The 72,089-nt window shown below is 43.2% G+C and overlaps 1 protein-coding gene across 1 annotated transcript; it reads right to left on the reverse strand.

The window, feature by feature from the left end:
* Positions 1–10,141: 10,141 nt before the first annotated feature.
* LOC147641283 (D-xylose-proton symporter-like 2) lies at positions 10,142–52,093 on the reverse strand. The gene is made up of 14 exons (XM_086820054.1): positions 51,678–52,093; positions 51,417–51,520; positions 51,161–51,239; positions 50,953–51,012; positions 50,780–50,846; positions 50,563–50,687; positions 50,172–50,273; positions 49,706–50,080; positions 49,528–49,575; positions 49,370–49,432; positions 33,585–33,665; positions 33,370–33,468; positions 21,266–21,403; positions 10,142–10,709 (listed from the first exon to the last, which is right to left on the reverse strand). The coding sequence occupies exons 1-14, from the start codon at positions 51,687–51,689 to the stop codon at positions 10,581–10,583; spliced, it is 1,482 nt and encodes a 493-aa protein (XP_086676180.1). The 5' UTR covers positions 51,690–52,093; the 3' UTR covers positions 10,142–10,580.
* Between the last annotated feature and the right edge of the window lie 19,996 nt (positions 52,094–72,089).

Below are 72,089 nucleotides of genomic sequence, written 5' to 3' on the forward strand. Positions count from 1 at the left end.
TTCACATCGGCGGACAAGGTAGCCCGAGCCATCAAGAGACTCAAAAATGGTAGATCACAGGACCATGAGGGCTTCTTAACAGGGCAAATCTCCCATGTGGGGGAGACTCTAGCACCCCTCATGGCCCATATGTTCAACTGGGCTCTTTCGAAAGGCTTCCCACACACCTACACAACCCATATCCTCACACCCATCCATAAAGCTGAATATCACATGGACCCAAAAAACTACAAGACTATTATGATTGGCCACACACTCCCAAACTTTATGGGTTAGTACCTGAGCTTGAGCTCAACACACTAGCATAGAGACATGGGCATAGAGCATCAGAGTAGGCAGGCTTCCCCAAGTCATTCTCTACTTTAGATCACATCTTCACACTCCGAGCCATCATAGAAGAGGCCAAAGCAGGACACCAACGGGTTTACTGCTGCTTTGTGGATTTTCGCAAAGCATTTGATACAGTGCCTCAATCCAGACTAATTTAGAGACTCCTAGATTTGGGGGTACCATCTGGGGGATCATGGAATTATATGAGTCAGCAGTCATAGGGTGGGTGAGATGCCAGGAGGATTATCAGAGAAGATCTCTAGCACCATTGAAGTGAAACAAGGATGCCCACTATCCCCCACTCTCTTTGTCCTCTACATCAATGAGATTTCAGCCTTCATTGATAGAGGAGAGGGAGGAGGTGTATCACTAGCACGCATCCGTGTTTCCATACTACTTTATGCTGATGACATTGTGCTTACAGACTCTCCAGAGGCTCTCCAAAGGCATCTCGACACGTTATAGGAATTTTGTGCACAGCAGGATCTCACAATAAACCTTGGGAAAAGCAAGGTTATGTATGGTCAACACATCCCCTCTTTTTTACATCTCGACTGTGTTTCACCTACATGGGCACCCACCTACAGTGGAGATTGCATACTCATGTGTACTTGGGAGTCACTTTTTACAGAACCGGTCTTCTCAAATGAGCCATGCTACAAAGGCTAGATTGATACGAGTATATGCTTCTCTTGCCCTCATGGAGGAGAGACAATGCTTCCAAGCCCATTGTTAACCCTCACATCGGCGAACACGTCTCCAGCATCATTGTATATTTACGTGTGTGATCGCCACTTATCTATGAAAGGTTCGCCACGCGGGATTAATAATGGGGATTGTATTCTTAGATTAGGGTTTTGCATAAGACTAGGCGACCGTGGATAGCCATGGACCTATTAGCCGTCTCAAGCATTTGAACTCTCATTGCCTTCCACATGAACGTTATTCAAATAATCAATTGTTGGATAGGTTCATCCATAGACTTAACCATGAAACGATCTATAATGGCTTAGTCATTAGAGGTATCACTACATGGGAAGAATTCACAACAAATGCCATCCAACTAGAGGATAATCTCATGGTCAAAGAAGCTAAAGCATCGTATTCTAAATCTATTGCCTCCGGAGTCACGGGACAAAGCACTTCTACAATTAAACCCCTTGCTAAAGGCGACACTTAGCGACGGAGATGAATTTCATGGATTTCATGAAACCACTCCAAGAGGGAATGAAGGCCAATAGAGTCCCCAAAAACATACATATGTACCCAAGAGGTGAGAGCTTCAGAGGCAAGGACATTCAACCAATGAGTGTGCAGTTCTAAGGGCACACTATAATGGAATTGTACCGTTTGTGGACGTTATGATCATGAGGCTTCACAATGCCGCACATGTTTGCAAACCCTCTCTAAGGCCTCAACAATTAGCTTTACCAGCCCCGTTGCAACCACGAGCCATAATGCATCCAGCAACATCTCAACCCAATTTGGATCAAACGACACAACCCATTGCAAGGGGGATTTACATTGCATAAAATTTGTTGTTACCTCCACCAGTCTTGGGACCTCAACCACCTCCCCTGAGGATCACACCTCTCAATCAAGTACGCTTCAAGGAGACTATTAATTACCAAGAATATGAGATAGATGTCGAACCCACCCCCCCACCTCTTGCCATAGAGCTTCATCCTGACTATTATGTAGTGGATGGCAGAGGGGGAGTCCAGCCAGTTTACCAACTTGCTATAATGGGCAGGGGCCGAGACATTAATGCCATAACTAGAAGAATTCCTCTTCAATGCTTCCATTGTCAAGGTTCCCACCGAGTTTCGTAGTAGTGCCCTCTCAAGTTTCCTCATCTCAACCAACAAGTCTCCTCAAACATGCCACCGGCTACCAGTAATCGTTATAGATCATTGAATTAAGGGCTGCCCCAACAAGATTGTGGTGATAAGTCCACAAACATGACCCATCATCACACCCCTAAACATGATTGGGGTAAGTAATTAAACTCAAAGGCTAATCCTTAAAAATCTAGATCACACACTATTGAATGCTATCACCCGACTACATGCCCAAAACCAACATGTTCTTGAGCAACGATATGTAGCATCGATATAGTAGAATCTAAGAACAAGAAGAAAAACATGATAAAAAATCCTATGAAGGATGGGAAATTAAAGGAAACCAAAAAGACAAATCTTGGGATGCCTGAAGAGCTGGTCTTCATTAGGGACCTAGAACTCCTTGGACACAAGGGCTGATTCTGAACAAGGTAGGGAAATACCCTCCAAAACTAGGAGAGCGGGGAAAGACACCCCATGGGAACATGCGATTCCTGAGACTAAATCACACATGACAAAACTCGGCTCTTATCCTGACCCTTAGAGAAAATTGAGGAATTCCAAGAATTTGGTGATTTGGTTACAAAAACCCAAGAGGAGCTGGAACCAAAACTCAAGCAAGTAAGAGTCCTAGATACTGTACACCCTAGCACCCTAATTCCTACTAATACTCAGATTCGTAAACCTCTAGATATGCCAAGTGTAATCATGAAGAGACTAAGGCCTCCACCTCTCATAGTTTGATCACTGATTGGTTCAGGGATTGCCCGAAATCTTTATAGAAGAGGTAAGGATGACATTCTAAGGCGCTACCCCAGGGAGGATGAATACTTATACATCATCGAACAAGCACACCCAGGGGTAGCTAGTGGACACTTCACAGGCGACATTACAACAAGAAAAATACTCCAATCGGGGTATTGGTGGCCCACGCTCTTCAAATATTGGGCACTATTTGTCAAGGGATGTGACGAGTGCCAATGTGCAAAGCCACAGAAAAAGGACATGATGCCACTGCATCCTACTAGGGTCAACCAACCTTCGAAAAATGGGTCTTAGATTTCATTGGTCCTATTAGTCCTGCTACACATGACACACAAGCACGCTTCATCATTGTTGCCACATAGACTATGTAACCAAACGGGCTGAAGCAAGAGCTTCACGAAAAGTGGATGCCATGGCGAGACTGCTAAGTTTCTCTATATGAGAACATCATTACATGCTTTGGATGTCCATTTGAGCTAGTGAGTGATCAAGGTAAGCATTTTATCAATGATGTAATCAAAAATCTCACTAACACATTCATGATTGCTTACCGTAAGTCAACACCATATTACCCACAGGCAAATGGCCAAGAAGAGAGCACCAACAAGGTTCTTATTTCAAAAATGCAAACACTGTTGAAGCTCGACGCACTAACTGGGAGTCTAAACTTGCAGCAGCTTTATGGGCCTATCGCACATCATACAAAGTTGCAATTAACTACACGCATTCTAAGATGGTGTATGGACTTGAGGCAGTAATGCCCTCGGAGTTCATGATCCCTAGCTTAAGGATAGTTGTAAGTGAAAAGTTTGATGGTAATGAATTAGCTAACCGACTATTTGTTTTAGAACAACTCACCAAGGAGAGCAACAAATTGCAGTGCAAAACAGAAAAGGACCGAAGAAAGAAGTGGTTTGACAAAAATCTCAAGGATAAGGAGATCGAGGTAGGGTATCTTATACTTATGTATGGCGTCCATAGCGAGAAGAAAAGCTTCAATATACCGGAAAGGGACCATTCAAGGTTTGTGAAGTTACTCCACAAGGTACTATACGTATTCATACTCTTGAGACGGATTTGAAACTTTTGGTTTCCTTAATGGAAGTTTAAAAAATACTATGAACCTCTTACTGAAGAATCCTTATGTGCTTCACATGACAAGAAAGCCGCCAAGGAAAGGGCCACTCAAAAGAAGACACAAGCCCAAGAGGAGGCAAGAGAAAGATGAGCCAAACTGCAAAAATGACGAGAAGGAAACCTTACACCTGCTGCACAAGCCTTTGTGGGTGAAGTTGATGGATACATAGAGGAGCACATAGCGCTCCTACGAACATCCATTCAATTTCCTAGCCCTTATGTAGTAAAGTGCTTTATAATGCATTACTTTTGATATGAGGGATAATAATAATCTAATTTCCTTCAATGCATGAAACCAGTTGGGAAAACCCCAACCCAAAAATACCTTTGTAAAGGTGAAAGATATCCATGGTAGAAATACCAAGGTTCTTGGTATATTGCAAACAAAGATATAATGTGATGGCAACAAGCAACTAGTGGCAGACTTCCTGGTTATTCCTGCCAGAACATTACCTAAATCCATAATACTTGGTCGTACATGGATGAAGGCTGCAGGATGTATGATTGACTGCTTGTTGACAGGAAGGGTCTCTATGGGTATGACACCACAAGTGAACAATCTACTCATAAATCCCTACCACCTCTTACTATTCTCGACGGTCGCAAAGAGGAGGAAGCGTCAACATCCACAAAATCTATGGAAGCTTCAACCCCCTCCACTTCAGCGTCCAATATCCAAAAGTCCCTCGATCCTTTAACCTCCACACAACAGACACCTGCATATATGAGAGTCGATGAGCTACAAAGTGGTGTTGAAATATACAAGTGAATAGGGCGTGTGTGCGGGAACAAGCCCTTAGCAAGAGGCTGTAAAAGAGAATCTGTAAATGAGTGAGAAGCTATGAAAAGGTGAGAAATATCTACTGGGAGAGAATAAAGGGTAGCATGAGAAGATTTAGGAGGTGTGGAGATATTCTAGGAAGAGGTAGAGAGAATCAAGCAAAAGAGGTGGAGTGAATCAAGGAGAAATCAGTGGGATTAGATACTTGGATGCAAACTCTATAAATTGAGGCATTGGCCTAATGAGAATTTGCTGGGTTTTTATTATCCATGCTGCCTACATTAAGCTATCAGTTAATTGCTCACTAATCACGTCTTTATCGTCTAATCTCTTTTCTGATGATGTTGATTCTAGCATTTGATCCACCATAGCTTATCACATTGCTACAAATTTAACAAGTGGCAACCCAAATATGCCTGGAAATGGGTTCCCAAAAATTCTCAATCCATACCACCTCAACCAACCAAGAAAGGAGGACCACAACATAAGAATCGATGCAGGAAGTCCAAATTACAAGTTACCCCAAATGGATCCCCAAATGCTTATTGAAAGCTCAAGGCTACTATGAGGGTAATCGTTGTATTTGGATACCAAAACATAAAAGTATACCCCTAGTCTCACTACTACCGTCACTTACCAATTCCCAAACCTCCTCATCAATGATGGATAAAGGCTTCAATAGCTCAAATGCCAACAAAGGAAAAGCTTTTGTAATAGAACCTTCACCACCAATGCTTAAAAAGTTCCAGATCCCAAAGAGAAACCCTATCACACAAGACACGGTGCTTAATGGCCTCTCGCTAAATGTTACAAAACCATTGATGGCTATCCAAGCTCCAACCCCATTGGGGTCCCTAAATGAGTGACCCACTATGCAAGGGTCAACTCCATTGCTCCTCAATATTGGTGAAACCATAAGCTCCATCTGATCTTATGAGAGCCCTTTACCGCCATTAAAGCTGGAAGTTAATCTACCACCACACCAAGGAACAAAGAGTGTCCCTAGCCAACAAACATTAATGGAGCAAATTTGGAAGAAATGGTTGCATGATGAGGAGCACATACCAAATAGAAGAGTGAAATTGCCTCTATTGTGACTACAGGGCTATGAGCATGGACTTTTCGTAGACCGACACGAGTGACCCTATCCTAGACCCAGATTGCCACCAGGAATGGTACTATCAAGGACAGCTGAGTATTTTCCCTTTTCAATTTTTATGCACCACTAGAGGGAGAGATGGTGCGAAGCACTTTTGTGGACCCTTTCTACCTATGGTTCCATTCCCTTGCACCATGCATTAACTGTAGGCATCGCATGTTGTGCGTAGCGTCCCACTTATGTTGGCAGTGTAGAACTTATTTTAGGCGCTACGGGACAAGACTATCGCAGTCCATGGTAGGAGAGACACCACAGCAACACGATCACGAGTGTTTGTTACCCAATGGGAGGACCCCAACAAGATAGAACTATACAGGAACAGGTTGCAAAGAAGTGGAGGAGGCCGAGAACTTATGGACTTACACCATTAGATATAACATATGTGTTTCCATTTCCTTGTTTCTTCTCGGGTATAGTTGCTGATTTCCTAGACAGCTTAGCTCGCAGTAGCTTCTTAGCTAAGTTACCTATAGTATCAATGCCTTATCACAACAGTGAGGAGACACTCAGACCATTACCTAGTAGACCGGAGGATGCATATATATATGGAGCACACCATAGTGAGGGAAAGTCAAGATGACGACGAATCAGAGCATGCTTATGCACTATGATTATCTAACAATGAGCTTGCTAGATAGTATAATACAGATTATTGAGGTGCCGTCATGTAGACCAGATCCAAAATTACATGCGGTGGATGTGCTATCTCGATATGGACATAATTTTCCTCATTGTATTCTAATCCATCCTCACCTTTTATTTATTGTTTGCGATTCTCCATTTACTTTTTGTTTGAGTGCTTGCATGCATTGCCAAGTATCTGGTCTATCAATTTTTTAGTCTTGGTAACATTTAGGCTTTAGTCCTAGTTCCATCTATCTTGAGATCGACCTTAGAGTATACCAAAGGAGTATGCCAAGTTCTCCACCTTCCTTAGTGTACCCTCTTTAGTTAGAATAGATCCTCCTAGGTGAATTTTAAGGTGACACTAGTTTATTTTTAAAAAAACATACAAAAATTTTAAAAAACAAATCAAAAAAAACCCACAAGAAGATAGTTGCCGCCACATGCGATCTAGGTAGGACTTTTAGCTCTTAGTGATAGAGCCTTGAGAAAAACCCCACAAGAAGATAGTCGTCGCGCCACGTGCGATCTAGGTAGGACTTTTAGCTCTTAGATGGAGCCTTGAGATCGTAGCAGCCTTGATCTCCATGGGATGCGACCTTATGGCTAAAATCTATCAATAAAGGTCTTTTAAAAAAAACCATCGTTATGGAAGTATTTAACGGTTCTTAGATGCTCTTGTATGAGGTCTCTGGACCATTGCTTGGGTCTCTGCAGAGTGGTGACCTACTTTTTTATTTTTTTAAATAACAAAGAAACCTTATAATAATCACTTAGCAGTTCCATTTAGAAGGCTAGATATTAGCTAGAGATGGTTTCACAAAAGAATAATGGGTCTAGATTAAGGTCATAACCCGAGGCATGCTTTAGCTTCTTCTTAGTTTAGATAGAATTTGGACCAAGCTTCACAGTACCCTTGTCTTAACTTAAAAAATTGACCAGTCGTTAACTATCATTCCTCACTGCATGATTGGTGTTTTGTATTATGCTTAAATGCACCTTACTCGTAGTACCATGTTACTTTGCAGACCTTCCAAGATCTCCAATATTTCATGCATCCAACAATAGCCTTCATCGACATATTCCAAGGACGAAATCTGCATCAGGAAGGAGAGCATGTTAACCCTCATTGAACACCTCTCCAACATCATTTTATATTTTACGTGTGCGATCACCGCTTGTCTATGAAAGGCACGCCACGGGATTAATAATGGAGATTGTATTCTTAGATTAGGGTTTTGCATAAGCCTAGGTGACCATGAATAGCCATGGACTTTTTTTTAAAGTATGGTCGTCCAAGGTGTGAAGGCTATGGACCAAGATAAGGATCATTGTGTAGAGTGACCATTCATTCTTTTATGCTAATTAAAGAGAGTGCTCTTCTTCTCTATGCTATTACTTTCTTGCTTGCCTATTGCATGTTTAAGCTATTATATGCTTGCTTGCATGTGTGTGGGAGAGAGTGTGTGATAGAGTGAGAAGGAGGATCGAGCTTCCATTGGAGTGCGAGGGGCAACGTTGGAACGGAGCTTGGAGTGTGGCTGCGCGACAACAAGCTCTCCTGCGAGAATCCGAGCACAAGCAATCAACGGGGTGAGTGACATCCCGTTTATGCAATGGTAGGCTAGGTTATGGTAGATTAACCTCTCAGTTTGAGCTGTTAATGCTCCCGAGTGCAGTGAGGCATGGCCCCACGACATTGACTAGTTCCTGCACTCTTTCTATGGTGCCAGGGCTTTCCACCTACTTCTAAGAGCCGAGGACCAAGATGTGGCTATTTGATACCTTGGTCACTCCGACATTGATGTATGAAGCACCCTTTTGGGCACCTGATCTTACAACGGCCAAATGACCGAGGACAGAGAGGCCTCAGGTCATGGTGCTCTCCCGTATGATACACAGCAAACCATCGATCCCACATGATATTATCCTAGCAGAGTTTACTACAACACCCATGGTAGTAGAGACACTCTTCCAGACAATAACATACATTCACAGGATCAGTGCCATCCCCCCTGGAGACTCTCGAGGCTCGCCCTATAGTCCTCTCAAACAACTAGCAACAAATGGACACGAGTCATGGTATAGCCGAGTATGCACCTGGTTCACGAGAGGCAAGGACTCAAGATGGATCGCCTCTCTCCCCACTCCCATGTAATCCAAATTCCCCATTCATCAAGCTCTCTCACGATGACAAGAATCAAGTAATCAGATATGATTTATTCGAACTATACATACAAGATACCTGGATCACAACACATGGGCCAGTCTCTCACAAACGACAGTACTACATGGATACTTTCATGAGACTTACAAAGGATGGTTTCATACTAAGGACCAGATTTCTTGACATATACATGTCACATGCCATGCGCATTGCAATGGGCCAGTTGCATGTGTCACCACACCGTCTGAGAATAGAGACAGGGAGAGCCATGCACACTTTATATGATGCAAATGCACCGTATATTATGAGATTCGAGGGAGGTTCCACTATCTCTTCAGAGGGGTTTTAAACCTTATCCAAGATCATGGATTTCTCAGATCAACGGTGCCTAGGCCTCTTTCTGCTAGAGCTTCATCACCACAAAGGCTCATTGATTAGGGAGTCCAGACCCCATGGGAGACGTCCACCCCAACCCCAACCGAACATCACTCAATTCTTCCGACCACGAGGACGCAAGACCCCATGGTAGACATCCACCCCGATCCCAAGCAACCATCACTCAAATCTTCAGACCACGAGAGGACACCCCACCAACCATGGACGACATACCCACAACCTCATCGAGCCACTCTTGAGTGCCCAACCCCCCACTAGACCCCACTCTAGCATAAGATAAGCCTGCTGTTGAGGCTATGTTTAAACCTTTACTCAAGGTTAGGAATCAGTGCCAAGATATTTGCAATAAGAGGCACAAAGTCACCATCCCACGCCGATAGATCTACAAAGCCTTCTGAAAGCTAACCCCATGCTCAATATCCTTGACGGCCCCCTCCCCCTACCAAGGGGTTAGCTCCATAGGTTGTACTATGATGATGTTCCCACTTTGCATCATATGCCTCGGATTTGACATTCCACACTCATAGCTCTAATCTTTGTTTTCTTTTGTACCATGATGAGATTACATTGACACTATTGTATCACTTTTGGTCTCATAGACCCACTAGATCTTTAGAAGACGTTTAATATAACTTTCTTTCTTTCTTTACTTGTAGGACCATTTGGCATTAATTGCTTTTGGAGGAGCCACCCTTATGTCTCAACTTTTGTTATACTTAATACCCAAGAACACCACCGCCCCCCACCGGGGCACGCAAAAAAGAAAACAAACAAACAAATCCCCTACTAGTAGAATAATGTGGATGTATTTTCTTCGCGATGAAAGACCTTTGGATAAATCATAGCATAAGTTGGTCGAGAATGAGCAAACATATCACATACTTTGAAAGATTGATATAACGTGATTATTGAAAATATTATTCAAGGAATGCGTTAGCCTATGCAAGATAAAAAGGTTCAATATTCAACTCTTGTATAATACACATCAACTTGGACTTTTCATCTGTGTGTCTCGCACCACAAAATCTAGGCTATGTGCCTATTTATTTGGAAGTATCCTGAATATGATGCAGCCCCTATCGTTCCCTAATAAAAAAATATTGTGATGCTTTATCGACATGTAGACCTCTATTTTCTGACAAAATTTGGGAGCCATCATTTTTGTTTCAGCTAATTGTCTTGGTCCACCAATTACATATTGTGCATGATTCTCCCATTTGCCAAGCACTTGATTCCACAAGGCCTAGAAGATGCAACCTCAACCCCCAAGGCAGAAGTGCACTTGTACTAGGAGTGTGTAAGGATTAATACGGGATACAGATGTTTAGTTGTTATCATTTGCTTTGACGACTAGTATAAAAGAGCGATTCAATCTCCCCTTCAAAGCTTGGCTTCGATTTCTTCCAAGCTTAATCCTTTTGTCTCAGGTACCAGAAATATGATAAAAACAACCGAAAGCACACCAAGGATTCCAAAAACCAGAAACGGTATTGCTGTGCCAAAGGCATCCTGCAGCAAAAAGAAAGCAATTGAGAATAGAAAGAAACTAAACCACATTCCAGCATGCATTATAAACGGCTAGAATTACTCTAATTAACTACAAGTATAACCTCATTAGTTTTCTGTATGCATCTATATTGTGTGCACACAGACAAACCTATTACATATCCATATAGGTGTAGTGTACAAGAATCCAATGTATGCCAACGTGTTCAGCAACGCAGGCATGCATGCAAGCATGTTATGTTGTGTGCACCAACCAAAAAGCATTGGTACACAACATTCATACACTTATAAGATTGAGGAGTTCATACATTCATAAGATTATGTTGAAGAACACTTTGCATAAGCAATATGGAAAATCCCAATTGACGAGAGAGGGGGGAAATGTCAAAAAAGCAGGAGAACAAAGTCTTACATGCTCATGAACTTCCCAAATTGATATAGAATTGAAAAGTCTTCTTTTAATTACCAAAAAAACACAAACATTAGCCGTGAACCAAGGGATAAGGAAGACTCCTTGGAGTGAATCACTACTAGCAGAGCTAGATAAAATGTGATAATGCTAAACGATCCCGAAAGAGAAAGAAAAACAGATTGTATTAATGTCTACAAAAGACCCGAAGGGTCTATAAGACCAAAGAGATATTACATATGATCCATTAGTAAACTGGATGTCAAGACAACATGAAAAAGAAAAATCAAGCTGCCGAGAGAGAGAGAGAGAGAGAGAGAGAGAGAGAGAGAGAGAGAGAGAGTATTAAGATCTGCAAAAGGCCAAAATGGCCTGTGAGACCAAATTTTTTTGAGTGTATACATTCTGCAATAGAAGATGCCTACAACATCTCATTAATGCGACAAAGAAATGATATACATTTAATGACTTCTAAACTAGCGAGTGCCAAAAATCTATTTTTGGCTTCTGGAGATACAGTTCTTTGCCAAGGCTACAAGCACATTCCATGTTGAAAGGAATCGGGGGGATCTCGTCCAGAGGGTTAACCCTCCTTCTGTCAATGGAACATATCAACAATCCTCATCTGCCCTCATTATGTGACTGCATGTTGCTATCTCCTACTAACTCTTCCTGATCTCTTCTATATCCTGGCTCTGCAGGATACTTCAAGTCTCCAGAATGTCTCAAGACAAGTCTCCTGTGGGTGGGTCTCAATCCAACTCTGGTTCTTGTACTCGATAACTCTTTGTATAGGACCAAACCCCTCCCTAGACAAACATTGATAGCATCCTTGAATTTCATAGTATGCTGAATGGAGTAAAGCACGTTCCTCTATCTCCACCTCCTCTGTACTGTATACCATGTGTATCCAAAGCTTTCTATGTTCCCTTGTGAGATCCACCTCATGGCCTTTCCTACATGAAACCTATGTGATAGAACATAAAGTTCTGAATTCATGATAGCCTATAGGCAGGTACAGCCCTCCATTCAGCTGCCTCCATTCAGGCTGTACAGCAAGTACATGTGCTGATTCAGCCAAAACAGCTCTCCATTCAGCCGGTACAACAAGTACATGTGCTTGTACAACAGATACAACCCTCCATTCAGCTGGTACAGAAGATACATCCCTCAAATCAACTGGTACATCACTTAATGCAACCGGTATAGTACATAAATCAGCTGGTACAGCCATCAAGAGGCTATAGAAAGAAAGAAACCTTCAGGTGAGGGGAGTGAAGGAGTGTAAGAACTCTCCACAAGTAATAGTTGACAAGAAAGCAGGCAACCAACATGGTAGAGGCTAATTTGCAGCAAGAGCTTCCTCTAAATGAAAAAAGAGGGCTCCAATTTAGAGATTTGGGCCTCCCATGAGCTAGAATGGTAAGTAACAGCTATAATGACAAGTGTAAAGCTAAGGTGTCAGTGTGAGGCCACTTGTCTCACTTTGATCCACTATCTTGCCACATGTCCCGATTTAACAGATGGTTCCCCCCATAAACTTCATCTCTAAAAATGTCTCATTCTGTCAAAGGTGCTTCAACAAGTCCCCCCATTTGCCTAGCTTATGGATGTAATGATACGAACAGAATTTCCATTCGGGGTTGTCCAAAAATAGTATCCCTCCTAGATTTTAGGAGTGTGATCCTTTGTATTCCAAGATAATCCCCCATTCCCAAAGCTTGTAACTTTCCAAATATTCAGACGTCTTGGAGTCCACAAACCCCTTTCATACTGGCAAATGTGTTGGTACTTTGACCACACACCCTGAAGGAGAGGTGGACTCAAGTGTGTAACATAAGCATAGATATCCTGGTGCTCCATAAACATTTCTGCTACACATACTTTATAGGCATTTCGGCCACCAATAGTTTTACAGGCATTTTGGCCGCTTATAGAAATCCAAGGAGAAATCATCGATCCATGAGATAACCATGAGTTCCATAAGTTCCATGCATCCCAAATAAAGGGAGCCAAAAACATAATCCATCCCAATGAAGGGAGCCATAAACAATGTTTCCCTGAAACCATTTCAAGGCAAACAACACACTATACTCCTTGTACAGGCATACAAGGGCTAGTGAACATCAAAAGCACTTCATAATAAGTAGCAAAAGCGCCAACTTTGCAACCCTTGACAGAAAATTTAGCAAAGCGTCCACATACCCAAGAAAGAAAGAAAGAAGTTCTATTTAACATCTTCAAAAGACCATAAAGGCCATTGAGACAAAAGGTTACAAAGTTGTGTTAAAAAATCTGGTGAAATGGATAAAAGAAAGCTTGTCTACCTCAAGCTTGATATAGGACCCAAAGATTAGCAGGAGGATTGAGGAGCTATGGGAGAGCTTGGCCTTCCATGAGGGCACAGCAATAGCAACTCTGGATATAGGACTCAATGAGATCAATGCCATTCTCCAAAAGGCATCTCAAACCAAACTAGCAGAGTTTAGAAAGCAAGAGAGGAGTCTCCGTTGGAGCCTAGCCTCCCTTCAATGCTTGCACGAGCTCATCCATGGGGCTCAGAAGGCCATAGTCCGCGTTGAGATCAACTCCATAGAGGAGAGGAGAGTGGAGTAGAGATTCAATACCCACGCGTCTTTTTGCACTCGGGCCAAAGACGAAGGCACACGGGATGTCTTCAAGTGACAGGGCCTCACCATCGGAGGGATGGCATCTCAAGGCTTCAAGGACCGGACAGCACCATTGTTTCCAAACCGCCCCACATTCAAACCATAGACACTAGCTTATTCAGTTCCCTCACGGCAAAGTCTCACTCCCCACTAGAACAGGATGCGAGAGAGAGGGTCCGGTAGCACACGCGTGAGGTGGTCCCACCAGCTCTCTGGAGCTTCTTGAGAACACCCTTCTCTTCCGAGGAGCTTGCAACAGCTCCACAAGCACTCCCTGGGCAAGTGCTCAAGTGAGTATGGGCTTCCAGATCTATTGTTTCTTCGTCATTGGCAATGGCTTTCACACGGCCTTCGATAAGATGAAGATTTCCGAATCTATGCCAAAGAAACTAGCGGAGGGTTTGGTTCACTTGATCCCCAAGGAGGGAGGTGACAGGTTGGAGATTCGCCTAGTGACGACCTATCCCTCTTGGAGGTTACGATTTCAGAATCTATGCTAGAGAAACTGCGGAGGGATCAGTTCAATCGATCCCAAAGAAGGGAGGTGACAGGTTGGAGATTCACCTAGTGGAGACATTACACCCTCTTGGGGACAACCTACAAAATCCTAGCCCAAAACCATCAGCCGTCGACTATAGCCCCACCTCCCAGATCTGATCCATGGCATGCAGACATGCTTTACACAGGATATGAGCATCCTAGATAATATCTTCACCTTTTGGGAGGTGTCTGCCACCGCCCGTCTACAGCAGCACTTGTGATTCTCCTTCTGGATTTCAGGAAAGCCTACGATAGGGTGGATTGGGACTTTCTCGAGGAGACTATGACATATGTGCAAGATGGGTTTCCCCACCACCTGGATCCAAGGTGTCTCTGCCCTCTACTCAGCCTCTCAAAGCCAAGTCTTTATCCAAGGCGCTCAAGGTTACAAGGTTTCCACTTTCTTGTTCAGTACGACAGGGTTGTCCCCTTGCACCCTTCCTCTTCCTTTTTGTGGCGGAGGTGATGAGCAATTTTTTAGCTTCCCAGGAGACCATACTACAAGGCCTCAGGCTTCCTATCAAATCTCAATAGGAGCTCCTCAATTTAGAGTTTGCAAATGACACAACGGCCTACCTCTCCAGAGATGTGGAGAATCTCCGTAAGTTTGCGGATGCAATTGAGATCTTTTGCAACGCCTCACAAGCATAGATAAACTTGCACAAGATGTGTGGTTAGCTCATCCCCTACCCCAGTTAGCACCCAATTGAGTCCTTCTAGTGGATTTCGAGTGCCAGAGTGTTATCTTGGCTACTAGGTCAAGATTGACATCACAACAGCATGCCCCCCTCCTTTCGAGCATTCGGAAGAAGCTTCTATACTAGAGCACAACCAATCTATCACTCGCTAGTCGAGTAGTGGTAGCGAACCAAGTCCTCCTCACTACCATGTGGTATACCACCTCTTGCTAGGCCTTCACCAGACCGTGTCAATGGTTGGTCCGCAACTTCCTTTGGGTAAGAAGCGATGGCAGGCCGACACGGCCAAGGTGACTTGGAAAGTCATCATTCAGCCTCGCCACAAAGGCAGCCTAGGCATTATTGATATTTCTATGCAAAGCAAAGCCCTTCTATGCAAGCTGATAATCACAGGCCTCCTCCCAAGTGGTGAGCCATGGAAGGACTTTCTCATGGCCCATATCTCCACCCAAGCTCCACTTCTTGGTGGTCCTTGGCCCCCAACCCCAAAATGAATCTTCACAGAGATGAGGACCCACGGCCCAAGCCCAGCCTTCAAGGACCGATTTCCGGCCAACCTCTTCCAAGCCTGGGACCACATTCACCTACTCTTCGCCAATCTCCCCTAGTCCTAGATGAGTAGAGACTTCGTCAACCACCACTGGTCTCGAACCCCTTGATTACGCTTCCTAGTGGCCACATGCTAGGCTCCCATCCTCACGCCTCATGGGGCACATTGAGCGAAGGACCAGCCCACTCTTTTGGAGGATGACTCACCTTCACGCAGCTCCCGCCAAAGGCCCAAGAGTGGAGCCTAGTTGGGATCCAAGGCAGAGACATGCTCCACCCTTGACATTGACTCTTCCATCCCTTCTTGGCGGCTCGCATCGGCGGTCCTAGACCCACCTCCCCTTGAGTGGGTAGGGGTTCTTACCAAGCACGATATCCCGATAGCAATCCATGATGCAAATGGAGGCACCCTCATGACTTTCTCTATAGGACCACAGGGCAGATTGAGCCAATCAACCCCCCTCAATAAAGAACCTCAACAGTTGCACTTTACATACAAAGGTGAGAATGCTCGGGTTTCATGACCACAGATACCCTCCCCTGACCAAAGTGGCCAGAGAGATTATGGAGATTATGGTTCTGGGAGGACAGACCATTGATGCAGCTACAATGGGATCCAAGCGAGTGGCAATGGCACGATCCCTTTGCCCCCGAGAACGCCCCCAACATCCCCTTGAGTACACAATCGGTGTGGGCCGCAAGATTCAAATACCAGAGGTTGATAGTACGCCAACGACAGTAGTACAGTCGCAGACTCAGGGCATCCCTACACGTTTCCTCCGTGATTTTTGGAAATGGTTGTGGAATAGCTTCCGGCCTCGAAAGATTACACTCTTCCTTTGGCAAATAGCTCACAAGAGCTTGGCAGTGGGCACCTGGCTGGCAGTTGGAGTTCTGCCAACCCTTTGTTCTGGGTGTGGACACCCCCAAGGATCACAACGGCATTGCCTTTGGGAGTGTCCCAAGGCGCATTGTTTGGTTGCGGATCCTCTGCATCTTCACCATGGACCAAACATTTTCCGCACCATCACCTAGGGGGGCAATAGCCTGGACCTCTGAGTCAGCACCATCCCTCGCATGTGAGGAGATGGGACAGGATCTCACATTTCTCGTCCCACCACAATATCATGACAACCCCGCTATCAGCAACCCCAACAGGAAGTACTACAAGCCCTTGTCAAAGGTGGGAGATCATCAACAATATAGCAACACGGCACATTTGGCGTGCTCGAAACACCGAGGCCATAGAGGACACTACAACACCACCTATCGAGTCCATCCAGAGCACATGGACGGACATCATAAACACCCTCCATGGCCAGTGGGAGAAGCTACAAGACAATTGTGAGCGTATGCAAAAGCACCAAGAGGCTTTTCTACGGATTAGGAGCAAGGGTCCTTTCCTCAAGTTCAGAGAGACAACAACGTTACTTGGCATTACAAGCCACTTGTTTGGATGCCCCCTCCCCCCACACCCCAATTGTATGAGATAGCCTTCGTCCAGCATCGGCCACCAGCCAGCAAGAAAGAGACCCTCTCTATCTCCAATTGTTTTTCGTGTCTCCCTTGATTGAGATTGGATCATGTACTTAGCCTTTCAACTATATTTTTGGTAACTAATGGAAGGGTTTTTTCTTTTTCTTTTTCTTTTTCTTTTTTTTTTTTTGGGGGGGGGGGGGGGGGGGGAGATGCTTTCCTATGACAAGGATTGAAAATTTGCAAGATAAAAGAAAGAAATTAGCTGAAGCTACTTGATAAGTTTCTTAAGTGGATAAGTTCCCTATAGAAGAAAGGCTTAAGAACCAACTGGGCTCTGATGCAATTTGTCAAGAAACAATAGTTAGGTTACCACTATAACAAAGATCAAGTTTGAACACAAGTACAATAGAATAGAGTGAGAAACACTCGAAGAACATTAATTGTAATACACCAATTAGGCTATGAAGAACAAAGAATGCAGTTTGTGAGTTTTACATATCTGCTTGAATTAGCTTTTCTATAATTGCAGCTTCTCTTGGCTTGCTTTTACAAAGGGTAAAATATACCCCCAAAGATAGGTGCAACTATTTTCCACTAATGTAGCTATTACCCAAAAATCTAGCTAGCTACCCAAAATGTCACGTGCACACACATGGACATAGTCTCCTAGCTAATCCCTGATTAGGCAACAAATTTAGGTTAGATTTAGGTGTTGATGGTAAAGAAGAGTCCCATGTTTTTTGTCCCCAATAAATCAAGACTAGTGGCTCCATATAGACCAAGTCGGCAGCAGTAAGTAATACATTAAATGTTATTTAGGCTTTGTCCTCTGCTGGCCGACACCAGTCGGGTAGGGGCAGGGGCAGCCTACGAGCCTATAAATAGAAAGTCTCAATCACAGTCATAGATCATCTGATCCCCACCATAGGGCAGATCATCGTCAATCCATAGGCCATCCTTAGGAGGGCAGAAAACAGTCCTTTTGGAAGACCAAAGGCCACAACAATTGTACAGATAAAGATATCTTCTTGTACCATATCAATATACCGAAAACACAGTTCATCTCTCTTCAAGTACAGCAAGGCACATTGGTATCAGAGCATTCAAGCTCAACCATCTAAGCACTAAGTTGTGCCAAGAAAGGTGCAAAGACCCATGGAAGAATGAAACCAACGTAGCATTTATGAAGTGGTCAGTGGCAAGCAAAGCCAAAGGAAAGCATTCCCTAGGAGCTGTGTGCTCAAAGGAGCATATGAGCTCCAAAGCTGGAGCATCAAGCATGACATTCTCAGCAAGAGACCATAGCTGTGTTAAGGGAAAGGGATAACCTAAAGAGTCTATAATTAGAGAGTCTCAGTCACGGTCATAGAATATCTGATCCCCACCATGGGGCAGGTCATAGTCAGTCCACAGGGAGTCCTTGGGAGGTCATAAATTGATCATTTTCGAAGGCCAAAGCGCACAACAGTTGTACATATAAACACATCTTTTTGTACCATATCAATATACTGAAAATGCTGTTCATCTCTCTCCTCTCCCTCTCTAATCATTGCTCTAGCAGTAGTGTTCCTAATCAGTAGGCTTAGGGCTAGATCAAGTACAGTTAGGCTTCCACATTCAACACAAAAATAGTTGGTGGGTTTGTAGAGTTACCACACCAAAGCAGATTACACATCAACATTGGATTAATCCTTGAAACTAGACAATGAGGATAATCTGATGGATGATGAAGCAAGCACTTCATGAATTCCATCAATTCGTTAAATAAAATGGAAGGACAAGCCAAAAGAAAGTTTGATTTGAAAGAAGTTAAGCAATTCAAAAAAGAGATTTCCGGTGCACGTTTCTCACGGGAAGAAAGTGATACATGTCGAAAAGAATGGGTCTCTTTGAGTGATGAGAGAGGAGATTAGTGCGGTTTGTAGGCATATTTTGGGCCTTGTTTTAGTACCATGTGGGAAAAGGCCAGTCCACAAGGGTCCCAGCCGCAGACATCCACTTATGCAATGGGCACCCAAGTGTGAATGAACTAGGTCACTATACAAGTGAAAGCGAAACCAATCCAGGGGAACTCAAAGGAAAGGGATGGGCACTTCAATATCCGACAGAACTTTGAAGACACAACGGAAGAACCATAAACAAAACCAAAAACACAGCACTAAGCCGGAACGGCCGTCCCCCGTAGGAACTTCTTTATTCAAGGGAGAAGTTGTTACAACAAACAAAGGTGAGGGTGCAAACTAGCACCGGATTCTCCACAAAGCTTCATCAAACACTTGCTCAAAGATCTAGGTACAAACAGCACCAAGAACCGATACAAAACAATCTTGAAACAGCCCCCAAAATCAGCAGCCAACTCCGGAAGAAGAGAGAAAACCAATTGCCTGCTGCCCTGCTATACGGCCAGTGCTCGAGGGAGAAAAAGAGTACCAGTTGGCTGCTGCCTTGCTGTACAGCCAACGCTCAGAGAGATAGAACCAATCAGAGTGTTGCTGCTGTGTACAACCAGCGCTCAAAGAGAGAGAGACTGCTGCACTGCTGTATGGCTAGCGCTCTGAGAGAGAGAGAGAGAGAGAGAGAGAGAGAGAGAATGCTGTTGTCCTACTGTACGACCAGCGCTGAGAAAAAGAAAAAAAACTCAGCAACTGCTGCCCACCTCTCAGTGTCCTCATGCGCATCCCCCCTCCTTTTCATGGAGTCGACCATCCCCAAAATAGCTGTGCTTTTTCCCTTCTGAGCCAAAAGTGGCTGAGTTGCCAAAAATATCAAGTTTCGTGCTTTTTCCCCAGCTTCTTCGTCTAGTATGCATGCCCAAAAGGTTACAAGTCCGGCCACACTTTAATGATGTGTGAACCTGTTGACTTAGAAACCTTAAAAATCACACCAACAAATAAAAACCCATGTAGCTCATACTCTGTTGCCATCTTCCAGGCCAAAATATGCCAATGAATGCTTTAGCTTTCTTCTGTGGAAAATTCCCATTCTCACCTTGGCTCTGCTCAATGTGTGAAACACTGATCACGACTGGTGAAGAGACCAAATGGTGACATCCCCTCCGTCTTATAAGACACTTTTCCGCAACTATATAAGCCTAATACCAATGGAAATACTCTTCTTCAAGTATTGCAAATCGACTGCCATTCAACATAATCTGATTATTAAAACCAAAAGTCCAGATCCACTGTAATCATAGATGCTCGCCAGAGTTTTTTCCTCTTTCGTAAACGTTCAGGGATCTAGTATCCTTCCAGAAACATCCCAAAACATAAATGCTAAGTGAACACGAAGGTTGCTAGTCCTGAGAAAAGACACCATGTCAAGCTACATTAGCCATACATGTACTGTCATGTCAAGCTCCATAAGCCATACATGTATTACAATGTCAGGCCCCATAGGCCACACATGTATTGTGATGTCATGCTCCATATCCCATACATGTTTTATCGAGTCAGGCTCCATAAGCCACACATAATCTTGCCATGTCGGTGAGCTCACACTAGAGTCCTTCCTGGGATCCATCCACCACGTATAACTAGAAACTCCTCTTGGCATGTCAATGGGCCCACACCAAAGTCCTTCATGGGGATCCATCCACATACCTGCAAAAGGCATAAACTCCTCGCATGTCAATGGGCTCACACCAGAGTCCATCTTGGGGATCTCCACATACATGCAAAAAGGCATGTGCCATGCCATGGTCAGTGTGAGAGTCCTTCCTTTCAAAGCCGCCAAAACAAGCACATGTTCACACAAGCCAGGGAAGCTCAACCGGTGCATTGTAGTCCAGGACAGCCCCTCATGTCTTTGACCCACCATACAAGCACAAAATACCTGCCATGTTCGACTTCAAAACAACTCATAGTCTAAATCTAATCAACCAATCCATGTTACTGATAAATAATTCATAGTTTTGTAACCCCGCATATGCGGCATATTCTAGCATCCCATATCGGATAAAAAAGTTCCCACGAGCGAGCACCTACGAGCGGAGAAAAAACAGTAACTATAGGAAGATCTTGGCCCAAGGCTAGTCGGGAGGCAGGGAACGAAAAAAAAAACAAACAAACAAACAAAAATGAGGAGATTTTTAAACTTCTTAAGCATTAACTCCTTTAATGTTTTCTTTTGGTAGAAACCTGAGAGGAGAGCATGTAAAAACAAATCAGTCGTACCAAGATGTTTGTAAATAATTGATAAGCAATTCAAAAAGAGCACCTGTACAGGGGAAAAAGCGAATGTGACTATAGCATTTCCTGCAAAGTTCACTAGCACAGCAATGCTCATTGCTCTTCCTCTAGTTCGCAAAGGGAAAATTTCTGAAAGGATGAGCCAAGTGATGGGACCAAAAGAGACCTGCACAAGATATATAAGATTTCTGAATGGTGTCAAATATATAGAACCATGGCCTATGAGCACTACCATTCTTCTTATCAATCAGTTCTTAAGAAAAAATTGTTCACACCAAAAAACACTTTTGATATAGCATGAACTACACATTTCCTCAAAGATGATGTTTCCGCATACCACCTCTGAAACCTTCTCCAACAAAAATTCCAAGTATTGTTATAGAGATTAGTAAATATATTTACCTATGCTAAAAGAATCCCATTGACCGAGACAAGGGCTCCTAGAGCATAAACATACTGAATTGATTTGTCAAGTGAACTGTTATGCCCTCATGTGTTAATTGCCCGTATAAGCCCATAAGGAGGAAACACAAGGAGATCAAACCAGAGCACACCTCATCAAATTTCCACCCCAAGAAGTCCTCATTATGACATTCAAACAGTTAGTTGCAGTCTAGATGTCCATGGACTAGTCACCCACAAGATCCCACAGACCCAACGATTCACAGAACCACAGAGAAGGCAGAGGGGGATAATGGACAAGTTGTGGACATGTAGAGTGCTCACCACCTCCTGGAAAGCTCACTTGTGCTTTTCATAGAACTAGTCTCGCATATGATTGTTACAATGACCTGCCCATTTGATCTTTTATTTCTTTACTCTTATGACTTTTTGCATCTCCTACTACAAAGTGCATACTTATTTGTACTTGTTTTGTTTTTCTATTCCATGATGACACATACCACATATAGCATTGTATCACTTTGGTTTCATAGATCCTTTGGGTCTTTAGGAGACATTTAACATAACTTTCTTTCTTTCTTTCTCTCTCCAACTGAGCTCTCCCCAAAGCTTCAGTTCTACCAAGTATTGAGATTACTTGGAGTGCAATGTGTGGATTTGAGCGGAGTTGAGCTCGAGGAGGAGTGTTTAGATATTGAGCTCAACTAGTGATGCAAACATTGATGACCCGCCTGGGTGATAGCTTTGCCACTTATGCCTGTCATGTGCACAGTGTGTATCTACCGTGTGCTACACGCACGCAAACATTGATGACCCGCCTGGGTGATAGCTTTGCCACTTATGCCTGTCAAGTGCACAGTGTGTATCTACCGTGTGCTACACGCACGCAAGACTAGTTTCGAGGCTTGGGGAAGCTTGGAGCTAGGCAGGCTGATTGACGAGTTGAGTTAGGGATATACTAACGGGCGGGCACCCAAGTATGGACGGGCGGACGCCCAAGTGTGGACGCCCGATGACCGACCAAGAGCCTATAAAAGGGTAGCCAAGGTTAGTTATTGAGACATAGAGAGTCTCGTGAGTTTGTGAGAGCTCTATGGTCTTGGAGCCTGGATCTAGTGCAAACGTGAACTTGCTTTATGCAGCCGAGGCCGACAACAATCTCGAGGCCCACGAGGGCAGCTTCGTGGCGGTATGGGACGTCGCGAGGAGGAGACTGGTCGGTACGTCAACCTAGTTAGCTCAGCTCGTGGCTCGGTGGGGACAGCCAAGACTGTGGGCTTGCCCACGGCTGTCATGGTTGCCTGCACCCCCTTGTTTGTTTGTTCGTTTGTTTGCAGGATTCGATTCTCGTACCAAGAACGATCACGAGGAGATCCGTGAGGATTTGACAGTGGTATCAAAGCATACCTCGTGAACGAGCAAGTCGGTAGGTAGAGAAGATGAGGTCGAAGAAAGGTATGTGTTAAAAAGCTTGCTGTTTTTTCTGTGCATACTGCTGTTTTCAGATTCAGTATGTGTTTTTCTTCATCAAAGAAACCCATGTTGATGGGAGGTGGTAGTCTAAGTAGGGTCGTTTGCTTTGCAAAGAAGAGGAGAGATTCGTTTGTGCAGTCACACGAACTGCAGAGAGAGAAAACAAAAAAAAGCACGTTGCTTTTGGTTGAACGTGATTGAGAGAGAGAGCAAGCGTGTGAGAAGGTGAACATGCTGGCGAGTTTGCATACTGGTCGAACTGGGCAAGGTTGACAGCCGCCCAAGAGTATGAAAGAGGCCCTGCTGGCGGGCGACCAAGGCTATGTAAGCAGGTGCGTAGCCAGGCGGCCAGGCTTGCGTAGCCAGGCGACCAGCCTAGCGCACGCGTCCAAGCCAGGCCAAGCAGGCGCCCAGGCCACGCAAGGCAGGCGCCCAGGCCACGTGGCCTTATGGCCACGCCTACACGGGCTGTCGCAGGCGCAGGATAGCGAGAAGGTACCGGATGTCAGCAGCCGACGAGACAAGCGAGCAAGCGCTGGCAAGAAAGCTAGCGCCAGCAGCTCTTGACGTCAGCAGACAGCACACCGGCTAATCCAGGAGGGATGAGAAAAAAAAACACGGAAAGAACTCATTTTTTTGGGCTTTCGTTTTTTTTTCAGTTTAAATTTTTAAAAAAGTTTGAAAACCCCTCCTCCAAGGTTTAAAAGTGTTTTTTTTAAAGAATATAGAATATATATATCCATATATATATATATTTATTTATTTATTTATTTATTTAAAAAAAACACAGAAAAGCAAAAGCTAAAGATAGCTTTTGGGAATTTTAGGCTTTTGGGGAAACCTTTATAAACCCCTTAAGTGGGCTTCTTGCCACACATCTCTCAAGTTTTCAAGCTCTCAAGCTCTCAAGTTCCCTTGCATTTTTATTGTGCAAAGATCAAATTTTCTCTCCACGTGCCCTCTTCACGATGTCAACCCAAGAATCAAAGTTGGAGCCCCTTGTGGAACACAAAGGCTTGCCAGCTACGGAAGGTACCGATGCCGATCTTTTTGACGATTTTGTGTCAAAATCAGATTTCCAAGAGTTCAAAGTAGCTCTCGAAGCTTCTTCAACGGAACGTCAGGCACAAATCGCAGCCCAGATGCAAGCTTTGCAGAACTCCATCGCTCTATTGACCACTACCCTCTCTACTTTATCGGGTATGGATACCTTGGCCTTTGCTTTAGGCCCCAATATTACTCCGGAACCGTTCGGAGGCGAGCAAAAGCAACGCACCAAGGAGATTGTGGACACGTGGCTACATAAGTGGCAAGTTCACTTTCAGTTTCATCCATATGATGATGGAAAGAAGATCCAGTTAGCAACAGGTTTCCTGTCCGGCAAAGCTTTGCTTTGGTGGAAGGAACTCAATCCTAAGCCAATGACTTGGGCACAATTCGAAGACGTCTTCAAGAAAGAATTCCTCAAGAAAGAGGATGATTACGATGTTGTTGCCCGGTTTTCAGCTTTGACCATGACCTCGTAGCACCTCACTTATGAGGTCTACCTCCAAAAGTTTAGGGACTTGCAGATGAAAGCTACAAAGATAGATCCCACTACTCTTTTGGGGTTTTTCGTAGCTGGTTTACCAGACTCCTACCATTTACAAGTTAAAAATAACAAATGCAAAACATTGGACGAGGCCATTCATTCAGCTCGTATCTATGATGATACAATGGTCTCTTCCAAGTCGAAACCCGTTACCGAGCAGGGGAACAAGCATAAATGAAAGTTCTCCACACCTATGGCTAACACGACAGAAGGAAAGTCTTCGGACCAACCTTCGAAGAATTCAAGTTCGACACCAACAAAGAAGAAACGACTCCTTCGGACTTTAAAGCTCAAGAAGGAAGGACGTTGTTTTATCTGCGAAGAAAAAGGACACATGCGCAACGAGTGCCCAAAGCAAAAGGGTACCAAGACAAACGCAAGACCCAAGCCAAAGACAGCTAATCAGTTGTCTTTGACAAGTACGTCAATTACTATACTTTCTCGTCCTAGTACTTGTTTTGATTGTCTGTTCAATTCTAAAGTATTTGGCTTACATGATCTTCTCCGAGTTTATGGAGACGTGAATGGCCATAAGATTCACATTCTTTTAGACCCTGGCAGCTCACACAACTTTGTTAACTACAAACTTGTGCAGAAATTGAGTCTTGATACGACACCCAGCGATCATACCTATGAGGTACGCCTACTTGCGGGAAGGCAAGTATGGGATCGAAAGGTGGAGATGCTTCCAATCCACATTCAGGACTACAAAGACACTCTGGAATGCTATGTAATGCATCTAGAAAATGTAGACTTGTTATTAGGAATTGAGTGGTTTAAGACTCTTCAAGTCCAGATAGATTGGTCTAGTCATATTTTTTCTTTTCAGCATAGGGACACCAAGTATAGTATTTTAGGTGATTGTATTCATCCCTCTCAAGCACCTCTTGTAAATACAATTGATTTTGGAAATATGATGGATTCTTCTTTGTATACCGCTTCCCATTGTGTATTGATTCTACTTTCTTCATTTCTCATACCTTCCATGATTGTCAATGAATTAAGTGTGTTTGAAAGCAGAGAATTACAGAAGATACTTGATTCGTTTCAAGATGTATTTCCTAAGGAACTGCCGTCGGGTTTACCACCTGAACGGGCAGTAGATCATCGTATTGACTTGATCCTTGGTGCTCATCCTATCAGTATTCCACCTTACAGGATGAACCAAGCTGAGGAAGATGAGTTGGCTACACAACTCCAAGATTATTTGAGGATGGGCCAGATCCGTCCAAGTAAATCACCTTGGGGTGCACCTGTGTTGCCTAGGAGAAAGAAGGACAATACCTGGAGAATGTGTATAGATTACAAGAGATTGAACAAGCTGACCATTAAGAACCATTATCCTCTCCCTAGATCAGATGACCTGATTGACCAGTTAGCAGGAGCGAAATATTTCACGAAGATCGATTTACGTACTAGCTATATCACCAGATACGTATTCATGAAAGGCATGTCGAAAGAACCGCCTTTCGGACTAGGTATGGCCATTACGAGTTTCTCGTATTACCTTTTGGGTTAACCAATGCTCCAGCCACTTTCCAGCAAATGATGAACGATCTTTTTCGTAAACATTTGAAAAAATTTGTGGTGGTGTTCCTGGATGATATTTTGATATATAGCCGTACTCTTGAGGATCATGTCAGACACCTCACGATTGTCTTATCTATTTTGAGACAGAATCGACTATATGCTAAGTTAAGTAAATGTGAGTTCTTTATGACCGACATCATTTACTTGGGACACAAGATCACTCGAGATGGATTGAGCATTGACTATGACCGAGTTCATAAGGTTCTGGACTAGCCTATACCGCGAACAGTGAAACAACTTCGTTCTTTTCTCGGTTTTGTTGTTTTTCTTCGAAAATCTGTATGAGAGTACTCTCAACTCACACTACCGATGACTGACTTATTAAAAGGTCGTGGACGTAAGTCAAACCAGTCTATCACTTGGAATAACGAATTACATATGGCCTTCAAACTTTTGAAAGATAAAGTCAAGGAAGCACCTATCTTAGCATTACCCGATCCTAGTCGGCCTTATGTTCTTGAAACTGATGCCAGTGACTATGCTATCGGAGCTGCTCTATTTCAAGATGGTAGACCGGTTGCTTTTGAAAGTAAAAAGCTAGACGACACTCATTCTCGTTGACCAACCCTTGAGAAGGAGCTTTATGCTGTGATTCATGCTCTCAAGGTTTGGAGACATTATTTATATGGCTAAGTTTGTGGCATTGACTGATCATCAGTCAATCAAGTATGTGTGTGATGCGGATGATTTGAGAGGAAGAAAAGCTCGTTGGACGGAGTTAATGCAAGATTTTGATTTTGAGATCCATTATCGAAAAGGATCCATGAATAGTATTGCAGATGCGCTTAGCCGAAGTCGAGAGGTGAATACTTTGTCGTTCATCGAGATTTCTACTGACTTATTTCAGTCATTGAGAGGGCTTTGCAAGACTGATAGTTATTTTGGTCCATTTTGGCAGAAGATCCAAGACGGGAGCTCATTGATTGACCAAGACTCAATGACTGAGCAGTCTACAATTCAAGCTATAGGAGACCAATGGATGATTCGGAATGGTTTACTATTCCGTAATGACAAAATTTGTGTATCACAGATCCCGGACATTAGGTCCAAGATTCTTAAGGAGTGTCACGACGCCCCTTCTGCTGGACACCTTGGAGTACACAGGACACTATCGTTAGTGAAACACTTTTTATTGGCCAAAGATGAAAGGGTATGTAGAAGATTATGTTCTCAAGTGTCAAATTTGTCAGGCAAATCAAGCTGAACGCTTTAGACAGGCTGGATTGTTGCATCCTTTGCAAATCCCAGGCAATAAATGGAAAAGTATTTCCATGGATTTTATTACCGGATTGCCAAGAACACATCAAGGCCACGATTCTATTTGGGTTGTGGTAGATCGCTTGACAAAAATGGCTAGATTTTTACCGACTCGAAAGACTATTACAGCTACGCAATTAGCACGGCAGTTTATCGAGCAATTGTTTAGACTGTGCGGGTTACCGCAAGACATAGTCAATGATAGGGACTCTAAGTTTACGAGTGATTTTTGGAAACTTGTTTTTGAGAAGTTAGAAACAACTTTGAATTTGAGTTCCTCTGATCATCCTCAATCTAATGGCCAGACTGAGTTCAAAAAGGAGAAAAGACAAAAGCAAAGCATGGCAAAAAGCAAGGAACCCCCCTTTAAGTATAAAAGAAGCATGTATCCCTTTTGATGATGTAGAACTTGGTGGAGATCAACCCTAGATTGCCGCAAGCCTGCCAATCACCGATGACCCCAACCCAACGTCCCATACCACCAAGCCGTAGCGACCTACGCTGACAGCTCCATGGCCATGAGATCTTGCATGCTCTGTAGTAGCCCCAAGCTATCGCATGGCTCCTTGAGCTCGTGTGTGTACGTGACCCTAAGGTCACTTATATAGTAATAACCCCGCTATAAGTGGCTTGCTTTTATAAATAAAGCTTTCTTGCTTTATTTATAAGCTTTGTGTCATTATAAGCCATGGGCTATTAATTATAAGTTATTAGCCAATCTAGACCTCTTCTTGCTAACGCCCTTAGTCCACATGTGAACCCTCCAAGTCCCCATGCGCTTGGCTAAACCTTAACTCTAATCATGGATTAATCCTAACCCTAATCTTGGGTTAGCGCACCCATCCCTAGCCTTGATCTTAGGTCGGTCCGGATATAACAAATCCCTACTTAGTTGCTTCTCAAATGTTCTAGGTGCATGTGGGTCCACACAACTTTCTTAAACTAAATAACAATCCAATTATGGATGCCCAACATGTGGGTGGACTTCCTCCTTCCCAAAGGCACCCCTTCGAGAAGATTTGTGTGCTTCACCTTCTGGGACAATTTGGTTGTCCAATAACAATTGGGTTTCAACCGCCACAAATGGGTAAGGGTGTCCAAAAGCATGTGAACCAGCCTGAATACCAAGCTTTTGACTTTCCATTTTAATTAGCCAACATGCTAAGCAAAGCAAATGCTTTTGGCTGACTCGGCAAAGAATCCTCTCACTCCTTTGGGACCCATGCCACCTCCCGACAGCAATGCACACTGCGCACAAGATATAGATGCTCCCATGACTGTGTGCTACACGTCTTCTTCTTGCGTTGTCCTCACACCAAGAGAACTAGAGCTTAATGCTCATTCCAACGGCTCCAGCAACCCATCAATTTCCTCACATTTTGATGGCGGTGAGACCTACACAGCCCATTGAAGCCCAATAGTGGAGATCAACTCTCTAAAGATCAACTTGGTGGAAGAGCAAAAGAATCGTCTCCTTCATCCCACCGCCGCCACTGGATTGCCGCTTTGTTCTTCCAACTACGCCAGCTTCTCCACCACACTATCGCCCTGTAGCGCCTGATCCGCCAATTGCATTGCCCAAAAGCCGCCTTGCAACGCCCTGCTCAGCCCTTTGTCGCCGGTTGCGCCGCCCAAAAGCCGCTTGCACAACGCCTGCTCTAACCTGCACCGCATGTTGTGCTGCCAATCGCCACCAATGCTACGCATGCTCCACTGACGTCCTATGAGCACCACCACATTTGCCCTGTGATTGCTGCCAGCAGACACCCACTTGCCGTCCAGCAACACCGCTACCGCCTGTGAGCATTGCCCTACCCAACAGCCACCACCGCTGGTGTTAGCGCCGCTGTCGCCTGTCCTTCAGTCGCCGCCTATGTTATAGCACCGCCACCGCCTTGAGGAGCGCCATCAGCTTCTCCAACGTCACCTAGCTTGGAGAACTTTGTAATGTCCTCATAAAGTGGCATGTATAGCAATTGCCCACTAGGTTGTGCACCTGTGAATGTCGTTGGCAAGAAGTAGCAAGCTATGATATGCACTAAACTATCCATGGTAGGCATAGTCTCATCCACATGTGACGGGCCTCCTCATCTCTTGTAACCAGTGTAAGAATCCTTCTAATGTGTAGCTTGAATAATTTGCGACTCCACGCAATTCCCGCACTGCTCCTCATGCTCTCGTCTCCCCTCTAAATACCGACTCTCATTCATAACGAGGTAAAGGTGACAATCCTCTTGGGGCTCTGATGTGTATTCATGTGATAGATGATGTCTCTCCTTGTGGATGTCGCTGCAAAGCTTCTAGGGTCCGACCATGATGTGCCATTGTAGTTCTAGGTGTTCCAGGTGGCTACTCTCAATCGTGTTGTTGTGCCCCTATTTGGGGCGGTGCTTTGTAATGATCACATGACCATCTCGGTGAACGGCCAATTTCCTTGCTCTCCATCCCTCCATGACCTAGATCATCTACGCTTTCTTGTGCTCCGCCTATAGTGGTGCAAGGTCATCACCAATATAGGTCTTTGTGCTATTCATAGTAACAAAAAAACGTTTGTTTAGTCTTTTCGAATTTAGCGTTTTGAAGCGAAACGTTTCTAAAAAACCTAGAAACCTCTTGGCTAGGGAAGTTTCAAGGATTTTTTTTCGCATTTTTAAACATTTTCTTTTGATTGTTGTTTTTTTTCCTTGTGCAGATCCTTTTGTAGTAGCAACTTGAGTGCCCATGGGCGCTTTCTTTCTCCTGCTCTTCCTCTCCTTCCTTCCCCTCTTCTTCTCCCTCCTCCCTTCTTCCATTTACTCCTCTTTTTTTTCATAGTCTTCTCTTCCACTTCTTTTCTTTTCATCTCTTCTTCTTTTCATAGTCTTCTCTTCCACTTCTTTTCTTTTCATCTCTTCTTCTCCCATCTCTTTTCCTTCCTAATCCCAATTCCTATCTTCTTCATCTCCTTAATCTCATAATTACAATCCCACATTCTACAATTCCTAGCCGCAACAAAAATGACAATACTTAGAATGTGTGGGATAACACAAGGTTATGATCTTTAACACATCTCCACAATGGGTAGGCAAATCCGCAAAAATGGGGAGCTTAAAAACCCATTTTCTGTTTAGATCATTTTAGCTCTTAGTTGTTATTTATCATTGCTTCTAGTCTTGCTTAATCATTGCTTTAATAGGGAAGTGATTTGTTTTTGCTAGTCTAGTTGTAAGTGCTAGCCTTCATCATGGCTGAGTCTGTCCTTCACCTCCGGAGAAGTGATAGAAACTCAGCTCGTTGGTCGGTGTATAAAAATTGCGTCCTCTTGGTTAAGACAAAAAAAATTATATGTAAACCTGTACCTACTGTAGGGCGCTGATGATGTGAGTAGGGATGTCATAGCACCTAGTCCATGCTATGCATGATGAAGTTGATGATCTTATACTTCATGATTGGACAATCTTTGAGATAAAGTTTGCACTTTTTTGTATTCTTGTCTTTACTTGTTTTGTTTTAGTGAATTAGTCATTTTAAGTTTGTTTTTGGTAATTAGTTATTAAAAATTTATTTAGCTTGTTTGTTAGAAATTCTTTTGTTGTGGTTCAATAAAAAAATTTGTTTGTGTATGTGGACGTGTGTAATTTAGTTATATATTTGTCTATTTTCGCAAGTTATTATTACTATTTTTTTTCCTCGGGTGTCTCTATTAAGCTTTTAATTTTTATTTTATTTTTAAATTAGAATTTTTGTTTGTTTTTGGTGATTCTTTTCTTTATTTTAAAATTATTCGTAAGTTCAGATTCATCTAGCCTTATGACAGTATATATATATATATAAGATCCGCACATTAGTTTATGAGAAGAGGTTTAAGGACCGGAATTACACTTGTTGCTCCTAGAGAACCTTGCAAACAATTTCGATGCAATGGGCAGCCCGTGGAGTATGTGGCCTCTTATGCATATCTTGGGATCACTTTTGTCGGACCTCAGTTCTCTATGCGGAAGGCAGCCGAAACCAGATTGATGCGAGGGTACGTATGCAGCTCCAGGCTCACTTGAGAGGCATTGCTCACAGGTACAGTTTCAGGAGCCGAGGACGAAGTTTTGGCTGTTTGACACATTAGTTACACGTGCATTATTGTATGGAGCTCCCATTTGGGGTCCCAGTTTATACCACAGGAGGAGACGGAGAAGGGAGTCAGCTACAACAGATACAGGAGAGGTGGTGGAAGCTGATGGAGAGGCCACTAGTGATGATTTCCCACATGATCAAGAGTAAGCCTTCAGTGCCATGTGAGATTGTGCGAGCGGAGATGGGGGCTGCCCCTATCGTGATGTTCCGAATAGTGACACATTGGCACACATTATGGGAGCTCCCACTAGATAGATAATTGCAACAGCTGGCACTCGATGGAGACACACAGTGTTGGTATGCTCAAGTGAGCACTTAGTTTGGAATGTGTGGCATGCAGATGGGGGCACTCCCACCGTTTCAGTATAGCATAGAGGTCGGCTATATACTCCTGGCTTGCCCTAGAGTCCTTGAGACAGCTGGCACTTGATGGAGACACGCAGTGTTGTATGCTCAGGTGAGCACTAAGTTTGGTATGCGTGGCATGCAGACGGGGGCACTCCCACTGTTTCAGTGTTGGTATGCTCAAGTGAGCACCTAGTTTGGTATGTGTGGCATAGATGGGGGCACTCCCACCGTTCCAAGTCCATCCTTTGCTCTTAGCCGCACAGAATTGAATAGGGTGATCAAGGAGGATGCACGTGACAGAAATGACGCCATACCAAGCTGATACATGGTCCATCACAGCCCCCTGAGTCCCAGTGGACAGAGCCCACCAGCTGCAATGCACCTGACGTCCACAGGCCCCTGGTCCATGGCATCCTCCATGCCAACAACTTCAGATCACATAGATTCTTCAGCTACAAAAGGATACCACTCCACGAGGGGTGGGACATGGCAAGTCTCTCAGCAATCATAAATCCCCCTATTTTGGATATTCTAGATAAATGAGAAGGACGTAAGACATAGCATATTTTTGTATTGAAAGTGATATATTGCTTATGGACACTTCATAAATGTCCACGGACAAGTGAAGCGCTTGGGCAACTAGTCCGCATCAAAGCAAGGTGGCCATGTGGAGGCGTCCCCCCTCCTCTTTCACAAAGAGTGGGCGGATACTTGTTATGAGAAAACATTTTACGACAACCAAAAACGAGCCATGGTGAGCCAAGTGGTTAAGGACTTCACTTGAGGCTCAGGGATTCTGGTTGAGGTCCACAAGTAGAAGTTTCTGTGGTGGGTCCTTCTCCATGGTGAATCAGTTTTCCTTTTCTGCTGTCCATGACTGGCCAACAAGGGTTAAACGCCTGCATCGGCACCATATAAAAACAGGTGGAGGGGACAACAGCTTTTTGCCAAAAAGTTTACATCATGTAAGCAGGTAATGGTGTCCGGACAGATGCTTGCGAGTCTTCCCAATCTCTCAAGAGCAGGAATGAAGGCATGAGAAAAGGAGGCACAGCCTTCACTAATGAGGTCAACTTTTTTTCTGATTTAAGAGTATACTTGAGAAACAAGACCTGTACCAGAGACACGTAATCAGCAGCATTGACTGTGCTAGCCAACACGACAACTGTCAGCACTTCCAACAGTTACAAGTTACAACACCTCTTTCTAGTTCAACGACTCTTTTCCCCTTAAAATAGATATGACCAACAGTACAACTACCAAGCAAAAGCCTGCGAGACCAAGAAAAATCCTCAATCCGGAAAGATTGTATTATGGATTCTGGTTGACAACTTGGAAAAAGATAGCATAATTTACATGCTCACCTGATAACACCCCACGTAAAGAAATAGAGCTATGACAGCCAGAGCGGCAGCACTATCAGCATACGCATAGTAGATTGCAAGCAAAAAAACCGAAATAGTCTGCACAAAGGGTTAACAAAGTGTCATTAAGATTCTCTTGTTCTCTAACAAAAATATCTGATTTGTGTGTGTGTGTGTGTGGGGGGGGGGGGGGGGTAAGGAGAGAGAAGTCTTACAAGGCCTCCTGCACCTATCAATAGTATTGGGCGTCGCCCGATTTTATCAACTTTCCACACAGCAAGTAGTGTCATGAAAACCTATCAATGCAGCAACATATATATTACTATAACATTACTTGTACAATTCCAACAAGACATTTCAATACAAATAAAGAGAGCTAAAATGGTGTGTGCATGTGGGGGAGACATAGCAGCAAACCATTTAGTTGACAAGGTTGTACAATTCATGTGTATCTTAACACATTATGCAGACAAAACCAAAATAAAACTACTCATGCAGGGTCTCCATCTGTACTGGACTGTCCTTTAAATCTTACTCCATATGGATGCAAGTAAATGAGTCTAGGTGACCCGATACAGCCTAGTTTTGATTTCTCCGGGATTCCCATGCAATTAAGCTCCCAGTAATTTTCAAGGCACATTTTTGCATAATGTTCAAAGATTAGAGCTTACCTTGCCTTGCAGAAACATGTGTCATTGGATACTTCACCATAGAGCTACAAGAAGCAACTTCCCATGTGGATGCGCTAGCCCGGCTTTCGCATCCTCTCTCCCTTGTCACACCAGAGAGGCTATGGTAGTGAAGGTAAGAGCTTCAATCACCTTGATGGAGATGAGGAGAAGGTTGCCTGCATGGTGGTTCTCACTCACAAGAGGTGGATAGAGGAGAAGCTCACGAGAGGGAGAAGCCTACCCTCACTCCTATTCATGCAAGCAACCATGAAGCTATGCAAGAATCCAACCAAAAACAAGCAAGCAAGAGAGTAGAGAAGAGGGAGGGTACTCACAAGTATTCTATTGCAAGGGAATGAATGTCTATGTAGAGAAGAGGGAGCGAGCTCACAAGTATTCTATTGCAAGGAAATGAATGTCTATGCTTAATATCTTATATACAAACGGCTAGTGTTCACACTTGGCCGGAAAATGATCTGGCCACTATTTCCTTAAGCAAGTACATACACGAAGTCAATGACTTCCCTATTCATCATTAAGCACAAGGTAAGGCTGCTTCATAAAGTCCAACGCCGTCTTACAAAAGATAGGCTTCCGTTGCATGCGGGTAAGATGGCGAAGCGTCGGGCACAGCTTCAAAGCCTATGCTTCTCGTGGTCTGATAGGAGGAGCACCGGCCCCAACCTCTCTCGGGTTGATAGATTCTATGTGGATCAGCGGGCTTGTGGTCGCACGGGGCATAATTGGTATGGCGGGTACCACTTTCTCTGATCATGCTTCAGATTTGCAACAGGATAGAGTAGATACGGAAGGGACTGTATTTTATCTCTGGTTCTGCCGCATGCACCTTGGATGCCGGCCTCGGTGAGTTCAACAGCTTTTTGCAAGAGGCAGCACAAAGCAAATTGGAGGGATTTCATGCCCAGAAGAGGAGCATTCGGAGGGGTCTTGCTTCTCTCCAACGTCTTCAGGAGAGTTCCCTCGATAGCCCGTGGATTGACAGTCAGCTTGCTGCCACCCGGACAACCTGAAGGACAGATCGACCTGCATTGTGGGGTTGATAAAAGGCAAGGCCATAGATCATTATAGTTCATCTGACCCCCTTTTGGGATAGGTCAAGGGTTAGAGCTTTTTATGTCTAGATTTACCTCTTTTGGAAGGCCAAGGGCCACAAAGATTTATACATTCCTATGGACACTTTTGTGTACTATATAATATACTGAAGATACAAAGATCAGATCCATCGAGGAGAGGAGGGTGGAGTACACATAGCATGCCAGAGTGTAACTTGGTTGAACACAATGCTAATCAATACACTTAAATACACCAAGATTTAATGGACAACATGCTCGATACAGGAAGTAATTTGCTGAATTGACAAGAGACACAAAATGAGTCGGAACGGCTGGCCCCTCCCTCAAATAAAGTATATTGATCTTGGGAGAATCAAGTACATAGTGTCATGGGCATTTCTAACCAGATTTCCATACCAATGCATATGAATACAATGTTGCAAACAAGGTGGTTGTCAGTGTAGACTTGCAACTCACACTACCCTCTCAAGTGCCCATGTTCCCTACCATTTGCTCTCTATTGTTCCACCAACACATGGTAGCAACAATCTACAAGTGAGCACGTAAGACAAGAGAACACTACACAGGGTATGTGATCTTGGAGTCTGGTTCCTCCCACCTGCTACTTGCTTCCATAATTAAGCATAAAAGCTTACCAATTGCAGGTAGAGTCGATGACAACAGAAGTCTTCGTGATGGAAGTGCTTAGAGTGTTGAAATCTTTGTTTCATCACAATCCTTCGCTACAAAAGTCTTCAAGAGGATGAAGGGAGCTCTCGAAAAGCTTCCCCTATGGTTCAACTAGAAACACTCTTGCAGGTTGCCCTAGTAAGGTTGGATATGGATTTGGGAAGAAAGTGTAGAAAATACAGCCAAAGAGGTTACTCCCTTTGTACAAAGGGAATAAGGCTTGGCTGTGGGCATTGGGTTTTGTCCACCTCGGGACATCAGTGTGCGAAAACAAGGCTGGTCATAATTTATAAGTGAGTTTTGGTCGCCCAAAACGTAATGAAGTGTGTACACTCACTTATAAATTAGTGCTAATTCCTAAGGCTAGGTTTATGACCGATACTTACCCCCTGTCACATGCCACATAATCATATCAACAAACAATTTCACATGCATGGTTCACGAGCGGACGTCCCCTTACCCAAAACTACACATTGGTCAAGCAAGCATGAAAACAGCATGCAATTTCAATTGCAAGTAAGCACATAAAGATGCTATACAATGCAGCATTGGTATGGACAATCCCCGTTCATGAGAATATGCCAAAATAGGCGTGCTCCAAGCAAAAACACGAGGTACTAGACCCAATGGAACACCAATCCACCAAACATTTTCGGGCATGTACACAAAGGCACAAGTCCCAACGGAAAGCCAATTCCACAGTATCACATGAGTGGCATCAATCCCTGACAAATACAACTGCCATGGACGCCACTCCAATGTACATACATGATGAAAAAGCACGAGTGGCATCAATCTCCGGCATATACAACTGCCATGGATGCCAATCCAATGTACATACATGATGAAAAGGCACGGGCTCTAGTTCAGGAGACAAGAAGAATAAAGAATCTGAGTCTAAGAAAACCCTTGAGAAAAAGACTGAAGCAGGCATCACTGAAGGTTATCTTCCTCCAGAGGAACAAAGGAAATACCAGTCAAAAAACAGATGTTTTTTGTCATACCATAAGGCATGGTAAGAAGGATTGCCACAAATGGCAAGCGTAGCAAGCCTCCAAAGCTCCTTCTGCCACAGTTGCCACATCTCTAGCTCCTCCAAGCCCGCCTACTACCACCAATGCAGTTCAACTTCTACCTTCTATGCATCCTATCCCATCCGTGGTATTTGATGCTAAGCAGGAGGGTGAGAGCGATGCAACACAGAAAAGCCTCATCCGAGCTTATGGCTCTACCAAGGGCCGACAGTTTATAGTCCTGTTTGACATGGGCAGTTCTGGGGACGCCATCTCTCCCCAGTTGGCTAACAAGCTAAGCTGCACATTAGTACCATATCATTTGGATGTGGACAGATTCACACCTGGTCTGACATGGGCAGTTCTGGGGACGCCATCTCTCCCCAGTTGGCTAACAAGCTAAGCTGCACATTAGTACCATATCATTTGAATGTGGACAGATTCACACCTGGTCTCCGCACCCACATATCTCAGAAAGCACAACAATTTGTCTTTGAAGTTCAAAAGGCCTCATTTCAACGAGATTTCATTGTCGCGTCTCTTTTGGGGTGTGACATGATCTTAGGAATCCAGTGGTTTCGTCAATATAAGCCTATTCTCGATTGGGAGTAAGACACTTCTACTGTCTATAAAGGTTTTTTTGAGCCCGTCATGATTTGTGGGGATAGAAGCATTCTTGGCATCCTATTGATTTGGCATCTCCAGGCCCGACGAGCTATTCGCAAGGGAGCAGAAGGAGCACTACTTTATGTTCGTGCTCAGACAGCCTTTACCTCATCGGTAGCACCTATCTCATCTTCAGTCCCAAAGTTAGCAGACCTCCTGTCTAGACATCAAGACATATGCTTAGGGACGATCTTCCGCCCAGTCTCCTTCCATCACGTCCTAAGGACCATCATATCGATTTGGTCCTTGGATCAAAACCTCCTAGAAGGTTTCCCTATTGTCTTTCCAAGACTTTAGAGGACGAGCTAGAAAGACAGTTATCTGAGCTCCTCCGAGCCGGATTCGTTCGACCTTCTTCCTCACCATTTGTTGCACCCATCCTATTTGTCCAAAAGAAGGACAAGTCTGCACGCCTTTGTGTCGACTATAGGGCATTGAATTAAGAATACGTTTCCTATGCCAAGGATTGAGTACATTTTGGAGCGTTTAGACGGTGCAAAATTTTTCACTAAGATCGACCTCAAGAGTGGTTACCATCAAGTCCGCATTTTCAAAGCTGACATTCCAAAGACAGCTTTTCGAACAAAGCATGGTCACTACGAGTTCGTAGTCATGCCTTTTGGGCTTACCAATGCACCCGCAACCTTCAATAAAATGATGTCCAAGATTTTCGCAGTTCTCATTGGTAAGTGTATCTTCATCTTCCTTGATGACATACTTGTATTCTCAACCACTGCGGAGCAACATGAGAAAGATGTGAAAAAAGTCTTACAACTTTTGCGAGATAATGGACTCTACATAAACGCCAAAAAGTCTCTCTTCGACATTAAAGAGGTTCAATACTTGGACTATATCATCAATTCCAATGGGATTAGATTGGACCTCTCAAAGGTTCAGGAGTTTGTCATCTTGAACTTCCATGCTTAAAAGTTTTTCTTGTCCAGCTTCTCATCCATAATCTGGGATTGATTGTTATCTGTAGTAACTCACTCGCACCAATTATGGTATTCTATAGACCAAACAACAAAACTTGCAATAAATTCAACAATCACAACAATCTTGCAATCTTCAATAATACGTCTAATGAATATACACAATTGTTGGAAGGTCATGGCCTGGCCGTCTACATACCACATGCATAGTGCCAAGGATAATAAGATCATACATAAATAATAGAAGACTAGGACCATTATCATCCCTCCTCATCCAATTTTCTTAGCTTCGAAGAAAAAAGAGGAATGGACGTTAAGCACACACTGGCATGAACACTACTAGGATGGGTGATCTCTCGAGAAGTGACCCCCAATTTCCAACATGGTTTCAGAGCCAGAAAGGACATGTTGAGATGATGTTAGCGGAGCTAGTCAACTTACCAATTCCTCTCGATGGAGTTGAACGAAGGCCGAATACATATACGACTAAGAAGGCTACGTCGAGCTAGTATGCCCAGAGTAATTACTAGCAGACAGACATGCTAGAATACCCGGGTGACATCTCTCTGAGAGCAGGCAGACCTCTGAGCCAAGTGTCGTTACAGCCTCCAAGTACCCTACATCCTGGCCATCGAGGGAGAGTGTTGAAAGGTCATGGCCTGGCCATCTACATACCACATGCATGGTGCCACAGACAATGAGATCATACATAAGTAATAGAAGACCAGAACCATTATCATCCCTCCTTCACCAATTTTTGTGGCTTGAAAGGAACTAGAGTGGTGGAGGTTAACCGCACAGTGGCATGAATACTACTGGGATAGGTGACCTCTCGAGAAGTGGCCCCCAATTTCCAACAACAATTACCAACGGTTCTGTAAACCTCTTATGCAACCACTTTATGTAAACTAATCACACCAACATATATCTGCCATACATGTGCAGATCCCATAATCTCTATAGGCACTTCAAACCAACCACTACATGTTTGCTTTTCTCGACATTTATCTTTTATCCATTAAAGTTATGAATCTTTTACAGCATCCCTCTTGAGAGAACCAACATTTTGTATCGGATCCTAGCCCATGCTGCAAGGTTTGGAAGTTTGGTGAGGTTGGGCCAAGCATGCCAATGGTGTTACCAACTTGTGAAGCCGAAAATACCACCAATACTGTAGAAGCAGTGATGAAGGGCCAGTTTGCTACATGACTATGAATCTCTTTCAAAACCCGATATCCAACATATCTTCGAAGGTGATACAATCACCGTGAAAGAATTTAACCATAGTGTAGAATTCAATCTAATGGCAAAAATTGGGACCTTCATTAAGATTGAAGACAAGGATGAGGGTCATGAGTATAAAGAGACAACAAGTGGCAACTATGGTGTAATATGCGGAAGCTTCGGAGAAGGATCGGTACTTCAAAACTCAAAAATAAGCACTCTTTTCGCGACGGAATTAACGCACAAATTGAAAGGAGATGTGCAGAAAATAGAGAGAGAAGGGGAAGATGGAGAGGACACAGTATTGGGTCCCAATTACCCTCTGTAGGGCCCCCACCACGGATGGTGTATTTGCTTTATTAGAATCTGAAAACAAATACAAAAAAACTTGACCTTTTCTTGGTTGGAAAATCTTGCCCTTGACCTTCAAAAGTCCACCCCTTTGCTTGGCAATCTCCTTGGCTTGACTGGCCCTTGATTGACTTGAGCACTTGGTGAAAACTGAGATGAATGATGGGATTATGGCCTCCACTACTTATACTCCTCCTCAGGAGCAGTCGGCCAGCTAAAAAACAGGCTATGTCCCACGACTGGTGAAAATTTAGTAATAAATGCTAAATTAAATCCCAAAAAATACTGTCTTTTTTTCCTAACATGCTGAAAGTGATGAGCCTGCTTCTGATTGGCTAGACACAACTTTTGTCCACAATCCCAAGGCTGGGCAGCCTATATGAGCTGTGTCCCATACATGCCTACAACCATCTAAAGGCTGTATGCTCTTGAAAATAGCCTTATCTTTGCACTAGGGCTGTCCCACAGCCCTTCCATGGCTGGTGGGTCCAACCTGGGCCTTCCTGGCCCTCATGGGGATGGTTTCACACCATTTCCATACCCATACTAAGCTCCGGGATAGCCCTATGGGCTGGCCCCTTGTCCTAAACATAATCTACTCAGTGATCTGGCATCCGGTACCATACCAGATACACAGAACCACTGACATCATTCTAGAGGGAGACTCACAGCACGGACTGGCACTGCTTCATGTGCAGGACAGTGCACACCTGACCTTAGGCTCCTGTGCAGGACAATGCACACCTGACTTCGGACATTTGAGATGGATCCCTGGCTGACTCATCCCGGACTAGGCTCACATGGGACCAGTTCACCATCCCAGGTCCTGCACCTTCTATACAGAAATGTCTACGTGGCATCCAAGTGCGGGATGCACGTGACATCCCCTTCTGCTTAACTTGACGGAAGCTGCATAGCCTCCAAATAATCCGTCAATAATGCCGGATAGTCTTTAAAAAATTCTTTGTCGAGCCATACCGCTTCATGAGTTTCTCGGTCCTGAAACTTCGTGAGGAACTGTCGTAGTCTTCGGCTTGAGCCATGCTTGAAACGGTGCAGAAGGATCTGTTCTAGAACCATTACTTCTGTTTCATCAACAATCTCTGGTTCCGCTTCGTCTTTGACCTCTGAAGGGGGTGGACCTGCATATGGCTTTAACCAACTGACATGAAATACATCGTGCATAGTCCAACTCGGAGGTAGCTTTAACTGCATAGACACCTCATTAACCTTTTTCAAGATGGGAAAAGGTCCGAAGCTTTTGAAAGACAACTTTGGGCATCGCTTGCCCACCTGCTTCAATCTTTGCTTCATAATCCGAAGATACACCCAATCCCCTTCCGAAAACTTCATGTCCCTTCGGTCTTTATTGGCCTGTCGAGTGTAGGCCTCTTGCGCTTTAGCCAATCTGTCTTTAATGGACTCTAGGATCTCCTGGTAAGACTCTGTCACTCTGTTCACCTCCGGTACTGAAGACGAAGTCCTGGTTAACGACGATTGGAAAGGCCTTCCAAACGCTGCCTCATATGGAGTCCTGCCAATAGCTGAAGAAAAAGAGTCATTCAAAACAGCTTGAACTAAAGGCAAAAACGATTCCCACTTACCTTGCTGATCGTGGACATAACGCTTCAGCACATCAAAGCCCAACTGGTTGTATATCTCTGTCTGGCCATCTGTCTGTGGGTGGAATGCATTGAAAAAATTCAACTTAGTACCAAAATTATCAAACAATGCCCTCCAAAAATGACTGGTAAACTTGACATCTCAGTCTAACACTATGGTTCTAGGAATCCCGCCAATCGGGTACCAATGCCGAATGAATAGCTGAGCAACATCCCCGGCGGTCACATTGACCCTACAAGGAATAAGCATAACAAATTTGCTGAACCTATCAACAATAGTTAAACACTGCGTATTACGCTTACTCGGATTGGGAGGCAGATTTGTGACGAAGTCCATCGAAATGTCCTGGAAAGGACCCTCAGAAATTGGCAAAGACTGTAACAACCCTATCTTCTTTCCACGAGGAGCTTTCACCTTTTGACAAATGTCACAGTGTTGTACATATGTAAACACATCACGCCTCATCTTTGGCCAATAGTATTGCCGTTCTAATTTCTCCAGAGTCGAATTCATGCCCCTATGACCACCTGTAATGGCGTCATGGGCATCATGGAGAAGAGTTGCCCGGAATGATTTCATGACACATAGTCGGCCTTTGTAGAAAAGCCAACCATCGCGTATCAGAAAATGACATGGTCCTGTGGTATCCAATGCCTGTTTCCACTGAGTACCGAATTCCTCGGAATCCGTGTACGTGTGCTTCATGTCTTCTAGTCCTATACCAACAAGGTCAACTCTAGTGGTCTGAATCGCAGATACTTGGCCCTTCTTGCTCAAAGCATCGGCCACTGGATTGGCCTTTCCTGGAAGGTACTCAATCATACCACCGAACTGTTGGAATATCTGACTCCAACGGTGTTGTCGATCACTCCACTGTACACTTGGCATCGTCTGAATCCAACGCAATGCCTGATGGTCAGTGCGAACCTCGAAGTCACGGCCATACAGAAAATGTTTCCAATGTTTCAAGGCCTGTATAATTGCTAGGAGTTCACGATCATAGATTGAAATAGTTCTTTTCGGCGGACAGTAACTTACGAGACATGTAAGCTACCGGATAACCATTCTGTTGCAATACACCTCCAATTACGATGTTACTCGCATCGGTGATCACTTGAAATGGTTCGTCCCACGAGGCAAGGGTTAAACAAGACACTTCTGACAAAGCCACCTTGAGGTTCTGGAATGCCTCCAACGCTCGTGGAGTCATCCGAATCTTTTGCCTTCTTGTTTTCACTCCCTTTAGCAGATCGGTGAGATCTGCCGCGAGAGGTCAAAAAACTTGTCAATATGGATGGAATATGCCTGGCATATACCCACAAATGATCTAATGTCATAAGCTGTCTGTGGTACTTCCCAGTTAACAATCTCGACCACTTTAGCCGGATCCAGTCGAATGCCTTCAGCACTAATTATATATCCCAAGTAATGTACCTGGAACAAATAAAATTCTGACTTCTTTTCACTGACATAGAGCTCGTTGCTTTCCAACAACTTAAGAACTTTCTCCACATCAATGTCATGCTGCTCAACTGTAGCTGAAAATATGAGTATGTCGTCCAAAAATATGAACACACCCTCTCCAATCAACTCTCGGAAAACACGCATCATCATGCGGTTAAATGTAACTGGGACGTTCGTCAAACCAAATGGCATGACCACAAACTCATAGTGGGCCCGTTCTGTACGGAAGGCTGTTTTGGAGATGTCTCCCTCTATAATCCGTACCTGGTGGTACCCACTCTTTAAATCCAGTTTGGAGAACACCTTAGCTCCATTCAGCCTCTTGAGAATATAGTCAATTCGAGGCATCGAGAATCTGCTCTTGATAGTCAGCTTGTTGAGTGCACGATAATCGACACACAACCGAGAAGACCCATCTTTCTTCTTGACAAACAAGATCAGTGCTACAAATGGCGACACGCTGGGATGGATGAAGCCAGCTTGCAACAATTCTTGGAGTTGGCGGTCCAACTCCGATTCCATTGCCTTAGAAAGGCGATACGAAAACTTGCTCGGGGGTTCCGAGCCTGGGAGGAGGTCAATCCTGTGATCCTCCGGTCTGGACGGGGAGAGCTGGGAAGGGAGACTGTCTCGAAGAAAAATCTTCTAAAACTTTTCATGGAGGACCGAGTACTTCTCGAAAGCACTAGCCACCGTCTAGGCTGTCTGGATGTAAATCATCGCACACTGTGCGCCTTTTTTGACTGCTCGCTTAGCCTGCAAGTGGCTTATGAGCGAAAAGTTTGGAATACCTGGCTCACACTTAATGGTCACCGGAGTGTTCGACACATTCCGATTGATCTGGAACGTGTGCTTGTCCCACTTGACATCAAGAAGAAACTTGTGAAACCACTGGATACCCAAAATTATGTCTGCTCCTACAAGAGGGACAACCATAAAGTCACGCACAAACTCGATGCCCTGAATCACTAACTTCGCACCTAGAGCTTCATGCTTGACGTTTGTTGTCATACCTCTGCTAAAACCCTCCACCTGTTTGTCCACCTGAGTCAACTCGAAACGGACACGCCTAGCGGCCTGTTCCATGACCACATCCTCTGTGCTACCGTTGTCAAACAAGACGACGACTCTCTGGCCACCTATGTAGCCAAAGGACTTGAGCAATTCGTTGCGCTCATACTCCTGGTCATGGACGCCCTTCTGCTTATCTTCGAGCTCCTGACTAATAATTGCTCCAACTGAAGCACCGGGGATTAAAGAACTAGGGGTAGCCGCTGGGGTCTGTGTGGGAGCTACGCTCACCACGGAAGCTGTGGAGGCAGCGGCGGCCTTTGGAGGCGTCTTCGGACAATCCCGAGAAGTATGTCCTTTTGTGTGACAAAAGAAACATCTGCCCTCCTTCTTGCATTGAGAAAGCTCCTCAGCACTCAACTTGCCACTTGTCTTGCTTGCGTTCGCTTTCTGGTCTGGAGTAAGACCAGACGCATTGTTCGAGTTCTTGGAGCCAGAGGCTCCCGGGCTCTGTCTTGGGAAAGACCCCGTCTGGTTCTGGCTTTTGTCTCCCGAGGTGTTAGCCCTGGGAGAAGCCGGTTGGGAAGTCTTGGGCTTGCCACCATTGTGTTTCATTTCTGCACTCTGCGCAAGCGAGAGTGCGTCCTCAAAGGTGGCTGGCCTAAACATACGCACCTCCCATTGGATTTGCGTGTCCAGGCCATACAAAAACTACCCTTTCTTGTCCGTATCAGATAAGCCTAATTGCAAACACAAGGTCGAAATTTTATTCGCAAACTGAAGGACTGGTTGCACGTTCTGACGCGCTCCCCTGAACTCGTCTTCGAGTCGCTCAAGGTAGTGGGATGATAGAAACCGCTGCTTAAGGTCGCGGACGAATTCGTCCCACCCATAAGCTGCCATACCTGCTCTGGTGTGGACAAGAGCCCACTGAGTCCACCAAGGAATGGCCTCACCTTCCAAGTATCAACTAGCTAAGATCACTTTGTCAGTATCTGTTTTCCTAACTACGGCAAAGTAAGCTTCAAATTGATGCAACCATGAATAAAGAGTTGTGGGATCGAGTTTACCATTATACTTATTGAAATTCATTTTCTCGGAAAAATGATTCGAGGGCGCCGCCGGTGTCAATCTGGCGTCCAAAGCTCTGAGGTAACGCTCGTGTTTCACACATCGCATGGCGTCGTCTTCTCATTGTCGAATCTCCAATACACGCATCTGCAACTCAAGCAAGGAGCTTGGCTGCGGCTGTGACCCCGCAAGAGGATCCCTGTGACAAGGATCTGGTATCTGGGATACGGAAGAAGAGGGAGAAGGAGATGGAAAACGCGACGCTGAAGAGCGAGAACGCTCCTCCAAAGCCAAGATCCGCGCCTTTTGCTCATCCAACTTGGTTGTCTGGTCTGCTATTGCTCGCATCATCTGCTGGAACATGTCTGTGACACTCAAGCCTAGTGCCCTAGCTGGGCTGCCTGGTGCACTCTGGTCCCATGGTTCAGGTTCTCTCTCGTCGCCGAAGCTCGCCATAGCGAGAAAATGCAATTCCTTTTCGGAACGCAATCTGACCATCCACTATCTGCGTGGGAGACTTCCGAAGGCTTCCGGAGACTAAAAACCAATCGTCCTTCGAGAAACAGGAGTCACTCCGAAAGGGGTAGTCCACCGGTGTCCAAAAACCAACCACACGAACGAAAAAATTTTCTAGTTTTCTTTGTTGAATCTTTGTCCTTGAAGTAGGCTCTGATACCACTGTAATATGCGAAAGCTTCGGAGAAGGATCGATACTTCAAAACTCAAAAATCAACACTCTTTTCGCGACGAAATTAACGCACAAACTGAAGGAGATGTGCAGAAAATAGAGAGAGAAGGGGAAGATGGAGAGGACACAGTATTGGGTCCCAATTATCCTCTGTAAGGCCCCCACCACGGATGGTGTATTTGCTTTATTAGAATGATGTAAATCTGAAAACAAATACAGAAAAACTTGACCTTTTCTTGGCTGGAAAATCTTGCCCTTGACCTTCAGAAGTCCACCCCTTTGCTTGGCAATCTCCTTGGCTTGACTGGCCCTTGATTGGCTTGAGCACTTGGTGAAAACTGAGATGAATGATGGGATTATGGCCTCCACTACTTATACTCCTCCCCAGGAGCAGTCGGCCAGCTAAAAAACAGACTATGTCCCACGATTGGTGAAAATTCAGCAATAAATGCAAAATTAAATCCCAAAAAATATTGCCTTTTTTTTCTAACAGGCTGAAAGTGATGAGCCTGCTTCTGATTGGCTGGACACAACTTTTATCCACAATCCCAAGGCTGGGCAGCCTGTATGGACTGTGCCCCATACATGCCCTACAATCATCTAAAGGCTGTATGCTCTTGAAAATAGCCTTATCTTTGCCCTAGGGCTGTCCCACAACCCTTCCATGGCTGGTGGGTCCAACCTGGGCCTTCGTGGCCCTCATGGGGATGGTTTCACACCATTCCCATGCCCATACTAAGCTTTGGGGTAGCCCTATGGGCTGGCCCCTTGTCCTAAACATAATCTACTCAGTGATCTGGCATCCGGTACCATACCAAATACACAAAACCACTGATATCATTCTAGAGGGAGACTCACAACATAGACTGGCACTGTTTCATGTGCAGGACAGTGCACACCTGACCTTAGACTCCTGTGCAGGACAATGCACACCTAACTTCAGACATTTGAGATGGATCCCTAGCTGACTCGTCCCGGACTGGGCTCACATGGGACCAGTTCACCATCCCAGGTCCTCCACCTTCTGTACAGAAATGTCTACGTGGCATCCAAGTGCGGGATGCACGTGACATATGGCCAAGTGGTCGAGAACCTAGCCTAGTAAAGATTGTTGAAATTCTTCATACGAAGCCACATCTCCGTTGTGGTAAGTAGCATGGACCCTTCGAAGTAACAAAAGTTGTAGAAGAACACTTGCCCTCCATTTTCAAGAACTTGTGCCATGACCACCTTCGCTTGATGGGCATGAACGTTGGATCAACACAAACTTCTAGGCCCGACTGTGTATTGTTCCCACATCTCAAAATTGTTTAAGACATGGACCTTCTGCCACTTGGACTGCACTCCCATATGATCTATGACTTTACAGACCCTTGGGTTGGTTGACTTCCATCCACCTGTAGTGTGTTCTAGATTGTCAACCTTCCACTTAGTAAACATCTTTTAGATATATTGATTTACGAAGCAAACTTCGACAATGTCAAAGGATTGGTCGACAGTCTTGAGGTAGCGGGCTAAAGAGATGAGGTTCCATGAATGACGAGGATATCTTAGCTGCCGCTCATGGACGAGCAAGGATAATCTTGGATCCTTCCCATCATATTCAATGGGTTTTATTGTGTTTCCATCGACACGCTTGACCGTGAGACTGGTGTCTACAAGTGATGGGCTTCCCCAAGCCTCCACGCAATCCTTTCTGATTATACTGACACCAACACCACCATCTAAGATTGCCGAGGCCATCTTTCTCTTATACATGACAAGCAGCATTACATTCATTTCATCATTTTCAAAACATTGTCCTAGCTTATTCATGGATACCTTCGACAATCTTTTGGTCTTGGGTATAAAAGGAAAGTGCTCTATGTGGGATGACTCAACCTCCTCTAACTCTGCTATGTGGGCTCTTACATTCCCATTCATCAAGTCGGATAAGTCTCTCCATAGTTGAGAATTTCCTTGCAAAAGAGAACTCATCGGGGCTTGGACTTCCAAGGACAAGAAGGTTGTGAGGCCTGCTATGTGACATGTTCCATGGGCAATATTTGCTCTCGCTCGAAGGTGATCTTCGACCTGCAATCGTATTGAGAATATGCATTGCATCCTCCCTAGGAGACAGTACCTCCAAAGGGAATGAAATGAAGTCATCACCAATCACCTCGGAGAAAAAGGTAGTCTCCGGGGACAACGCCAAATATGTTCACGACTGCAGCTTACCTTGCCTTTACCGTAACATGTGTTGTTGGGTACTTCACTGCAGAGCCGTAAGAAGCAACTTTCCACGTGGGTGCGCTAGCCCATCTTCCGAAAGCAAGGGTCGACAAGGTGTGGTTGTCCTCATAACATCTGGCATCGTCTCCGAGTACAGCCACCTGTGCAGCAATGATACTCCTTGATGTTATGAAAAAGGAGTAGTAGTAGTTCGTCCACTGGTGAAAGAGCTTAGTGCAGATTTGCAATGCCAAGCAAGTAATTTGGACCAAAGCATGGCATTGTGCCATGGATGAGGTGCCCCCAGCACAGGTGTAGAACTACGTCTCCACACAAAGATATGTGGGGAAGAAGATGAACAATTGTCCCTCTAAGAGGACTCCAAGACTGTCCTCACCAGAGATAAAGGACCAGTTCAACTCCATCAGCACTCAGGACCAGGGGCTCTAAAGCATGTCAGCAATTGCGACGTCCCTCAAATTACAAGTCATAGAAAACACCTGATAACATATCAAGGGAGCTCTTGAACCCTCATCCCAGGTGCAATCCAGCATTGCACTGAAGGGAAAGAAGAATGCTGAAGTGCCAACATTTGAGAGAGAGGGCCAGGAGTACCACAGAGGTATGCAAGTGTGCACTGGTACATATCCTCCTGGAACCCAAACCACTGCCAAAAGCAATGGTCAACTTGACATGGGTTGCCCCTAGACAACCCCCATCAACAACTGCACTCTGCCCACAGTGCACACTACCTATTCTCGTCCCAGTCCTCCTACCTGATCTTCTGGCTGCTGCCAATACACTGGATACAAACCCTCTGCTTACTTGAACAAATGAACTAGCTACCACTGCCAGTACATGTCCACGAGGACACCCCTTTTTTGACTATAATGTAAATGTAGCAAAGCACCAGGGTTCCTTCATTCTAAATACAGAAAAACTGATTGCAGTATTACAGCCCAGTGCTGTGTGCCAGGGGCGTTCCATGGAGTTTCCATAAAGCCAACCTTCATGCCACCATTTTCTAGACTTATAGACACTTGATAGCTCATGTTTTCAACTGAAGGTCACATCAAAGTTGTCAGCCTTTCCATCAAAACTTGAAGTCTTTTAAAACACTGAATCCAGCTTACTTTCTGAAGCACTAAGAGATGGCTCCTGGAAATAAGAGACGCCAACCTTTGATAGCTAAGACACTACGTACTCTATGAAAGAAGCTAAAGTTTTGCTTCCTAGAATGGCTACTCACATGCATGTCAACACCAGGAACAAGTGTAGTGCTGAGATAATTGCTTAGGAATGTAAAACTCACCTTAAACGCAGAAAGGATGACAGAAACAAGAGTCGCATTAGAAGCAGCTGAAAATCCTGCACTCTGCCAAGATTTAGAGAAAGCATGTGTCAGTTGCAGTCAAAATCTCGTACTCGTAAAACAAAGTCTGTACAGATGCAGAATCAATGTGTTTTTACCTCAAAAATTGTAGCAGCATAGTAGAGCACGCTTGGTTGACCAGTGAACTGTCAAGAGGCAGTCATTTTGTATGCCATCATTAGGTCATGAAACATAGCAGATACCTTCAAATCGCCACATGTCAACTCTGCAAGCCAAATTTCAGAAGAAGGGAAAAAGGTGACCAGCTTTGCTCACCTGTTGGAAGAATACAAGGCCAACGCCAATAATAAGAGCCTTCAGACTCTTCCCTTTGAAAAGATCTGCAACGCTTACTTTCTCTTCTTCTTCATAGACTAATTGCAAGGACTGGAATGTCTCTTCTACCTCTTCCTCCACAACAACTTCCTCCACTTTGCTTCCTCTCAGTCTGCGAATGGATTTGGCAGCAGCTTGTCTTGATTGCTCAAGGTTGCCTCTGCCTTCGCATGCACACAGTAAGAGCCATCTTGGTGACGGAGGAAGCCACCATATACCAATACACATTATAAAACTAAGTGGTGCTGCAATAATATACATAATTCGCCAGCCCCCTACTGCATTCACTTCCACGTATCCTATTGTGTATCCAAGCTGGCAGATGCAGAATAAATGTGTATTTAGCAACACCAAATACATTCAATTCCTCCAATCAAGAAACCAAAAAGAGTATGCAATAACTAACCAGCATTCCAATGACTATCATCACTTCCTTTAATGAGATCATAGTACCACGTATTTGAGAAGGGCAGGTTTCAGCAATGTACAGAGGGGCACCGTGCATGGCCTGCCACCAAAAACCAATAAACCCCCATTAACCGCTACAACAAATAACACGAGATAATACAATCAATATTGACAGAGCTTGTCAAGATTATGGTGGTGCCAGATAGTACTAGTAGTACAAAGTGCTATTGGAGTGGCATGTACATAAATGGATTTTTTTTTCATTCTGAAAAAAATGAAGATTTTAAACCACAGTATCGACTCTTTAAAGCTTTGAATATAACAAAAATTTCGCCATGATGCAAAATTTTCAATCAACAATCCTGTATTGATCAAGAAAAGGCACTCACCATACCAATGCCAAGGCCATAAACGAGCCTTCCTACCAGCAATACTACGAAGCTTGGTGCCAATGATTCTACTAATGATCCTATAATATACAAGAGCGATGCACCAAGCAGCTGCCTTCTTCGACCTTCATGAAGTGAAAAAAAAAATCCATTGGTTACAAGGCAACTGCAGTCTGACTTGCATTTAGGATGGACCTCAGCAGCAAAGCACATATACCAAGTAAATTTTCAACTGTGAAGGCCAAGGCTGATCCCACAAGTGCACCATAAAGGGAGCCACTTTCCTGCATGTTTCAACGGTCATCACATAGGTGCAACAGCAATTAGGAATAACACTTGAAGAGCAGGCCTTCTTACAGATATGGATAAAGGGGGTTGCAAGACTCTCACCACTAGCCCTCTCTCTATTGAGTTTAAGTTATACCAGTTGGTTCCGCTTAATGTGGATGACTGCAAAATGAAAAAAAAAAACATCATTTTGCTGCAAATTTCGACCCTGCCTAGCTCAAAGAGGTAACAAACCGACCTGCCCAACGAGTAGGACCCAAGTCCGATCCCATTATGAGTATTAAAGATATCTAACTAAACATTTACTTACTTCAATGGATAAAGCAGCGACTGATGTAGCCCCTATGTCAAATCCATAGAGAAATCCTCCTAAAGCTGGAAAGAGAAACCTGTTGTGTTCAAAAATCACCATGATCATGACAACCATTTTGAGGTGCAAAAAGATGTGGAAACTGATGGAAAACCTGGTTTTTTGGTGCAAGAAGAATGTGAGGAATTATGGAAACGCTTATTGCATATACATAAATACTCGTTTAGGTGGGAGGGTTTTGTTGTGATCAACTTACGGAAGCACGACATAGATGAGCGAGTAAGCAGTTGGATGCTTGGATACGAGAGGGGCTTGGATGGAGCTACCATCGCTAGTCTGCAGGTTTCCATTTTCGAAGTCCTGTGGAAAAGGGAAGTGCCAAAGAGCGAATCAAAGAGAACTAGATGATGATGATGATGATGAAGAAGAAGAAGAAGAAGAAGAAGGCCATGCAGTAGCAAACCCTGCACAATCAGGGCAAGACAAAACCTGCAGAATTAGGGGCAGAAACCCTTACCCGCTGTGCCATCGGTGGACGCGCAAAAGTTCTGATTGTGCTCCTTGCTCACATCAACACACACACTATCTAGTGCTTTTTTGGCGCCAACAAGATCCACGTCGCCTCGTCCTTCTTCTTCTTTGAAATAAAAGATGGGTACCGTAGGCGCATTTCGCATGCACCTTTCTTCCTTAATTGAACGAGCGCATTTTGCACGCACCTCCCTCCCTTCAATGAGAAATGACGTAAATAAACACCATTGTTTCACACAAGGACGGACTGCCACACCTAGGGGTTTGGTTTCATAAGAACGCACTACCAAGTCTTATCTCCCCCCCACCAATGGGACATGGACGGTGGGGTGAGGCATCTGGTTCTCACTGCCCCATGGAACGTGTCGGGAGAGTTGGACAAGCAAGATAGCTTGTCCATCCTTGACGAGCATCTCGAAGTTGCATAACCAACCTAAGTTTCAAGAAAAAGTGTTCACTCTGTTCAACTTGGGCCTTAAGGTATCTATGCACTCCAATTCAACATCGCAACCTACCCCTCCCATCCTTAGAAAGATGTGTAAACCCTTGGTAAGCTTCTTTTTCCATAACCTACAAATTTTAGAAATGTTAAAGTGTTGGCATGTGTATACAATTTGCCTACAGCCCTTGTTGCACAACAAGGTTATGGTCCGCTTTATATTATGATAGCAAAGAGTTGCGGATTTAGATTTACCTAATTATATATATATAGAATACTTCTCTTTAAAGAATTGTTCAATTTTTTGAAAACATTTCAAACAAGGGGTCAATTGTCAACATAATTGTAAAATGAGCAAAATGCTAAAATGTATTCTGGTGATTGCTTTCTTCTTCCCCTTACATTGTCATATTATTAGATCTAGTAGCTAGAGTTGTGCACTAATCTAAATGTGGGCACCTAACCTAAAGTATATCCTTAAATTGCTCTTACATGACTAGAAGTTATAAAAAGACCATTTGCCATTTGTATCTAAAACAAAAAGAATAGAATTATAAAATTCCATTCCCCTAATCTATACATTCTATAACTATATGACATAATCCTACCTAGCAAGACGTAAAATCAAAAGATAACTACTAGTAGAACCCAAGAATGATGGTTAAAGAGAAAAATTGCATCTTAGAAGGCCAAAAGCCAATTTTCATGGTTAGGATAAATATGTTTAACAACCTAGGGTAAAGGGCCTAGTAAGGAGCTGGGTTCTAAAGCCCTCTCATTCTTGCCCCAATAAGAAAATTTAATTTCAAGATGTGAAAAAACATCGATTCTGAAAGGATTTCTGAGTAAGACTTAGGGTAGTACTAGCCCCTTTGCCCTAGTGCGCCTATGTAGCTATGTGGGAGAAACCAAAGCCCCTCTATGTAGCCCTTGTCCAAGTAGGCTTCCCTTCTAGGCGGGAGAAACCAAAGTCATCATCTACTAAATTACCCCTCTTAATGCACACACCGACAAAGGTTCCACTTCAATACTCCCCTCATTTTGAGTGAGGAGAGAACCTTTTAATCAAATTTCTCAATAACACCTTGGAAGGATAAGAGCCAGTGGAGGTGAGTAGCTAGCATAACCAAAGGGCACCCATAATTGCATGCATACAGAAGGTATTGTTGCTTGTAAGATATTTTCACCAACAAACAATTCTCCTTTAAGCGTTTGGTTACAAGGGGAATAAATGTATTGGACATGTAGTTTGATGTCAGGGGAATGCTGTAAACAAAATGAGGTGGATAATGTCCATGGAAGGAAACATGAAGGGCACAAAATTAATGTGCAGGCCTACCACACTTTTCACGTCACGCCTTAAAAGCTTAGACACGCAAGTGTTTTGTTGTAAGCAAAATAAGGTGGATAAAGTCCATGGAAGGAAACTTGAAGGGAAAAATGATGTGGATAATGTCCATGAAAGGAAACATGAAGGGCACAAAATTAACGTGTGGGCCTACCACACTTTTCACGTCACGCCTTAAGAGCTTAGACACGCAACTGTTTTGTTGTACGCAAAAATATGTTGCAGCAATGCATTTCTCACATGTGTTTCGGCTCTAATGGCATTGGTTTATTCCACATAAATGGAAGTCACTATGGACGAGCCCATAAACACTGGTGGGCTATGGTCAATTCACGTGACAATGCAAGGGGGAGAAGAAAGCAATCTAGGTGCAAAGAGTCATGGGAAGCCACCTAAATAATAGAAGTTCTTGCGAACATCTAACTTCACGTGCAAGACAATACCATTTTGGTCTAGGTAAGTCATATTAAGTGGAAAATTATGACTAATTTAATTTAATTTAATGATGCAAAAGTTATTGTGTAAATTTCAACTTTAACAAAATGGTTATTGAGACTTTGGGATGGGTTCAGAGTAAGCAAACAATATTTTCCACACATATTATCTAGTTGTGGATAATTTGTTGAACATTTTCTTTCTTTATTGCTTAGAAAAGGCAAGTGTATGAGCTACTAATAATTACATTGCTTAGAGTCAATTTATTTTCTCTATCATCACGGATGAAAGTGATATGGGACCTAAGATTTAGCTTTTTGAACAACATAAACCTCACCTAACTCATCTTTAAAATTCTTGAATTTGTCAATGCCTATGTAATATAATCGCACTTGAAGGTATATTTCTTTCGTAATATCCAATATCTATTGAAAATTTTGTATATCAACAAACTTTATTTTACACCATGATGCTTTCTCATATGAAAATCTTGAAGTGTGATGTTCGTGATTTGCTTCATGATGCTTGCTTATATGAAAATCTTGAAGAGTATACTAATCTCTTTAAGGGTGTAGCCCCTTGTAGAAAATATGGTTCTATGTCCCTTATTTCAATTGTAATAATAATTCTTGCTTGGAGGGCATTGACTATAGCTTTAAATAGCATTATAGCTTTAAATTTTGAGCTTGACAACCTCATCTCTACACTTAAAGTAGTATAAAAGCTACACCATAAATAATTTGTGCTAACTCTTGAGATTTGTAAAGAAGTTTTTATAACAAATTCATGCAATAGCTTCTATTTATACAAGTTAGAAAAGCATAATATCTCCTAGCCATGCAAGTATATATGTAATAGCTTTGAAGCCTCAAGTAGCTTTTAAAGACTCGAGATAAAAGATATGCCGGATGTGGAACTTGATGGCCAAAATGAGCTATACTTTGAATCCATTTCATTCTTTATCCATAAAGTCTATTTAGTGTCGCACCATCAAAACAATCATATTGTTCATTGTGTGTGTGTATATGTGTGTGTGTGTGTGTGTGTGTGTGTGTGTATAACTATGCAATGAAATCCCTCGTCAGGGACACCCCAATCCTTAAATGTGTGTGTCATTGATTACCTAATTTAGCATTCATGTTAGTTAAAATTCATTTGTTAGCATTCCTTTGTTGCACATAATGTATGAGAAAAGAAGATTGTTACGTCACATAATTTCTCTTTGTGTGCCACCAAGATAGAAAAATGCAAGCATAGTGAATGTACGCTTTAACTGAACAAAATATGGCAAACAAAGAGCAAAAATGTTATACAATAAAGATTCATAAAGGCCTCTCACACAATTTCTCTTTGTGTTGCCGCCGCCAAGATAGATTTGAAGAAATGGAAAGCCTTGCTAAAAATCATGTTTTCAAATATAAGAAAGCACCTTTTGCAGGTTAAACTTCATAAGTGAAGCATTATATAAACCAAAGAGTCATTGCATACCTTGATGTTAAAATGAATTGTGATGGCACTTAGTATCTTTAAAATGTAGTTGTGATGGCACATCGTTAAAATGCAATTGTGATGGCACGTTGTTAAAATGTAATCCTAATGGCACGTTATATCTTTAAAAAGGCACGTTGTTAAAATGTAATCCTAATGGCACGTTATATCTTTAAAAAGAAGTGTGTGAGTCTTGTAACTAGTTGCATGGTTTATTGTCATAAGGTTATTGGTTAATGTAACTAGGTGAAGGTAAAGGTGTCTTTATGAGGCAATGGAGAAAGCCATGTGTTTTGTGCTAGGAACATGAGTTGTGTGTGATATGGGTACATGAGTTCTTCAATGGAGAAAGCCATGTGTTTTGTGCTAGTGTGATGGTCACATGAGTTATGCAACAGATTGAAAAATCTGTGAGTTTATGTTCTCTTGGAGCTATTTAAGAATGTACTTGAAGCTCTTTTGTGTGGGTGATGTTGCAATGAAATTAGCACCTATGCCTTAGGTTCCATAAGGCTCTTTTTCATTATCATAATTAACTATTAATCACCCTAGTCATTCAATTGTAAAATTGTGCATCTTCTTTAAGCCTTCTTAGGTCCAAGTTTTTAACTTTTGATTCCTTTGAACATCTAATGACATTCCTTATGCATTTATGATCTTTGCAAAATCAATGCAAAGAAAAGTCTCTAACATTAACAAGGATGATAAGGTTTTGCATTCATTACCAAATCCACCAAAAAGTCAAAACATGATTAAAGAGATTCATGAACAATGGAAAATAAGAAAGGTGTATGAAGATTTTTAAAAAAATTACATTTAGGCTCCACATAATAATTTAAAAGAAAAAACTTCTAGATGCAAGTAGATGTTATGAAAGATCCACTTCATTTCTTAGGTTTTTATTGTTATGTGTTTTTAATTAGAATTTGGAGTAGATATAAGTGTGTATTATTGTTTTCTAGTCGTCCACTATGATGTGTACAAAAGTCATATTTATTGGGTTTGAAAACCCATGTGTTGCATCATGGGTCACTTTTAATTGCTTTTGGATGAGGCCTTTGGCAGTGCCTTGTGTGAGCACTTATTGGCAAGACCTTTGTACTACTTGAGAAAATGACCTCATGCACATACATATCAATAAACATAAGCATAGACATAGTCCTTGAGCAAATTAAACATAAAAACCATAGCATAAACAATAATCAAAAAATTAAACATCACCATCAACATAAGATTAAACTCCCCCTCATGTGTGTAGCTCCCTTAAAGACATGAGTATTTTTTATATGTATTCAAAATTAGCCCTTGGAGCTAAAATATTATCTTGTATAAAATTGGTCTTGCACTTTTCAAAGAAAGAGTAGTTCACACATAGAGTGCATAAAGTGTGCAAATATAATAAACCTAGCTTGTATGTGCTAATATAAATAGTCCAAGTGCAAATAATATGTACAAATAATGACACATTGCCAAAAAAAATTCATTGTGGTCACACTACCATAAAAAATACCATTAGACATCCCTCCTGCATGGGTTAACAACAACTGACCTCAGTTGCTTGTTTGGTTATAAGATGTGATGAGGTTTGGGTAACTATAAAAAACCTTTCAGGCATCCTCTCAGGGATGTCTCTTGAAGGTTACAAGCTATCTAATGTAGACATTACCATTCCTAATTGTAGTTTTCTCATGGTCAACTATGGCCTTATATTGTAATTTTTGAACATCAACTACTAAATCTGGTGGTGAGTCATGAGAAGGATGACGTAGGAGTGGTCCTCTAAACGGTCTCAAATGAATGATACGAAAATAATTACTGTGAGACCCCTACCCCTCTATCTATGGTAGTGAAATGATACTAGGGGTAGAGTGACTCACTCAAGGCCTCATATCATAATGTTTTAACACCTATTTATTCCGTCAGTTTCCCTCACTCTGACTATAATAATCCTTATGCAGAAAGGTTAATGATTCCTCTAGGTGTGATCCCTTTATGATTCTCTAGGATCCTCTAGGCTTAACAAGATATCTCGAGTCCTTGATTATGCGTCTATCCTTATTTATGTTTTGCCAATTAAACTATTTGTTCTAGGTTTTCCTCATTCTAAAATACACATATTTGTTTTGTTTTTGGAAAGTACCTGCTTTTGCATCCTCCCAACCGCCCACTTTTAAGTGTTTAGTACTTTTTCTACTTCAACCAAATTCATAGGCTCAGCATCCTATCCCCATCTAATCCCATAGGCCTAGCCTTCCACCCTCCACTAGACCTATGTAGCCCGGTGTAAATTCACACCCCCCATAATTGAAATTTGCCACTTTAGTCACACACACCACTTAAAGATTAAGAAGTGCTCGCACACACCCTCCTATATAAAACAATCCTTTTTAAAAAGAAAACATACATGATAGTGTTCGTTTAAAACCATGCATACATACACGATAGTGTTCTTTTAAAACCATGCATACATCATATGTCCACATCACATAGCAAATATCGAAGTAACACGTCAATGTCACCTCATCAACATAAATCTCCACACACCATGACCGTGATCCTCCTTAGACCAAGACAGTACGGACCAATGAGCTTGAACACTCCTAGACCACCGTGGTGATTGGAGGAGCCCTACAATATCTCACATCCACCTCAACACAAGTGCTAAATAATCATAGGAGTTGCTTCTATTGGTCGTTGCCTATCCTAGAAGCACAAATTCTCTAGGTACCAGCGTCTTAGGAGTCACGCATGTCTAGTACCAGCACACATACTTAGCAACCACCAGGTACTACCCTGCCTATTTCATTTCAAAGTTAGGTCATGTCTTCCAAAAGTATACCCATGTTTAGCTAGTAGAGGTCACAAGGTCTCGGATGATCTCCTTTGTGTGATGTACCCCACTGCAATCCATAAACCAGGTGGTACCTTCACAAATATATGCAACATGTAAATATATTATTCCAAATAATTAAGAAGTATTTCAATCAAAATATACTATTCTCACATTCGAAGCAATGTAAACCATTACAAGCTTGATGATACAGGGCAACTCTCTAGTTAAAACTCTGAACCACTGATTTCTCTAGCCATAACACATCATGATGAGATCTTCTCAAGAATCTTCCCTTCTTGGGACTTTTCCCAAGTCTAATCCAAGCCATTTTTGCTTAAGGTAAAGATGTCATTCTATCTCTTGAATTTACACCTTGAGAATCTGTAGAAGAATCCATAGACAATTCTTGAGGGTTTTAGGGTTACCTTTGCTTGGGAATCCCTTAATTTTTATTCAATCCTTGGCTTCTTAAGTCTTATCATCATCACACTTCTTTTAAGGATTGGGCCTCCTTGAAGAAAGCACATGAATCCTTACTTTTCTCGTTCGGATCCTTATTTTTCATCAAAAGTCTTATCATCATCACACTTCTTAAGGATTGGGCCTCCTTGAAGAAAGCACATGAATCCTTACTTTTCTCGTTCGGATCCTTACTTTTCTCGTTCGGATCCTTATTTTTCATCAAAAGTCTCTTAACCTAGTCTTTTTTCAAGGCTTCTTAGACCCTTAACCTATCCTTTTTTCAAGGCTTCATAGACTTTGCTTTTTGAAATACACTCCTTCTCTTTATTAGATTGCTCTCAGTCTCTTGAATTAAGGGTTATACATATGGGACTTTCTCTCTTTAAAAATCTTATTTTCTTGAGAGGATTGGACTTAATCCAATCATATCTTGATTTTCTTGAGCTAATTCTATAATTTTAACTTAATCTTATACTTAGTCCTACTTATTTAAGAGGTCATTTCTCTTTCTTATCCTAGATTCTCTTTTTCTCTCTCTAAAATTTTACTTGTAGAGTTTATAATTAGTTGAATTAATTTAAAAAATTATAAGCATTCCTCTAAGCAACCTTTAATTGATCTAGGGCCTCTTTTTCACCTAAAGCTATTTTCTCTCCCTAAAATCTTGATCTTATTCGCTCTCTCCAGGCCTGTGGTTTTTCCTTAAATGAATGTTATTCAAAAGTTTTAATCTTTATTTGATTAATATTATAATCCTCCTAGGTTTATTTTCATGTAAAGGGTTATGTACACATTTATGTGCATTGTTAATGTGCACATTTGTGTGCATCCTTAATGTACACACTTATGTGTATAATTTAATGTACCTCTTAGTTCAAACCTAAATAATGTATAAAAATAAAAGTCATTTATCCCTATGCTACCCAAGGCTCAACCTCATATAATTTATCCATGTCTTATCCAAGGTTTAACCTCATAATTTTGGCTACTTAATCTTTCCAAATTTAGAGCTCTACCCTTAGCCTAAATTTTAGCCTAAGGTCAAAGCATTAAATTGCCCTAAGGTAAGTTTTATAGACAATTCATATTATGTTTCCAAGGGCTTGGGTATGGGTAAATGGGTGAGAGTGGGAACGTGGCCTTTCATTTCACTCGTGCATGCATAGTGGGACATGCGGTTGGTGTACGTCGTGCATGCAAAGCTTGCCACCTTAGCAATGGGAGAGGAGCGGATGCGGGGGGTGGCGAGGCCTTGGCGCTTGAGGAGGTTCGAAGTCGGGGGGAGATTAGGACCTACAAGATAGCAAAGCCATGAAGTGTTCTTGTGAAGGTGAGGAGGAAAGTGTGGACGTGAAAAAGAGGTATCCTGCCTTTGTGCGGGCAGAATGGGCCCTAGCATCTCTGCTAGCCAATCATTTGTGTCAAAGGTATGTATAAGAGTCCCTATTGAGCTGGTAAAAAGGTAGGCGAACCTATTCTCAATATGTAGTGTTATTCTATTTTGTCCGAGTAGACTTTCTTCTAAGGTAGAGCTAGGAAGATGGCTACAAGAAGATGTTTTCCACGAAAAGCTAGTATTGTAGATTTTTTATCTTGGAAAGGGCTTCTTTAATGTGTTGTTTTCTAGGGGACATGTTGTATCTGATCTTTTTACAAGGGCTCCTTTGTTTATGGGTCCTAAACTCGTGCATGTTGTACCTTTCGACCCTCTCTTTGATGTGTTTAAAAGAATCATGCCCGGTGTGGGTTGAACTAGTTGGTCTCCCTCCTTGGCTCCGATCGACGCTTGGGGATTTAGCCAAATCTTTGGGCCCCACTTTGTACATCCCCAAAGAAGAAGAGTTTGGCCAACAAGCGAATAGAGTCTACATTTCTTGGAACACTGATATTAAGACTCCTAAGACTACGGAGGTTGATTTGGGAGAACTTGGGAAATTAGTACTGGAATTGAAAGTTTGGTCCCTTTCTTGGTACTTGTTTTAAGTGTGGTGCCTTTGGTCATATAGCCAAATTCTGTGGTGGGAATGGTCTTCATGAGAAAACCTATGGGGTGAGGTTAAAGAGGCTATGGATTTAAAGGGAGAAATGAAAGTAGACAATGTAGAAGCTGCTGATAATCAGCAAAAAGAGGATAAGGAGAAAGGTCTGTCAGATCCCCAGGGAAGTAAACAGACAAAAGGGGGGTGGACCAAGGTTATGGAGAAAACAAAAAATTAATAGTCTCATATTAGCCAAGGAAGAAGCTAGGAAATCTTTGAACAAACTCTTAGTCAAGGACAAGGGTGGTAACAATTCACCTAGTGATCTTAGTCCTTTGATATATTCCAACCCTTTTAGTCCTCTTGGAAGAATGGATAGTGAGATGTCTTTTATGGAAATATTTAACTGGCAAGTTGAGACTACTTGGAAGAACTCCCAAAAACTACCTCCCTTGATGAGGGAGGCAGTGAGGAGGTGGAGATGGTTTGTGAAACTTCCCTTGCATGATTAATAAACTAGAGGTAAGGGGGTGCACTTGGAATTTTAAAGGTATCAAAGATGATTAAAAAAATGCAGTCTTTTGGAGTCTGGTTAAGGATTGGGGGCTCTCCATTTCAACTATCTAGGAACACAACCTGTTTGGGGGTAAAGTATTTAGGAGGGATAGATTTAAAGACTAGGTAGTGTATTATGGGGGCACTAATTATGGCCACAGTGGAGTGATGACCATGAAATCTTTGAACCCCTCTTTAGTTGCTAACCATCCTAATGGTAGGGCTCTAGTGGTGGAGATTCAAATAGGGAGTGAGAGGCGTAGTGAATATATATGGAGCTTATAATTATAAGGAGAGGGGGAGTTTGTGGGATTGGCTCGCTGGCCTTAACATCCAGGGATCCTGCATCTTGATGGGGGATTTCAACATGGTGGAAAAGCACTCTGATAGAAGTGGAGGGAGTACTATATTGATGGGTTTGGAAAAAAAGAAGTGGGAAAAGCTTAGTGTGGCCAGATGGGGCTTGTTGATGGGTGGAGCTTGGGAGATTGTGGAATTGACCCTGGACATACTTACTTCATTTTACAATACTTTGGCTCCTCCTCTAGGTTAGACAGGGTAGTCATCAAGCCACTTGGGTGCCTTACTCGTTAAATCTTGAAATTGATAACTCCTCTTCCCTTCTAGATCGCATGCCCTTGAAATGGGAATGGCATGTGAAAGACTGGGAGGAGGAAAAGCTGAGCCAATTCCCCACCAGGAAGTTGAGGGTCAATAACTTCCTCCTCAAAGATGAGCTGTTTATTAGGTATACTAAAGAGGCAATTAGTAGATTGAGGAGGAGAGGGAATATTGATGGGACTTGGAGGTCCTTTGCTAATGAGATGCAAGGTGTTATTAGAAAGGTGGGGAAGTTGAGAGCTCATGAGAGAAGTTAGAGGAGGAAGAGCTGGAGGGAACAACTAGAGGTATTACAAAAAAAAAAGTAGTCAGGGAAGCTTACTGAGGAAGCGATTAGTCTTTATATTAAATGCCAATTAAGTCTTAAAGAGGAAGATGACAAACTTGCAAACTTTAGCCTTGGGGATTTTAGAAGGAAAACCTTTACCTCAAGAAAGAAGCATGATAGATACCTATTTAAGTTAACTGAGGATAAAAGAAGTAGGGAATTGGTAGGACTTATTAGAGATGAAAATGGGTAGGAGTTGGGTGAGATTGAATAGGTGATTAGAAAATGGGTAGATTATTTAGGATCCACTTTAAGCTTGAAAAAGGATGGGTCCAAAAGAAGGTTTGTTGCAAAAATAACTTGTCAAACTTGGTCAAGCAAAGTTTAGACACTGATAAAGCCAAATGGTTGGAGAGAGATGTAGAGATGGATGAATGCTGGTTATCCATCCTTAATCTGGGCAAGAAGAAATCTCCAGGTTGGGATGGTCTCTCGATGGAATTTTTAATCTCCTTTTGGCCCTCTCTTAAAGACATAGTTTGGAACATTTGTAAAGAAGCCTTTAGCTCTGGGCTTTTGGACAAGGATCTCAAGGAGGGAGTGGTGAAACTCATCCCTAAGCAAGCTTCCTGTAGTAGGTTCAACCACTGGAGACCTATCACCCTGCTTACTATTGTATACAAGATCCTTGCCTTGAGGATTTCCCATGTTCTTTCAGGAAGTGGTTTCTAGGAAACAATATGGATTTGTAAAGGGAAGATCTATCTATGACAATATTTTGGCTGCCATGATAGGTAGGGATGTAGCCAAAAGGACTAATAAAAATGCATCATGATTTAGTTGGAGCTGGAAAAGGCTTATGATAGGATACACTAGTTCTTTGTGGCAAGGGTTATGTAAAAATTGGGGTTTGGTTTCATAATAGCTTCTTACATCTATACCCTCTCTTTTGGAGTTTTTTCTAGCCTTTTGTTGAATGGAAGGTTAGTTGGGAGTTTTGAAATTAGAAGGTCACCTAAGACATGGATGCCCTCTTGCCCCTCTTCTCTTTGCAATTGCTTCACATCCTCTTATTGTGGCTCGTGAAAAAGCCAGTGAAAGAGGGAGGATTATTGGACTGAAGTTGAAGAGTGGGAAGAAATTAATAATTCAATGTTTTGCTAATGATTCCTTATTATTCTTAAGAGTAGATAATGACAATGTGAGATGGGCCTTATCCATAGTCTAGGAATTTGTTGATACCTTAGGCTCCAAATGCAATATTCTAAAATCTAGATTAATTAGTCTACTTGAAGATAATGATTTTGATATGGAAAGATGGGGTTGTGAGGTAGTCAAGAGAGGACAAATTATCAGGCACTTGGGGGTTCCCTTTGGGGTGGATGTCACCAATAAATAACTTTCTGAGTGGGCCATAGAAAGATTTCTCTAGAAATTAAAGAAGTGGAAATAAGTAAGAGTATCATTTTAGGACAGAGTGACCATAGAAAGATTTCTCTAGAAATTCAAGAAGTGGCAATAAGTAAGAGTATCATTTTAGGACAGAGTGACCATATTTAATAGTGCACTGAATGCTTACATTATGTTTTTTTCTCTAGTTTATCAACTTTGGTAAAGCTCAATGGAACATAATTATAGGCCCTGTGAGGGACTTCTTGTGGAGGAACAGGTGCAATAACAAAAGGGTGGCATCATGGTTAGCTTAGGATAAAGTTAGCCTACCAAAAAAGGATAGTGGCCTTGGGATTTTACACCTTCCTACTCATGCCTTGGCTAGAACTGCTTTGCTTCTCCCCAAATGTTTACTTCAGGAGGAAGTTTGGCTTAGAACTCTCAAAGAAGTGGTGGAAGATTCTCCTATCCTCCAAAAAGGCAGCTAGTTGGGATAAAACTGGAGAAACAAGCTATTCTCTTTTGCTCCCCTTAAGATTTCAAACTCTCCCTTTTATAGCTTTTTAAGTAGTAAATGGAAGGAAGTGTTGAATTTGTCCTATTGGGATGGTTGCTCGAAGTCACTGGCAATTCTTTTCTTAGATTGGGGATATGGTGGTCCCATAACCTTAACCCTCCCTTGGCCCTCCTTTATGTTCCTCTTGCAAAGAAACTGTATAACAGAGGTCTAAGGAGACTTGCTGATTGTTGGGACTAGTCCTTAGCAGGATGGAAAGAGCTCAATCAGTTAGTCATAGATTTTGGGTTGCTATCTAAAGAAAGGCATCTAGTTGGACAATTGTGATTGAATTACAGAAGATGTGGGTACTCCTACTGTAGAGTGAATGAAACTCCTATATGCCCTGCATAATGGGGATGGTACAATTCCTCAATAATAAAGTGCCTAAATGGTTGGGTGATGCATAGTCTCTTTCATAAAAAGAGGTATCCACCATCGTAAGAATACTCGGGATGAGGAGTCCAGTTAATCTCTTCCATTTAGACCATGTTGTGGCAGAGTTAGGGTCACTACCATAGGTGTCTCTCAAGTACTCTCGATGATAAATATGTTATAAACACTGGGCCTTCTATTTAGAGCATCATTTACGAGGTTCATATTAAATAATGGGTTGAAAACTTTGAATTAAGGTTTCCCATTTAATATGCCTATCTGAAATGAGGTTGTGATAATAAATGCTCGATACTTTGGTGGTCAGTCTTTATGAAAAATCAACTACCGTGCTTCCAAATTTTAAGTGCATGTTCGATTGTGCTTACTTTCTATCGGTCTAATCTTCATGTTCTCATAAACAATAGGATGACTCTCTTACATAAGTACTACACCTATGCCATAACCACTAGCATCGGTGAGACTGAGATAAAGAAAGATCTTGTAAAATCAAGAAATTATAAAACATGAGCATGTGTGAGTTTATGTTTTAATGGATTGCATGCTCTTTCTTACCTATCATTCCATATGTAATGCTTTGATTTTTTGAAAAGATCAGTATGTGCATGCATAATGTACGCAATTTTTTTCATTAAAAAGCGATAGCAACTACAAAGCCCAAGAAAAGAATGAAGCTTATGTATCTCTTTTAGTCATCATGACCAGGTCTCTATAGTTTCTATCTTCTTGGGATTAACTCGGATGCTAGCAAAAAAAAAATGTGACCTAAGTATTCAATTTCCTTTTGGAAAAAGCTACTCTTCTTGGGATTGAGCTAGAGGTATATTCCTTAAGATGATTGAATAGAGTCTCAAATGCTCCAATATAAAGGGAGGAGGGTGGCATTGGAGAAGGGGGTGGTGAGGGTAAGTGAGGTAGGTTGGTATGTAGTGAAGGAAAGAGGGGAAGGGTGGAGGAAGCTCGTGCCTCGCGGAGAGGAGTTTGGCTTGGAGGGTGCAGGGGTCAAGGGGATGTTAGTGGGTACTAGTGGGGCAGTAGGTTTGGCGAGGGTGGAGAGGGACGTGGTCATGCAAGCAAGGAGAGCGATGAGGGCACTAGGGGTGAGGTTCGTAGGAATGTGGGTCACCACCACGAGTGGGGGGATTGTTGATGTCATCATCATCATCATCTCCTGCGGGACTAGGGGTGAGGTTCGTTGGAATGTGGGTCACCACCACGAGTGGGGGGGTTGTTGATGTCATCATCATCATCATTATCATCATCATCTCCTGTGGGACTAGTGGCAAGTCTTTCGAAGAAGAGGAAGGCCTTGTCTTGTCGAGCCTCTTTGACAGTGAAGTCTTGGGGGAAAGCCACATGTGAGTCATGAAACTATATTATGGCAATGGCTACAACGATCTCTAGTTGGTGATAGACCCTCTTGTACAATACAAGGAGGCCTTGAGGGGAGTAGAATTTGATGGTGTGGCGATGAAGAGCTTTGTAGGCTATGTAGATGTTGGGCCATCCTTGCCATTCCATGTAGACGAGGGCAATAAGTGACTTGGAGGAAGCATATGGGTACGAATAGAGGCTGGGGGGGCACTGCTGTGAGCTCAATGGATGCATCGGTGTCGGTGGGTTGTCGGTGCTCCATGAGGTGGGTGCTGCATATAATCGATCATAGAAGTAAGGAGCTCCCTGGTTAGATTTGAGAAGCCTTCTGCTGCAAAATCTGGGAGCAAGCAGAGTGATGAGGACATTAGGGGTGAGGTTCGTAGGAATGTGGGTCACCACCACGAGTGGGGGGATTGTTGATGTCATCATCATCATCATTATCGTCATCATCTCCTACGGGACAAGTGGCAAGTCTTTCGAAGAAGAGGAAGGCCTTGTCTTGTCGAGCCTCTTTGACGGTGAAGTCTTGGGGGAAAGCCACATGTGAGTCATGAAACTATATTATGGCGATGGCTACAACGATCTCTAGTTGGTGATAGACCTGGGGGGGGGACTGCTGTGAGCTCAATGGATGCATCAGTGTCGGTGGCTTGTCGGTGCTCCATGAGGTGGGTGCTGCATATAATCGATCATAGAAGTAAGGAGCTCCCTGGTTAGATTTGAGAAGCCTTCTACTGCAAAATCTGGGAGAGCACCCTAGGAGGAGCAGATACCTTCAAAGAAGGCTTATTGGGAGTGGAAACATTCGAATGGAATATCTCCATGGTACGACGGTGGGATGTGGAGGGTGATGCAGAGGGGCCTTCATCGAGGTGAGTTGGTGAGGGTGAGGGGAGGGGTTGGCCACCTGGAGAGGAGTGCAACAAGGTTTCCTCTCAAAACTGGGAGGTCTTACAAAGTGTTTCCTGTTTGGTAGCCTTGCATCTTGCTTCTTCCTCCTAGGTGTCGAGGCATTGGCACTTGGATGGGGGAGTGGTTGAATGTCGGGGCTCAGGGATGGGGTGAGGTATTGTGGGGTCCTCCTGTAAACGGATAGGTTTTGGAAAGTCTTCCTAGCTTGCTACATGATCTAAAACTTTGGTTAGAAGGGATGAGGCTGTCAACTTGCCTTGTGGGTTCGAGCAGACTACATAGAGTTCCTTATGCAAGTATTCTCCCAAATTGATGGGCACACCTTGATGAACGCGAGCAAGGGTGGAGTTCCTTGTGCAAGTATTCCCCCCAATTGACGGGCACACCTTGATGAACATGGGCAAGGGTGGAGTTCCTTATGCATGTATTCCCCCCAATTGATGGGCACACATTGATGAACGCGGGAAAGAGTGGAGAGATTACAATGGTTGAAGCAATCCGTCCAACGTGTGGTGAGGAGGAAGGAAAGTGCTCTTGCTGGCATCACCAACTCCTGGTGGGTGATATTGTGCGACTCCATGCCATCATTAGTCATGGGGCCCTGGAAGATGTCCCACACATGCTGCATGACATGGCTATGGTGCACATAAGGTTTCTCTATCCTTGGGAACTGGAGGGCATATTTGACCAAATCCAAAATGAGGTGCATTGTGAGGGGGGTTGCCTTTGGAGTCTAGCACATACCATGTTGCTTGTCCAGCATTGTAAGTTTCGATGAAGTATAGGCAGTTGAGGAGGTTGGGTCCCCATGACTCCATTGTGGATAACCCATCAAGCCCAATTTGCTCTAGGCGCACTACCACTGTGGGCTCTGTGCGATGGCACAACAACACTACTTGGTGTAGTAGAGAAGCTTGTGCTCCACTTTGTGCATGTCCTTCATGAGGCTATGAATGGCATAGCCGACCTGCTTCATGAGTGTTTCACCCAAATGAGAGAGTTGGGTGGAGTGCTTGGCATATTCCTCAAAGCAATGGCCAACCTATCGTCTCTTCTTTTGGGAGTGTGGGTGACAACCTTGAGGGAGGAGTTAGAATTCTCTGCATTGGCCATGGTGATAGGTGTTGAGGAGGAGATGACAAGAAGGAAAGATGATGCTAAGAATCAAGAGAAAAAAGGGCAATACTTTGGCTAGAGAGTAAGAAGAAAAGTGGGAAAGATGAGGGATGGTGGGCCCTTACATAGATTTCCTAGGGAGATATGCATGTGGCTTTGTAGAGGAATACCCATGGCTCTGAAGTGGTATGATTGTTTGCATAGAAAAGGTGGAAAGATAAGGGGTGGTGGGTCCTTACCCTTACATAGATTTCCTAGGGAGGTATGCCTGTGGCTTTGTAGAGGAATACCCGTGGCTCTGAATTGGTATGGCTATTTGTATATAAGGGGAAGGAACGGCCATGGCTTGGGCAAAGGAATACCCGTGGCTCTGAATTGGTATGGCTATTTGTATATAAGGGGAAGGAACGGCCATGGCTTGGGCAAAGGAATAGCTATGGATAAGAGTAATGAATGATCGTGGATGCTTGATATGGAATGACCGTGCCTAAACTGAGCGAACAACCATGCCTAGACTGAGCACATGACCATGTCTTGAGTGACTGAATGGCCGTGTCTTGAGTGAGTGCATGGCCATGTCTTGAATGAGTGAACATCCATGTCTTGAATGAGTGAACATCCATGTCTTGAATGAGTAAAAAGCCATGTCTTTCGCCCTTAGAGAGAGTTTTTTTTGGCACCTTTTTTATAGGTTTTGTACCCTTTGAATAGGTGGTCAGCACCCCATGGTGGGTTTTGTACTGACTCCTTGCCCAATTTGCAATGGCTACAAGTCAGGTCCAATTGGGTTTTAGCAAGGTTTGTAATGCTTCTTCAAGTTGTGTTGCTGTAAACAACTTGGTCAAGGACGGCTTGACAGTTAGGAGTTGGGGGGATGAGAGGCTTAGTAGGGGTGAGCCTTGGGAGTCACGTGATGAGGCCAGTGCGGTTGCCAAGGTGGAGGGTATATCACTGATGAAATCAATTACTGTAGTAGTCATGTCCTTGGCACCCTCCTGCTCTTTCCCTTTTCCCTTATCTGGCAAAGCTTTCGTGGTAACATGTGTGCCCAGCTTCCATTGGAAATGTTGGGGTGCAATGCACCAATACTCATTGGTGGGTACCCACCACCAAGAAGGTCCTCGTCGCACAAAATTACTAGCATGTGGATTCCCAAGAGATCATAGCTTACCTTCCAAGCCTTGGTGACACCACACAGATACACTACCAGGACCTCACGAAGACCTTTGCCATTGCCATCGCCACCACCACCACAAACCCACAAGCCCAGTGAGAACATCCAAAGGAGGCCACCACCAAAGAAAAGACATTGGAAAATCTCACCTCATCCTTAAACCGCAACCATTGAAAGATGGGTATTGAAGGATCTCTTGACAGCTCAAAAGTTCTACGAAGGCAATAGGCAAGTATGGTTACCCAAGCTATCAATGCACAGCATCCTACCCCACATGTCGATCGAGTAGATAGCTTCTGTGTGTCGGGGTCTCTACAGAAACTCTTTTGGGTAGGACTTGTTTGGTAGTTAGTAGTGTTAGGTGAGTTAGTAGCATTAGGAGGTGTCATCGGCAAGGCTTGGCATGTTGTCGAGTTTATCGCTGTGATGAGGCTTTGTTGGAGAGGTGTTCTTGGTGAAGGATCAACCTCCTTTTTGTTTGGCGATACAGTCTTATCTTTTTTGGTGATCGTGGGGGTTGGGATTGGTGAAGAGGATGGTGTGCCTAGTTGTGATGGAATCCAAGGCTTGGTTCTTCATCTGTCATGAGGATTGTAACTTGCCCTGAGGCAAGTTGTAGTGTGGCCATCCTCGCTTCCAAGTCTATGTGACACTTATCATGGCCCATCGTTCTCTACCAAGTCTATGTGACACTTATCATGGCCCATCCGCCATTCTCTACCAAGCAGGATTTCTTCTTGCATTGTTCCTGTATAGTAGGCATGACATAGAACTTTCCTTCTAGGGCGTTATTTCTAATGTGAAACTGAATTGTAATAACACCTAGGAATTTAACATAATTTCAAGCAACAATAGTGACTATGGCCAGGGTGGTGTGAAGTAAAGTTGGTTGACCTAGAGAGTCCCAAGTGTTGTAGGATATTAAGTTGTGATTAGCACACCCATGTGTACTAGTGCTAACTTATGGATAAAGCTTGTTGGTGTGGTCATTCTTAACCATAAAAGGGCAGGTTTGATTTCCCAGCCCTCTTCTTCTAGGTCCACTACTTGAGCCATGTTCATAGAGATTCCTCTAAGTTTCACTTACCTTTCCTTGGCTTCCTTTTGTGCTTCCTTTTTTAATCTCACTTTGTTTTTTGTTTGTTCTCCCTTTTGAGGTGGATTGCCTTCAAGGTGTTTTGCATAAGCAGTCTATAGTAGCATCGTAATTTGTTATCGTTGAAAAATTTGGCCATTTTGATGCCATCGAGTGTTTTGATGTGTACAGCGCTCTGTGGGGTTATTAGGAAAGGTCCTAGTCCTCTATATTTAAGCTTCTTTTTGTGGTTTTTTGTGCTATAAAGAAGGACCATATCCCCCTCATTTATCTCTTTATCTTTGAGCTGGTCTCATCAAACCATTGCTTGCACCGTAGTTTTCTAACAATCATACCATCCACATCTCTTAGATGTGTTTTGTTGAGTTTCTCGAGGTCAAAGAGTCAATCACTCAAAACATTACCAGTGAGCCTTTCCTATATCGCAACCCCAAGCTTAGCACCAAGAATTCCATAGGCGTGACCACTTCAATTCCATATGTTAAGCTGAAGGGTGTGGTGCTATGATTACTTTGTATGCCATATGATAAGCCAAGAGTGTAGCCGACAACTTCTATTCCCATTCGTTGTTTTGAGACTCACCTCTATAGTCTTAGTCAAGATGGCACATAGAGTTTTGTTAGTACTTTCTGCTTGCCCATTAGTTTGGGGGTAATAGGGTAAAGATTTATGGTGTATGACCAATAATTCTTGTGGTAAGAATTGTATTACCTCATTTATGAAATGGGTGCCATTGTCACTGATAAGCTCAAGAGGACACCCGAATTGAGTGATTACACACTCATACAGGAATTCGGTTCTTGGGTCGGCCTTCCTTGTGTCTCGAACTTTGATCCATTTTGTGCAGTAGTCTCTGTTGCTGCCTACTGTGGTTGGGTGTTTCGAGCTGCCAGGCTAATGGGATAGATGAAATCGATGCCCCATTTCTTGAATGGTTGTGCAAGAAAATTATGGGTTAGAGGGGCATCCTGTCATTATATGGAATTACGGTCCATTTTATTCATCATATGGTTTGACATATTTGGCCGAATCTCCAAACAAGGTGGGCCACCACATAAGCCTGCTAGGAGAATCTTTTGATCAATGGTATTTGCTGCAAAGTGTCCACTGCAGTCTCGAAGTAGGCCTATTCTAAAATAGAGACGTATCCATCCTCACATATGCCTCGTCTCATTATTCTATCCTTTCCTTGTTTTTCCAATTGCTCTGTGATGGGGGCCACCTTCTTAATAACGCGTCTTGCTCGATCCTTGTTGAGATTGAGGTTTTGTTGGGGTAGGGCATTAGCTAGGAAATGTGTAACTTCCTCTCCCCATTCATGAACCAAATATAGTTGGAACAAGGGAGCATTTGGGAGGTTGTCACTGGCGGTTCTTCGTTAGGATTGTGCAACATATGGTTGGCTAGTACATGCTGGGAACCTTTGTGTACTGTGACAGTGAAATTAAACTCCAACAAAATTAGGAGCCATCTTGTGATTATGTTAGTGGTGCAAGGCTTATTCACTAGGTAAAGAAGAGCTTTATGGTCTACAAAGAAAACGAGTTTGGTTGCCAACAAAAGGTAATGACGAAACTTTTGATTGTATAGAACATGGCTAACCCTTGTCTTTTTGTGGTGGTGTAATTTCATTATGCTTCATTTAATTGGAAACTAGCAAAGGTAAAAGGGAAATCCATGTATTCTTTGGATTGAGCCACTACACAACCAATTGCGAAAGCTAAAGCATCTATATAGACATGAAATATTATTTCCCAATCGAGGGATCTCAAAATAGGAGCACTTGCTACCAATGTTTTCTTGAGGTTATCATGCGCTTGTTGCTAGCACTCCTCTGTCCATTAAAAAACAACCAGGAGCCCGTAAAGGGGATGAGCTATGTCAGCATACATGAAGATGAAACACTGGTAATAACCAACATGTCCCATAAATCGCTAGACTCCCTTAAAGTTGG

Source organism: Cibotium barometz, chromosome 2, assembly GCF_041138505.1.
Source record: "Cibotium barometz isolate CiBa-2024 chromosome 2, ASM4113850v1, whole genome shotgun sequence".
Lineage (NCBI taxonomy): Eukaryota > Viridiplantae > Streptophyta > Polypodiopsida > Cyatheales > Cibotiaceae > Cibotium > Cibotium barometz.

Excerpts from the sequence above, each read along its gene's own strand:
- LOC147641283 (XM_086820054.1), bottom strand. Across the intron at positions 51,013-51,160 it reads TCGCTGCTTTATCCATTGAA|TCATCCACATTAAGCGGAAC; the intron begins GTAAGTAAATGT and ends TTCATTTTGCAG. Across the intron at positions 33,469-33,584 it reads TGATAGGTGCAGGAGGCCTT|ACTATTTCGGTTTTTTTGCT; the intron begins GTAAGACTTCTC and ends CCCTTTGTGCAG.